General features: G+C 43.5%; 1 protein-coding gene across 1 annotated transcript; it reads right to left on the bottom strand.

The window, feature by feature from the left end:
• Positions 1–13,762: 13,762 nt before the first annotated feature.
• NPTX2 (neuronal pentraxin 2) lies at positions 13,763–48,184 on the bottom strand. Its single transcript, XM_063428881.1, has 5 exons — positions 46,829–48,184; positions 44,464–44,680; positions 32,830–33,074; positions 29,594–29,773; positions 13,763–14,425 (listed from the first exon to the last, which is right to left on the bottom strand). The coding sequence occupies exons 1-5, from the start codon at positions 47,264–47,266 to the stop codon at positions 14,198–14,200; spliced, it is 1,308 nt and encodes a 435-aa protein (XP_063284951.1). The 5' UTR covers positions 47,267–48,184; the 3' UTR covers positions 13,763–14,197.
• Between the last annotated feature and the right edge of the window lie 23,905 nt (positions 48,185–72,089).

Here is a 72,089-nt window from a genome sequence, read left to right on the forward strand (position 1 = left end):
AAAGGGACTTAGGAGGGGGACAGGGACTGAGGAGGGAGACAGGGACTGAGGAGGGAGACAGAGACTGAGGAGGGAGATAGGGACTGAGGAGGGAGACAGGGACTGAGGAGGGAGACAGGGACTGAGGAGGGAGACAGGGACTGAGGAGGGAGACAGGGACTGAGGAGGGGGACAGGGACTGAGGAGGGGGACAGGGACTGAGGAGGGGGACAGGGACTGAGGAGGGGGGACAGGGCCTTAAATAGGGGGACAGGGACTGGGGAAGGGGACAGGGACTGAGTAAGGGGATAGGGCTTGAGGAGGGGGGCATGGACTGGGGAAAAGGACTAAGGAGGGAGACAGGGACTGAGGAGGGGGGACAGGGCCTTAAATAGGGGGACAGGGACTGGGGAGGGGGACAGGGACTGAGTAAGGGGATAGGGCTTGAGGAGGGCGGCATGGACTTGGGAAAAGGACTAAGGAGGGAGACAGGGACTGAGGAGGGGGGACAGGGCCTTAAAAAGGGGGACAGGGACTGAGGAGGGGGGACAGGGCCTTAAATAGGGGGACAGGGACTGAGGGTGGGGGGCAGGAACTGAGGAGGGGGGACAGGGCCTTAAATAGGGGGACAGGGACTGAGGAGGGGGACAGGGACTGAGGAGGGGGACAGGGACTGAGGAGGGGGACAGGGACTGAGGAGGGGGGACAGGGCCTTAAATAGGGGGACAGGGACTGGGGAAGGGGACAGGGACTGAGTAAGGGGATAGGGCTTGAGGAGGGGGGCATGGACTGGGGAAAAGGACTAAGGAGGGAGACAGGGACTGAGGAGGGGGGACAGGGCCTTAAATAGGGGGACAGGGACTGGGGAGGGGGACAGGGACTGAGTAAGGGGATAGGGCTTGAGGAGGGCGGCATGGACTTGGGAAAAGGACTAAGGAGGGAGACAGGGACTGAGGAGGGGGGACAGGGCCTTAAAAAGGGGGACAGGGACTGAGGAGGGGGGACAGGGCCTTAAATAGGGGGACAGGGACTGAGGGTGGGGGGCAGGAACTGAGGAGGGGGGACAGGGCCTTAAATAGGGGGACAGGGACTGAGGAGGGGGGACAGGGCCTTAACTAGGGGGACAGGGACAGGGACTGAGGAAAGGGATAAAAAAAAACACACAAAAAAAAAACTAAAGTGCCTTCCCCCCTCCCTGAGGCTTACCTTGGGCCAGGAGGGGTGGGACAGGATCTGGAACCTGCAGCCTGCAGTCAGTGGAGTAAGCCGGCCTCTCCTGATGATGTCAGTAGGAGGGGGCGTGGCTTCCTCTGCTCCCCAGCGGTCCTGTGAGAAGAGCAGAGAAAGTCACGCCCCCTCCTACTGACATCATCAGGAGAGGCTGGACGACTCCACTGACTGCAGGGGGAGAGGTGAGTTTAGAAATCCGAGTCCCCAGTCAGAGGCAGGGGATTCGGATTTGTGCTCCCGCTGCTCTCGCAGCCGCTTGTGCCAGCCCTGGGTCCTGCAAGACTAGTAATGGGAACGGCGTTCCTGCTGTGGAAAAAGTGCAGGAACGCCGTTCCCACGCGTTCCTGCAGGACTCGAGCCCTGTTATTATGTATCGACAAATACAGAGGGCGTAATGAAAAACACACCCGGAATGACACACCAGGAAGTTAGCCATCCCACTAGAATGTGTGATTAAACTGTTTAGATTTAACATACGGAGATGACGTAGGAACGTGACATGAGCGTCGCAGGTGTGGCTGTTTGGTGATAGGAGAAGCGAGGCGAGCGAGGAGAGAGAGCCTATGAACCGCACAGAAAGCGTCTGTCTTTGTTGTAAACTTACGGATAGAGATGTCCCGAACAGTTCGCCGGGAATTTTTGTATTATTTTTTCTTGTGTGCTTGTGTTTATTATACATTATCCCTCCCATAGCCAGTAACCTGTGTTTATTATACATTATCCTCCCATAGCCAGTAACCTGTGTTTATTATACATTATCCCCCCATAGCCAGTAACCTGTGCTTATTATAAATTATCCTCCCATAGCCAGTAACCTGCGTTTATTATACATTATCCCCCATAGTCATTTATCGTTGGACCTAGGCAGCATGATGTCTTAGGCCGGCCCAGAGAGTGAATGAGTGAGTGAGTGAATAATGTAATATATATGTTCAGAAACATATTAGTAATATATGTAAATCGGGTTCATGCAAAGAGGGTGAAAAGGTATTAAAGAAAAACACACTTATTGCATCAAATTTACAAAGCCAAACTTTTAAAAGCTTTCCTCATTTCTTTCTCGGGATGAGGAATATATCGGTTGTAGACTGAGGATTTCCATCTGCCCAATCTTTTAATAATATGCACTGGAGTGTCAGTGTTGAAGGAGACCGAAGCTGCCCCTATTCTAAATGAAAGACCCGAGACATGGATACAACCCTATCTTTGGAGTAGTGTTCTGATGTAGAAGATGAATTTAGCCGTAGTCTGAGGGATTCAGTGAGAGTAGTGGTGAAATGTGTGTGGCATGACTAAGTGTGGGTAAGTAAGAGTCAAGTATTTTAAATGGGCACTAGTTCTAGGTGGGATAAAGTGGTATAGCGGATGCATGAGTAGTTTGGTTTGTTTCAGAGGTTTGTAGAGAAAGTATATAGTGATCATGATTTTTAGTGATATCCAATATTTTTAAGGTGGTCTCAAACAAACATAAAATGCTATATAAAATTTGTGGGAATATCAAATAGTCGTGTACAGTAAATCAGAGAGGGCTTTAGAATATCAAACCATCGATCGGTAACCTGGATGAAGTAGGGGGTCTATCTGTTTTATTAAATACGCGGTAATATGCTTTTAATGGGATAGGACGTTAGGAAAGGTGTGTGATTGGGATAAGTGGTTGTGGCTGTATTTACCTTATCCTGGGACCGACCTGGCTCCTAAGCTTGAGCCGCGCGTGGCTGGATCACTCCTGCCTCCACACGAGCCGCATGCAGCTTGATCTCCTCTTCTGACTTAGCCGCGTGCACTGACAGCAGTGATCGGTTACGTGGCCCGCCTGGCACTAGGAGCACGGCTCGAGTCACGAGCTCGCTCTTAAAGGGGCAGTGGGAGCCAAAAGTTGATTCAGGCTCCCATTGGCCCACGTCATTCCAGCACCCCCACACATGAACGTTTTAGGGGCGTAGGCATGACGTGGGCCAATCAAATGTTAAAGGATATTTAAACTTCCCTAGCCCTATCCACTTTGTCCTATCGTGGTTTCTGTGTCAGTACCCTTTAGTGCGTTCCTTGATCTATTTTGTTTATTTTGGTATTGACCATGGCTTTGTTCTTGACTCTGAATTTTTCTTTAACCCTTTCCTGTCTTGTTTGCCCGTGTGACTGATTACCATCTACCTGACTCTGGCTTGTTCTTGTTTTCGTAGTCTCTCTGTTACCATGACCTCGTCTCGTTTCTGATTACGCTTTATCTCTGTCTGATGTTTAGTCTGGCCATTCTAAGTTCAGGTAATAAGTTATATCCTAGTCTTGTCCCTTGCTATCCTAAACTCTGCGTGTTAGGGTATTACATCATGACATTATGATAGGACCATGGGCCCTGCAGGTTTAGGACAGCAAATGGCCTCCTATGAGGCAAGATTTTAAGAACAGGATCACCGTATGGACCAGATTGCCAAGGCCCATCAGACACTTTTGTCCAGAAATGCTTATTTGGCCCCTGAGACACTGGTATGCGTACCATCTCAACCCGTACCTCCCATTCCAGAGGCATCTATCCTGACTAGAGATGTCCCGAATAGTTCGCTGGCGAATAGTTCCTGGCGAACATAGCTTGTTCGCGTTCGCCACAGATGGTGAACATATGCGATGTTCGGTCCGCCCCCTATTCATCATCATTGAGTAAACTTTGACCCTGTACCTCACAGTCAGCAGACACATTCCAGCCAATCAGCAGCAGACCCTCCCACCTCCTGGACAGCATCCATTTTAGATTAATTCGGAAGCTGCATTTTTTTTTTTTTTTGACAGAAGTGTGTTATTTGAGCATGCTAGGCTGAATGTGCGTATATCATGGCTAGTTGCACTGAGGGTATGAGTATATAGCAGTACATTGTTGTGAAAGATGGCTGTCATGTTTAGGGTGTAGCTTGCACGTTATCAACTGTCTATTTATATCAGCAGCTCTACCACTAGTTATAAATCAAGTGTGAGTCACCCCATGAGATGAGACTAGTGAATAACATAATACATGAACGGTTAAGGTAAAGGCATGTAAGGAACTATGACAATAAACTCTTTAGCAGGTGAAATAATGACATGTTTAAACGCTTGCTACTTTACGATTAGTTAATGTGCAGAGAGCAGTTCATGTGATCAAAGGCATGGTGTGGAGGATCGGCTATAGTGGGACATGCTTGGCAGGCTGCTGTTTACTGCATGTGCTCATCCGATCCCTTCTGGACACCAGGTGCAGACCCTGGGAGTCCCTGATACCTGGAACAACAAAGGCAAGTCTCTGGCTGAGTGCCGGATTCGTGACTTCAGGTGGTGGAACCTTGTTTTGTCGGGTGGTCGGATCTGTCCCTTCCGATCCCGTCCGGTCCCGTCTTCGACGCCTTTTGCGTTGGTGGATTTTAATGGGGACTGCTTCGCTTAGCTGTGGTGGAGCTTGTTGGGGCTTCCTGCTTGTTATTTGCTAATTGATTAAAGAGTCTGTCCAGCTTAGACTCAATATCCTGCCATGCTTTGCTGGTACCAGGAGGACATGCGGCTGCCGCCATATTGGGAGCGTTGCAGATGAGTATGTCAGCCTGGGCTGCTGTGCTCTGTGCGTCCAGTAGCTCCAGACAGCCTCTCAGGGGTGGACCGGGATAACCCCCACCGGTCCTAGGGGGGAGGGGGGGTAACGGAGCTCCTGCCGGGAAGTAGCTGCTCCTGGGCATCCCAGAATCGGGAGATCGGCCGCCTCTCCAGCCCGGTGAGCACCAGGCCACACTTGCCACGCGGAGGTAAGTAAGACTCTGTCGAGTTGCTGACCGCTATTAAGCATGTCGGGTCGGTCAGGTAGGAGCAACATTGCTGGGTCATCCCCTTCTGGGGTGAAATTTGCTTGTTGATAGCTGCTTAAAGTGAGATATTGAGGGAGCTCACACAAAGTGCGTCTTTCCTTCATGACAGCTAGGCACCGCCCCCCGGAAGCTGCATTCTTAGTGAGAGGAGGGACAGTGTAGCTGCTGCTGATTTAATAGGGAAATCGATAGCTAGGCTAGTGTATTCAGTGTCCAGTACAGTCCTGAAGGACTCATCTGATCTCTGCTGTAAGGACAGCACCCCAAAAAGCCCTTTTTAGGGCTAGAACATCTGTCTGCTTTTTTTTTTTCTGTGTAATCTAATTGCAGTTGCCTGCCTGCCAGCGTGTGTGTCAGGCTCACAGCATATACTGTGCCCACTTGCCCAGTGCCACCACTCATATCTGGTGTCACAATAGCTTGCATTTAAAAAAAAAAACTTTTTTGACTGTAATATAATAGCAGTCAGTTTCCTTAACACGTGTGCGTTTCAGGGCCTGCCAGGGCACAGTGTCACTCCAGTGCAACTCATATCTGGTGTAACAGTAGTGTACATTTTAAAAAAAAAATACAGGGGGCTTGTTGTCACCTTTCGGGGACCCTTGGTATTGTACGTGGCTGGGTGGAGGAAGAGACCTTCAATGACATCAGTGAGGACAAGGAACGGGACATGGCTAGCTTGGTATCCAACCATGTGCAAATGGGGAGTTTGCAGTTGTGCAAATGGGCTGTTTGCGGTTATTTGCGGTGCGTTAAACGGGGAGTTTGGTCTGTCACTGTGAAGCGGGCGTAACCCTTATGCTACCTGATCAATACAACATCATACCTGATGTTTTAAAGCATGTTATTCCAAACAATTTAGGAATGTTAGGTGATTTATGCCCTTTATGGATTAAAACCAGACTCTGCATCAACTATGTAATTTTCCATGGGAGTTTTGCCATGGATCCCCCTCCGGCATGCTACAGTCCAGGTGTTAGTCCCCTTGAAAAAACTTTTCCATCACTATTGTGGCCAGAAAGAGCCCATGTGGGTTTTAAAAATTGTCTGCCTATTGAAGTCTATGGCGGTTCACCCGTTCGCTAACATTTGCGGAAGTTCGCGTTCGTCGTTCGCGAACGGAAAATGTTATGTTCGCGACATCACTACAAGGGAGTATCACTCCCTATGAGTAAGTATAAAATAATGAGGTAGTCCCCCAAAATTCCTGCATGTTAGGAAGGAGAAATGTTATGGTGCTCACATGTCATGAGCTTCTGTGTGGAACAAAATAGGATAATAATATAATTAGCTCAAATGCTAAACAGCCAATCAGCATCAAGAGGACATTAAAGCAGACGTATAGATTCAAAATGTAATTTGTTGCAGCTGTCATTCCTTCAAGTGGGGTTAAAAAGTCAGCATTTCATTGATAGACACCCATCATACTACAGGGTTACTCACAAAACGCAGTCAATTTAAAATTTTACACCAAAAAGGTTGACTGAAAACATTTTTTTTCCAATTCGTCTACTTTGAATAAAAATTTGGAATTCCCTTTCAATTAATTTAGAATTTCTGACAATGCACACTTTCAGGGTAACTCACTAATGGGCAACCTGTTGGAAATTCAAAGTGAATTCATACTCAATTTAAAAATCTTTGCCAAAAAAACTGACTAAAATTAATTTTGAATTTACTTTAACTTAACACCATCTAGTCAATAACTAAGTGTAGTAAGTAACCATCACATGTGTTAATAAAGATCTCTAGTTATCACTAGATAGTTGTGATACTTTTAATATCTTTGTGCATGTGAAATGTCATTGAATTACATTAATTTGCTTTGTGTTTTGCATCATGTAGATAGCTCAAGGGATTCACTCCTATTCTGTCTTTGCTAATAGTCACTTCTGCTCCCCTGACAAAGCAATTCAACGCAATCTCCCAAGCAATTATTGATCATCCAATTACGTATCAGCAGCTTGAATGCTGCTTTATAATGCCTGGATATGGGGAAAAAAACTGTTTTGATTTTTCAAGTACCCCTGCTCTCTTTGCCCTGATTAAAGAAAAAAAACAAAAACTTCACATGACAAAGCAAAGTTATGGTACTGTCTATTTACCCCCACTCCAGTCTTGATTGAGAAATTAGGAAACATAATAAGCATTTAAAAAAAAAAAAAAAAATATCAACTATGCGTATATTTAAAGGGACACTATAGTTCCAAAACAACTTCAGACTAATGAAGCAGTTTTGTTGTACAGATCATGCCCCTGCAGTCTCACTGCTCAATTTAGGAGTTAAATCACTTTGTTTATGCAGCCCTAGGCACACCTCCCTGTGTGTGACTTGCACAGCTTTCCTAAACACTTCCTGTCAAGAGATATCTAATGCTTAAACTTCCTTTATTGCAAATTATCTTTAATATAGAATTTCTTATCTCCTGCTCTGTTTATAGCCTTCAACTTCTAAAGCAAGTTAACATCTGATTGAAAATGAACCTATTTTTTTCATGCAGGCGGTGTGACGCACAGCCGGAGTTGGGGGGAATAGGGGGGTTGCATGGGCAGGCACAAAGAAGATGTAACTCATAAATGGCAGTGAATTGAGCAGTAACATGTCTGTGGCATGTTCTAAACCCCAAAACATGTTATAATTCAGCTAATGTTTGTATGTTTAAATGTGTAAAATCATGTTCTCCTGTAGTTCTGGTGTGTGGCAATCTGACACCAGTGAAACTTTTGCTTTTGTCATCATTAAATTAACAGAGTATGTGCTAGTGTTTGGTGATGGATTTAATATACATTATTGAATTTATTTGGTACACAAATTTTTTACTAAAATATTTTTATTTCAAGTGTGGAGCCAATAACCACTACTTCTATATGTTGCTATTGTATGTATGGTATATTCGGTTTAAGTAATCTGTGCAATATATTTGAATATTGTATAATAGCTCTGTCTGATGCATGGATAATTCCGAATTAGTGCACACAACCCATTGACATAAAAAAGCCTGTAATGTACCGGTACAATCTCACGATTTACTGTTTAGTCAATCATCTACAAAACAAGCAGCATCTAGTTTTGTGACTTTTTTATTTATTTATATGATTAAGTTTAAAGTCCATATAAAGTTTAATGTATGGGTTTTTTTATGGACGGTGTGGATTTTTTACAATTGAGGTTCTTTTAAAATGTTGCTTTTTATCAACTAAGCAACACGTGTGCAATGTGAATGTCATAAGTAATTTTGAAGAGGAATGTGGAAGGATATGGAGAGAAATTTAATCGATTATGTAGATTGTTGGATAGCATCATCCAAATCTTAAATATAATAATTGTAAATGGATTGTTGTGAAGGGTGTATTAAACAACATGTTGCTATAGTGTTGTAAGTCAGATGCCCTCTAATATATAAACCATTAAGTAATTGGAGGCATGGGATTTTTCTACCCCTGGTTAATTGTGGTTAAAAGATTATATCTACACAAACGTCACCAGAACCACTTCAGCTTAATGTAGTGGTTCTAGTGTCTATAGCCGGCACTTGCAGGCTGAGCAATGAAAATGTTACCTTTTCAGAGAATAGAGATTTTTACATTGCTGACTAGTAACAACTCTAGAACAGTCACTCGGATGGCCACTAGAGGTACTTCCTGTGTCAGTGCTGCACAGTGTGCAGCTCTGCAATGGAGGTGCTAAATGACTTCCATAGAGATACATTGATTCAATGGATCTCTATCAGGAGATGCTGATTGGTGCATTATGGCCTTTTGCCATGCATGTGCAATAGCCTCCTAGAGCTTTCCTATGGGAAAATATTGGATTGGCTGAGATCATCAAGACTGATAATCTCAGCCATTAGCAGCAGTGTAAGTTTAAATACCGTTTTAGTTCACAGTGAGGGGGGCCAATCCCCTAAACAGCCAGTCTAGTACTGTACTGTTATGAAAAAATATATATATTCCTAACACTATAGTTCTCCTTTAAGGAGAATGGAATTTGACAGCAGGGCAATCGTATAGGGAGTGATTTCTTTTCAAGTCAATGCTAAAATAAAGTAGTTGTAAATGAAATATTACTCCATGGAAGGAAGATGAAAAATAAAAACCCATGAGATACATTTTTCCAAAGATATTTTATATGCTGAGGCAATCAAAAAAGACAATTAGCAAACACTTCTGAATAATTAGCAGCACAAAATTAAACCACAATTGTCTGATAATGTATTTTAATGAAAACATTTCCATATGCATATGCTTCATTTTAAGCAACTTTTAAAAACAATTTGACCTTAATCTACAAGCATAGTTTACCTCTGTAGTAGGTCAGTGTACATTACATATTAAAAAATAATATCGAAATTTTTGAACAGTATAAATCTTAATTTGATAAACTCCCTCCCCCCCCCCACCCCAATAACATTTCATATATTAATTTTATTTTCTTAAAATATGTCTCTAAGCTTAAAAAAAACATAAAACACAGACTGGACTCGGATAGAGAGGGAGGCACCCATCACAAGGGACACAAAATATGCTTAGTCTATTTTGTGTGTGGGTTAGATGCTGTAAACTGAATGATATAATAGAATTGGATAGATAGATGGATAGATGGATAGATGGATAGATGGATAGATAGATGCCATTGACCTCCAGGTGCCTAGACCAAACACAATAAAACTCCCCACAGTGCAAATTCAAACTATACTATTATGCATCATCTGTTCCTATCTTTAAGAAGTCCTTCTTCGGCATAGAAACTCAAGAAATAATGTTACCACAAATATCCTAGAGTTCCTTTTATATGTTTCTATGAGAGAGAGAGAATGAGAGAGAGAGATAGATAGATAGATAGATAGATAGATAGATAGATAGATAGATAGAGCAGGAAATGTGAAGTGTGCCACTCGGGAGGCAGCTCTCATGCTACTAGACCAACAAGGACCACAAATGACATGTGGCCCCTCACAGCCCTGTTATTCCAATAATTATCTGAAATATGGATCACGATGGTTCCTCTCCCAACACGTTGTGTCAATCCCATCACATTCTAATAGGGGTACCATTTATCTTGGGCCTCTAATTTGCAGTGAATGTCACCTGCTAAAACCGACTGAAAGCCACCTGCTGACTCACTAAAGGTGTCCACATATGTGCATTTACTTTCAGAGAACTGGGTGTTGTATATCCATCCCTAACTAATTCACCACATTGCAACATGTCACTGTAACAAAAGTTGCCCATATTTATTTGCAACTGAATATAACTGTATAACGGAAACAAGATATTTATACGCAGAAAGCACATTGTGACTTTGGCACGTTGCAGGGCTCTTACAGTACAAACATCAATATTTTATCCAATGAAACACTGTTCATATCGGTGAGGAATTAAAATTACAAGATGGAAGAAAAATTGCAACAATGTTTTCCCAAGCCATAGGTGCAGACGGCCCGATTTTCAAAATCCGAAACTTATTTACAACTAACTGCCTTGGTTTCAGCAATATTTTAAATTAGATGATTATGCCACCAAAAGACAATCTGACTATACTACCCTCTTTAACAATATGGACTTTTATAAAAGATGATTGTTAACCATTCTTGTAAAACGCATTGTCCATGAGTTTCTTGAAAATGTAAAATACATATGGTTGCATTACATATATGTAGTATCTTAAAGCGGAATTTTAAGAAAGATTTTTCTCTGTTGTGGCTTCACTGTGCTAGCCTCAGATGCAAACTCTAGGTTCCTTATTTGCATATAAGGATGAATCATTGGTTCTACAGTATACGGTACTGTATGCTAAAAAGGGCTGAAAGCATTAGAAATCTTGAAGCCCGTTTATATCTCAACCTCTACAAGTGATGGCAATTTGTATGCACAAAGTATAGATTATTTTTAATTAATTCACTTTATAAAGCTACATTCTTCTTCAATGGCAGGTTACCTATAAGTGGTACTATTGGATAATTTATGAAAATTCAAAGACCTGTGATGAAGCATGGCTGCCCTTTAAATATACACATATAGTAGGCATGCTTGCAGTGAAATTACATAATCCAAAATTCAATCTATTGAACTGAAAATCCGAAAATCAAATTGGAAGATTTAGGCTAAAATAGCTAAATTGTGACTATACCTGAGTTGAGAATGTATCTAAATCAGCTACTTCAGCCTAAATATTTCTGGGTTTTTTTGTTTTTGTTTTTCTACAATTTTTAAATTTTGTTTTTTAGACTAAGCCCCTCAACTTTCTCATTGGCATGTAAAGTGGACATGTCTGAGTGTGATCCTCTCTAATTTTGATGCAGCATTGACTTTTATTCTAATAATAATCTTTTGGATTATAATGCAAAGCATTGTATAAAAAGCCTTTTGATGTGCCAAAAAAATTACCCAAATTTGCACAGTGTTATTTTTGTATCTTTTTAATATGCTACACAGATATAAAATATATATATAGATCTGGGTATATGAACTGCATAATTTCCAAGAGATAAATAAATATATTTTGCAATTATGCAGACTGTAAACGGCTGTAAAAAAAATCAGGCTCAATCCTTCTGTAACTGCTAATTGTAGGTTTGGTATTAAATACAAATTAAAATATTGTGCATATTATTTGCATTTAATGCAAGATTTAATTTGCAGAGCTTGTGACGTGATGCAAAATTCTGCTGTCAAAATAATATTTTAATGAGTCCACATTACAAAACACCAAACGTTTAAAGTAATAAAATGTTCTATTTATGTAAAATAATTATTTTAAACGTTAATGTATCTTTGAGAATATATTTTCCATATTATAATTATTTACCTTGTTGTTAAAAATGGCCAAGTGCATTAAAAAGAGATTAATTTAAAGCTTTTTTTTTTTTTTGGTCGGATGAGCAACACATTTACTTAGAAGAAATATTAATTGTATGTGCAAATATAATTCATTCATATTGTATATTTAACACTAATGTTGTCGGAAAATACACACAAAAAGTACTGAAATGGACAGTAATATAAATCCCCACCCAACTTGGTATATATTTACAGAGTTTACATTTATACTTTTATTCAGCAAATGTGACTTGTTACTTACATAAAAAAATGTTGGCCTCGATTTATTGATTTGGATCATCGTTTATGAAATAGTCACAATCTGTTCATATTATTTATCCAAAGAAGTCACCATTAAAATCTAAGTGACATTTCTAGTAAATAATTTTAAAAATTGTTTTTTTTTTAACAGACTGATCATTTAACCCCTTAAAGAAACACGACATGTGTGACATGTCATGATTCCCTTTTATTCCAGAAGTTTGAATACCGATTCAAACAAATTAAATTGAGGTCTACAAGATTGCACAGAAGACAAGTTTATTCAGTAGAGTGTGATTCATTGGAAAGTAAATTTCAAATTTGAGGCCATAAATCTGAAAAAAAATAACTAAATCAGAATGTCCGACAGTTTACATTTTTGTGAATAAACTTATAACTCGTACTTCTGTCAAGTTAATTTGTTAAAATATTGAATCATTCATGGTTAGAGACAGGATAAATATTCCATGCAAAAGGGAAAAAAATATTATAATGTTTGCACTTTTTCAGCCACCAAGTAAAAAACACCTAAAATGCACCAGAAATTATTGTGGCAAAGGAATTTCAAATTTAGATAAAAAGCTATTTTTATTACAGGTCTTTTTGCATAACATTTGCATTCCTCTTGTCAATTCTTCACGATGATTGACTTAGTGAATAACTTTATAAATCTATTTTATGGTTATTATTTATTTTTAAGTAGGCCCTCAGCAGGAGTTCATAAAAAGGGAAGAAAAGAGTTGCACTAATCTGTCCTATCCTGTCATAAAAAAAGTAATTTGGGCAAAAATTTTGCTCAATATCGCTTGATTAAATTTTTTTATTTTTTTTATAAAAATACCCTACCATTCCCATTCATGATGATTTCATCTGATACACCAACACAGAATACAATCTATGCAGTTTTGAAGAATGCTACTAGTAACATACCCTTTCTGCTTCCTCACAGGATGATACAGGTAGTTAAAATGTTTTCTAATACATTTTGTGAATGATTCAATAATTTGAAAAATAATGGTGAACGGAACACTACTGGGACTGTAACTGCTTAATTTAATCAAAATAGTTATAGTGTCTGGGATCCCGTGACACTGACCTTTCATTAAGCATTCATTTCAGCAGCCCATCCCCTCTGTGCTGCCTGGGCTAATGAGAAAGTATTAGTATGGCGAGAAATGGGTGATTGTGATTGGCTGAGAGTGTCATTTGAGCACTTTCAGCCTATCACAGTGTCCATTGCTGGTACGAACTGTTATGGCTAGAAGGAAGTGTCTAATCTTTGCTTTTGCCTTCCTCCAGTAGAGGTTGGGCTGTGGGTGTACAGGGACCTTTATTTAGTGTTAAGCTGCTGGAAAATGGCTAAATGGATGGATTAATCGAATGAGAGGAGGAGACTCCAGGCACTATAACCACTTCAATGAGACGAAACAGAATTATTGCCTACAGTGTCCCTTTAACACACTATTCAGTAATATATAAATTGTCAGGAATTCAAAGTGAATTTCAAAATTTGGCCAAAATCACTGATCTGAAGAAAAAAAATAGCTGTGTGGAGATAATTTTACAATTCATCTATTTTTTGCCTAAAAGTCAAAATTGACTTTGACTAATTTTCAAATTTCTGACAATTCACACTTTAGTGAATAACTCAAATAGTTAGATTTCTGCCCATTCTGTAGTGCAATTGTGAAGGTGACAGGTCCATGTTAAGTCGATTAAGACCATTTCTATGCTGGTAAAAAAAAATGCTATATACAAAAAACAATGGCAGGCTAGTTATAATTGGAAATTCTATTAAGTCAATGATAATAATGTAATTATTTGATTCATTCTGAAAAAAACTACGAGAAAGTTCATCTAGATTCTTAACTGTCCAAAAGTAAGTGAATATGTAGTCTCAAAAAGTTGCTAGCCAGACCTTGAATATATGGGTTTGTGTCTTTGTCATTAATTTTTCTTGACCTGTCGATCAATGGTTTTACAAAATCGTATTTAAATAAATAAGTGCAATTTACAATAAATAACCTCGTCAGAGATTGTCTCAATAAAACTGGGCACAAAGGGGCTTCATATTATAGCTATAAATTCAACAGACGGTCTTCACATTGTTCCAGAGGCAATTTAGTTGCCCCTCCGAAAACCTCAACATTGTTTTCAACCCAAGGTATGATATTTCCAGGCATGTTCATGGAACAGTTTGCAATATTTCCGATGTCATCTGATTTAAGGACCCGGTCCCAAATGTTAAACTGGCTCAATTCTCCAACGAAAGCTTGAGTTGCGTCAAATCTTCCTCCAACTGTGTCCTTTAGAGAAAACCATAAATACAATACATTACAAACAGCAAGTAGGTGGAAAAAAGTTATCATTGAATGTCAGTGGCTTAGCTATTATCAAAATTTGTTTATATTTGGCAGCTAACTTGATTTTCCTCTAGACCTCAAATGAGGTAGATTTAATCATAACATACAAAATTAAGTCTCCCACTACTCCTGGGGAGCAACAATGACTATAGTAAATATCAGCGCCAATACATACAATTAAAAAATAAAAAAGTTACTCCCGCACTATGCCAAATCCTTTTTTGTTTAAATGTACGTAGGGATTTGGGCCAGAGTGCAGGTAACCTTCTTTGTGTTTACTTAATAAAACATGGTGTGTGTAGCAGCAATGTAACATGGCTGAGATTTGGCCTTGACATGGCAAGTGCGCTTACACTTAAATCGCCATTGGAGTGAAAGTGGGATATTTTATTTAATTTTTTTACCAGCCGTCTTTCAGTGCAGCCGCCCACCCCATATGTTCCATATTAAGGGTAATAATATGCTGGCTTCCATATATTTTGGCTCTCTTATATGCAAGGTGTGAATAGCAATCTTTAGTGTGTAGTTTGAGGGGACTAGAGGTTGGTGGCCCTGCAGCAAAAATCTCTTGTCCTTGAACCGTAACAATCTGTTGTGGTATCAACTAATATAGCGAAGTAATGACATCATAGGTTTCAAAATTTTCACTCTGGGCTATTTTCTGAAGTGAAAATTTTAGGAAATCAAATTGAATTCAAAGCGAATTTCAAATTTAATGCCAAAGTAGATGAACTGAAACCTTAACAATTCTCATTTTAGTAAATAACCCCAATTGCATTAGTAACTAATGTGCCAGGAAATGCATTATAAAACTAATGTGGCAGACCAGAACATGAATAAAGTATAAAATTAGTGTATGACAGGCGTGTGGCGAGAGTCTCCTTGTGACTAAGTCTGTGAATGATGAAACCTACAGAACAAAATGGGTTTGAGAAAGTGAGGGGAGCTATAGACCTTCAAAGTACAGGAGGATATACCGGACTATAAAGGAGAGATTGTGTTGGGGACGTAGGGAGCGAGATCTGGGGAAGAAAGACACTAATATTAGGCATTAATGATAGACAGTAATAGGGTTAAAAAGTAGAAGAGAGATAGGCAGCTATGTAGGGTGAGATATATTCTTTTTTTTATTTACCAGGAATTACATTAATAACATTAAAACTAGAGATGTCCCGAATAGTTCACTGGCGAATAGTTCCTGGCGAACATAGCTTGTTCGCGTTCGCAACGGATGGCGAACATATGCGATGTTCGGTCCGCCCCCTATTCATCATCATTGAGTAAACTTTGACCCTGTACCTCACAGTCAGCAGACACATTCCAGCTGTGGCGAAACCAACTTCGCCACTGTGAACTGGAGAAGCCTGGTTGCCCGCCTGCTGCCTTTGGACTATGGACCAGACTTTATGGGAATGTGATACCCCAGATAGCTATACCATGGAGCCTATTCATATAATGAAAGACTATGGGAAAGACTTTAGCTCCATGGCAATTGTACTGTGTGAATAGGATCTGCGCGCTATTCGGTAGTTTTGTGCGCTCAGATCCCAGCTATCTGGGGATATGTGAAATGTCTGTGTGTTATGGTTAAAAAGTAACTTTCTGTATTTTAAAGTGTTTTATGTCTTTCTGTAACCATGTGGTTAATGGAGTCTGTCTATGTGCTGGAGATAATTAGATTACTTCTCCAGCACAGAGAAGGCTCTGTAAAAAACAGTCTGAGCTGGGAAGCTAGGGGTTTTAAAAGATACTTTACTAACCTTTGAACCCCTGGTCTGATCCATGCCATTTTTTTATATGTTGTTCCCCTGAATGGATTGATTGTGGATATGTATTTTTATGTGAATGTGATGTATGGTTTTAGAGTTAGGAAAGTTGTGTAATAGTATATTTTAAACTGTATGCATAATGGGATTATGTGTCACACTAAGGGGAGGGGATGTGTGGGAGGTAACATCTATGTCATTGGTTCTTTTATGCCTCCCCCTGGGTGTGGCCTGTATGTGTGAGTTGGAAATAAAAGCCAGGCTGGATGAGCCAGTCCTCAGTTCCTGTTTAACCCTCAAAATGAAGTGTCGTCTCGTTCTTGGGGGGAATTGGATTGTAAGCTGACTGCCAGGAGTGTAAGCGGATTGTATGCTTTTCTTGTTCAGCTGTTCCAGTTCGGAGTGTATCCAATTCGGGAGTTTGGTGTTCTGCAGTAGCTGTGCCTGTCTCTCAAAAAGGGGATTATCGCCTAAACGGATTTTATTCCCTTTTATGCTGAAACGGTCCGTTACAATTGGTGGCAAGCGGCGGGATCGTTCCTACAACCAGAGGGACAGCTACAGGCAACATCAATTCCTGGAGTACAAATTGAGGGCAACGCTAGTACCCGTACAGCGACCCTATCTACGAAGGAATTCGGAAAAATGGAGGAGAAGCTTCAAGATACAGTGTACAGTTACGTACTCCTGGGGTCTGAAGTAGTCCCAGAGGAGGACATGATGAGGTACAGAGATATGGCCAGAGCCAGATTGTGGGACGAAGCCCTAGAAGAAGTACAGTATTCACGAGGGGATCGGCGCCGCAGCAGAAGGCAGCGAATTCTGGCTAGAATGGCAGAGCGGATGCCCCTCCTGAGAAAACAGACCACAGAAAAGTGGGTGACTAGACTCGAGATTCTAGTATATGCAGAACTGGCGCTAGACGACGCATACCAGGCGATACAATGGTACGCAGCTCAGTGTCTCCCCGAGATGGCAGAGTATGAGTTCCCAGAAGGCGGAGATTACACTGACCTTGGCCGATTTTGGGATAACATTGACGATGAGGACTTTGGGAAAGTGACCGACTCTCGTTTTTGGGACCTGTACTACAACCGAGAGGACATGCTGGGTCTCCCTAGCGCTATTGACCTCGAGGCGGACCTACAGTATTTGGTCGTCGAGGAATGGAACCTGGAGGGGGATTACCTGCGACTCATCAATGAGGCCCGGGAAGCGACAACCGGTCCTCCTTCCCAACAGCAACCAGCGGTACCCGAGGTAGCAGATCTCCTAGACTGGTCCTGTGAGCAACCCCAGCAGCAAAGTGATATGCCAGGAGGGCAGTGTGAAGTGCAGGGAGAGGAGAGCAGCGTCCTCCCTCCCCAGCGGCAGGCTGAGTTACAGGGGGCAGAGGTAGTTGTTCCTGCCCCCCAGCAGCAAAGTGATATACCAGGAAGGCAGTGTGTGTCCCAGGGAGCAGAAGGTGCAGTCCTTCCTCCCCAGCGGCAGTGTGTACCCCAGGGAGCGGAAGGTGCCGTCCTTCCTCCCCAGCGGCAGTGTGTACCCCAGGGAGCTGATGGTGTCGTCCGTCCTCCCCAGCGGCAGTGTGTGTCCCAGGGAGCAGAAGGTGCAGTCCTTCCTCCCCAGCGGCAGTGTGTGTCCCAGGGAGCAGAAGGTATCGTCCTTCCTCCCCAGCGGCAGTGTGTACCCCAGGGAGCTGATGGTGTCGTCCGTCCTCCCCAGCGGCAGTGTGTACCCCAGGGAGCTGATGGTGTCGTCCATCCTCCCCAGCGGCAGTGTGTAACCCAGGGAGCAGAAGGTGCAGTCCTTCCTCCCCAGCGGCAGTGTGTACCCCAGGGAGCTGATGGTGTCGTCCGTCCTCCCCAGCGGCAGTGTGTGTCCCAGGGAGCAGAAGGTATCGTCCTTCCTCCCCAGCGGCAGTGTGTACCCCAGGGAGCTGATGGTGTCGTCCGTCCTCCCCAGCGGCAATGTGTAACCCAGGGAGCCGCAGGTGCCGTCCTTCCTCCCCAGCGGCAGTGTGTACCCCAGGGAGCAGAAGGTGCCGTCCTTCCTCCCCAGCGGCAGTGTGTACCCCAGGGAGCTAAAGGTGCCGTCCATCCTCCCCAGCAGCAGTGTGTCCTGCAGGGAGCAGAGACCGTCAGTCTCGCACCCCAGCAGCAGGACAAGAGAATGAAAGGGGAGACAGCTGGTCTCCCTTTCCATCCAGCAGAGAGAGTGGCAGGGAGAGGAGCCTGCTAACCCCTCTCCCCAGCGGCAGTTTACCGTCCAGAGAGAGGAGCTTGTTACACCCTCTCTCCAGCGGCAGCCTAACCCACCAAGGGGAGATGTTAAGCCCCACGACTGTGCAGATGGGACCGCAGTCTCTGCACTTACAGCACAAGGGGTAGGGACAGTCGGTCCTGTCCCCCAGCCACAGAGCGATATATCCAAAGGGGAGACAGTCGGTCTCCAGCAACCAGGCTCCAACCAGACTACTCCCGTGGTAGTGCTGGCAACAGGACAGAGTACCGCTGGTCTCTGCCCCCTCAGCAACCCACCAAGGCAGCCTACCAGTCCCCCACACAGCCGTGGTGAGGCACCTGAACCTGGACAAGATTCTCCCTCACCCAGGTGTAGTAACTGTTTATTGTGTGTGGGCTGCTCTGCTGTTTCTGTTTTGTGGGTGGGTTGCTGGACTAACCAGGGCACTGACCGGCAGGAGGTCAGGTACCCTGTTAGTCTAATTGGTAAAGGGGAGAATTGTGGCGAAACCAACTTCGCCACTGTGAACTGGAGAAGCCTGGTTGCCCGCCTGCTGCCTTTGGACTATGGACCAGACTTTATGGGAATGTGATACCCCAGATAGCTATACCATGGAGCCTATTCATATAATGAAAGACTATGGGAAAGACTTTAGCTCCATGGCAATTGTACTGTGTGAATAGGATCTGCGCGCTATTCGGTAGTTTTGTGCGCTCAGATCCCAGCTATCTGGGGATATGTGAAATGTCTGTGTGTTATGGTTAAAAAGTAACTTTCTGTATTTTAAAGTGTTTTATGTCTTTCTGTAACCATGTGGTTAATGGAGTCTGTCTATGTGCTGGAGATAATTAGATTACTTCTCCAGCACAGAGAAGGCTCTGTAAAAAACAGTCTGAGCTGGGAAGCTAGGGGTTTTAAAAGATACTTTACTAACCTTTGAACCCCTGGTCTGATCCATGCCATTTTTTAATATGTTGTTCCCCTGAATGGATTGATTGTGGATATGTATTTTTATGTGAATGTGATGTATGGTTTTAGAGTTAGGAAAGTTGTGTAAAAGTATATTTTAAACTGTATGCATAATGGGATTATGTGTCACACTAAGGGGAGGGGATGTGTGGGAGGTAACATCTATGTCATTGGTTCTTTTATGCCTCCCCCTGGGTGTGGCCTGTATGTGTGAGTTGGAAATAAAAGCCAGGCTGGATGAGCCAGTCCTCAGTTCCTGTTTAACCCTCAAAATGAAGTGCCGTCTCGTTCTTGGGGGGAATTGGATTGTAAGCTGACTGCCAGGAGTGTAAGCGGATTGTATGCTTTTCTTGTTCAGCTGTTCCAGTTCGGAGTGTTATCTTGTATCCAGTTCGGGAGTTTGGTGTTCTGCAGTAGCTGTGCCTGTCTCTCAAAAAGGGGATTATCGCCTAAACGGATTTTATTCCCTTTTATGCTGAAACGGTCCGTTACACCAGCCAATCAACAGCAGACCCTCCCACCTCCTGGACAGCATCCATTTTAGATTCATTCGGAAGCTGCATTCTTTTTTTTTTTTTTTTTAGACAGAAGTGTGTTATATTTGAGCATGCTAGGCTGAACGTGCGTATATCATGGCTAGTTGCACTGAGGGTATGAGTATATAGCAGTACATTGTTGTGAAAGATGGCTGTCATGTTTAGGGTGTAGCTTGCACATTATCAACTGTGTATTTATATCAGCAGCTCCACCACTAGTTATAAATCAAGTGTGAGTCACCCCATGAGATGAGACTAGTGAATAACATAATACATGAACGGTTAAGGTAAAGGCATGTAAGGAACTACGACAATAAACTCTTTAGCAGGTGAAATAATGACATGTTTAAACGCTTGCTACTTTACGATTAGTTAATGTGCAGAGAGCAGTTCATGTGATCAAAGGCATGGTGTGGAGGATCGGCTATAGTGGGACATGCTTGGCAGGCTGCTGTTTACTGCTTGTGCTCATCCGATCCCTTCTGGGCGCCAGGTGCAGACCCTGGGAGTCCCTGATACCTGGAACAACAAAGGAAAGTCTCTGGCTGAGTGCCGGGTTCGCGGCTTGAGGTGGTGGAAGCTTGTTTTGTCGGATGGTCGGATCTGTCCCGGTGGTGATTCACGTCCGGTGCGGGATTGTGGTGGCTTAAGGTGGAGGCGAGTGCTTGATGTGGGGCAGTCTCTGCATTTCTGTTTGTGCCTCCGGTCCCGTCTTCAACGCCTTTTGCGTTGGTGGATTTTAATGGGGACTGCTTCGCTTAGCTGTGGTGGAGCTTGTTGGGGCTGTGGTGGAGCTTGTTGGGGCTTCCTGCTTGTTATTTGCTTCCAAAACTGTCCAGCTTAGACTCAATATCCTGCCATGCTTTGCTGGTACCAGGAGGACACGCGGCTGCCGCCATATTGGGAGAGTCACAGATGAGTATGTCAGCCTGGGCGGCTGTGCTCTGTGCGTCCATTAGGTTCAGACAGCCTCTCAGGGGTGGACTGGGATAACCCCCACCGGTCCAAGGGGGGGGGGGGTAACGGAGCTCCTGCCGGGAAGTAGCTGCTCCTGGGCATCCCAGGATCGGGAGATCGGCCGCCTGTCCCGCCCGGTGAGCATAAGGCCACACTTGCCACGCAGAGGTAAGTAAGACTCTGTCGAGTTGCTGACCGCTATTAAGCATGTCGGGTCGGTCAGGTAGGAGCCACATTGCTGGATCATCCTCTTCTGGGGTGAAATTCGCTTGTCGATAGCTGCTTAAAGTGAGATATTGAGGGAGCTCACATGAAGTGCGTCTTTCCTCCATGACAGCTAGGCCCCGCCTCCCGGAAGCTGCATTCTTGGTGAGAGGAGGGACAGTGTAGCTGCTGCTGATTTAATAGGGAAATCGATAGCTAGGCTAGTGTATTCAGTGTCCACTACAGTCCTGAAGGACTCATCTGATCTCTGCTGTAAGGACAGCACCCCAAAAAGCCCTTTTTAGGGCTAGAACATCAGTCTGCTTTTTTTTTTCCTGTGTAATCTAATTGCAGTTGCCTGCCTGCCAGCGTGTGTGTCAAGCTCACAGCGTATACTGTGCCCACTTGCCCAGTGCCACCACTCATCTGGTGTCACAATAGCTTGCATTTAAAAAAAACAAAAAACTTTTTTGACTGTAATATAATAGCAGTCAGTTTCCTTCACACGTGTGCGTTTCAGGGCCTGCCAGGGCACAGTGTCACACCAGTGCAACTCATATCTGGTGTAACAGTAGTGTACATTAAAAAAAAAATATATAGAAATTTGACTGTGAAATAATAGCAGTCAGTTTCCTTCACATGTGTGCATTTTAGGGCCTGCCAGGGCACAGTGTCACACCAGTGCAACTCATATCTGGTGTAACAGTAGTGTACATTTAAAAAGCAAATACAATTTTGACTGTAATAGATTGAATAGCAGTTAGTTGTCTGCAAGGGTGTGTGTCAGGCCTACAGCATCTACTCTGCCAACTTCTGCCAGTGCACAGTGCCACTCATATCTGTTGTCACAGGAGCTTGCACGTATAGTACCACTAATCGAAAAAAAAATGACAGGCAGAGGCAGGCCACCCCACAGGGGCCGTCGTGGTCGTGGTCATTGGCACCCGGGGTCAGCCAGACAGCACGCCAATCAATGCATGCTGTTGCCACCACCAGAATTCCGTCATTGCAGAGCTCAGCAGTGTGGCTTTTTTTTGTGTGTCTGCCTCTGACAACAGCGATGCCATTTGCAACCTGTGCCAAAAGAAACTGAGTCGTGGGAAGTCCAACACCCACCTAGGTACAACTGCTTTGCGAAGGCACATGATCGCACACCACAAACGCCTATGGGATCAACACATGAGTACAAGCAGCACACAAACTCAAAGCCGCCATCCTCCTCCTGGTCCAGCATCTTCAGCCACCTCAACCACTGCTGTCCTCCTTGCCCCCTCTCAACCATCCGCCACTCCGTCTCTCGCCTTGAGCAGTTCCTGCTCATCTGCCCACAGTCAGGTGTCTGTCAAGGACATGTTTGAGCGTAAGAGTCCAATGTCACAAAGTCACCCCCTTGCCCAGCATCTGACAGCTGGCTTGTCTGAACTCTTAGCCCACCAGCTTTTACCATACAAGCTGGTGGAGTCTGAGGCATTCCAAAAATTTTTAGCTATTGGGACACCGCAGTGGAAGGTACCCAGCCGAAATTTCTTTGCACAAAAGGCAATCCCCAACCTGTACTCGATTGTGCAAAAGGAAGTAATGGCATGTTTGGCACACAGTGTTGGGGCAAGGGTCCATCTGACCACTGATACCTGGTCTGCAAAGCATGGTCAGGGCAGGTATATCACCTACACTGCGCATTGGGTAAACCTGCTGACAGCTGCCAAGCATGGAATGCGTGGCTCTGCAAAGGAGTTGGTGACACCGCCACGAGTCCTCTTCTGCTGCTGCGTCTTGCTCCACATCAACGGCACCCCCCCCAGCTCCCCAGGTACTATTCCACATCCCGGATACGGCAGTGTCCCGCCGTCTTGGGGTTGACTTGCCTGAAAGCAGAGAGTCACACCGGACCAGCACTCCTGTCCGTCCTGAACACACAGGTGGATCAGTGGCTGACTCCGCACCAACTGGAGATCGGCAAAGTGGTTTGTGACAACGGAAGAAATTTGTTGGCGGCATTGAATTTGGGCAAGTTGACACATGTGCCGTGCATGGCACATGTGTGTAATCACTTTGTGCATAAGTACCCAGGTGCACAGGACGTCCTGAAGCAGGCCAGGAAGGTGTGTGGCCATTTCAGGTGTTCCTACACGGCCATGGCACACTTTTCAGATATCCAGCGGCGAAACTACATGCCAGTGAGGAGCTTGATTTGCGACAGCCCGACACGTTGGAATTCAACAGTCCTAATGTTCGACCGCCTGCTCCAACAAGAAAAAGCCGTTAACGACTATTTGTATGACCGGGGTGCTAGGACAGCCTCTGCGGAGCTGGGAATTTTTTTGCCACGTTACTGGACACTCATGCGCAATGCCTGTAGGCTCATGCGTCCTTTTGAGGAGGTGACAAACCTAGTCAGTCGCACCGAAGGCACCATCAGCGACATCATACCATTTGTTTTCTTCCTGGAGCATACCCTGCGAAGAGTGCTGGATCAGGCCGTAGATGAGCGTGAAGAGGAAGAGGAAGAGTTGTGGTCACCATCACCACCTGAAACAGCCTTATCAGCATCGCATGCTGGACCAGCGGCCATGCTGGAAGAGGATTGGGAGGAAGAGGAGTCAGAGGAGGAATGTGGCTTTGAGGAGGAGGAGGACGACCAACCACAACAGGCATCCCAGCGTGCTTTTTGTCACCTATCTGGTACCCGTGGTGTTGTACGTGGCTTGGGGGAAGAACATACCTTCAGTGAGATCACTGAGGACGAGGAACGGGACATGAGTAGCTCAGCGTCCAACCTTGTGCAAATGGTTTCTTTCATGCTGTCGTGCCTGTTGAGGGACCCTCGTATAAAAAGGCTGAAGGAGAACGCCCCAAATTTGAAGTAGGAGGACCGACCAAGCATCTTTTTCCATCTCCCGGTTCCTAAAATCGATGCCATATACACGTCCCCAGATAGGGGACATAACAGGGATTAAACTGATAGGAAGAGTACTACCTAACACACCTTATAATAAACGCAGAGAGAGGCAACGCAGAGAGAGGAGTCTGAAGAAGAGGAGTCAGAGGAGGAAGGTGGCTTTGAGGAGGTGGAAGACCAAACATAGTAGGCGTCCCAGGGGGCTTGTTGTCATCTTTCGGGGACCCTTGGTGTAGTACGTGGCTGGGTGGAGGAAGAGACCTTCAATGACATCAGTGAGGACAAGGAACGGGACATGGCTAGCTTGGTATCCAACCTGGTGCAAATGGGGAGCTTGCGGTTGTGCAAATGGACTGTTTGCGGTTGTTTGTGGTGCGTTAAACGGGGAGTTTGGTCTGTCACTGTGAAGCGGGCATAACCCTTACACTACCTGATCGATACAACATCATACCTGATGTTTTAAAGCACGTTATTCCAAACAATTTAGGAATGTTAGGTGATTTATGCCCTTTATGGATTAAAACCAGACTCTGCATCAACTATGTAATTTTCCATGGGAGTTTTGCCATGTATCCCCCTCAGGCAGTGGCGGCTCTAGACTTGGTGAGGCCTTAGGCGAAACTCATACATGAGGCCCCCACTAACACCATTATTGGAAAATAATTGCAGTTGACTTGTGTGTGTATAAGAAGCTGTAGATATTTTGAAGGGAGAGCATGCAGCACTGGATATAGAGAACTAGTCTTTGTATACATCGTTGCATTGTCTACCTGTGTGTGTCTGGCAGTGAGTATCTTTGTATATGTATGTATGTTTCTCTGAGCATGTGTATGTTTGTGTACTGCCTGTGGCCTTTGGCATTAAGTTCATGGCGAAGCTGTGTTTTATGACAGTGTGTAGAATGATTGCCTTCAGGGTGTGACAGGGTGAGTAAAGGAGTAACTGTGGCAGGGTGAGTGTAAAAGAGCAGGAGGGTGCCAGAGTGCGGAGAGTGGTGCCTGTTTGTTTAGAGGGAGAGATAGTGTGTATGGAGGTAGGTAACAGTGTGTGCGGAGAGAGGTGACAGAGTGTGTGGGGAAAATGACATAGTGTAGGGAGGTGGCATAGTGTGAGGGGGGAACAGAGTAAGAAGGGGGTGACATTAGTGTGAGAGGGTTACATTAGTGTAAGGGGTGTGACAGAGTAAGAAGGGGGTGACATTAGTGTGAGAGGGTTACATTCGTGTAAGGGGTGTGACAGAGTAAGGGGGGGTGACATTAGTGTAAGGGGGTGACATTAGTGTAAGGGGTGTGACAGAGTAAGAGGGGGGTGACATTAGTGTGAGAGGGTTACATTCGTGTAAGGGGTGTGACAGAGTAAGAGGGAAGAGACAGAGAGGGGTGACAGAGTGAGAGGGGTGACAGAGTGAGAGGGGGTGACAGCGTGAGAGGGAGAGTGACAGCATGAGAGGGAGGGTGACAGAGAGAGGGGGGGCGACAGAGTAAGAGGGGGCGACAGAGTAAGAGGGGGCGACAGAGTAAGAGGGGGCGACAGGGTGAGAAGGGGGAGACCTAATGTGTGAGGGGGGAGACCTAGAGTGAGGGGAAAACCTAGTGTGAGGGGTGGAGACCTAGTGTGAGGAGGGGGAGACCTAGTGTGAGGGGGGGGAGACCTAGTGTGAGGGGGGGGAGACCTAGTGTGAGGAGGGAGGGTGACATAGTGTAAGAGGGGGGGTGACATAGTGTAAGAGGGGGGGTGACAGGGTGAGAGGGGGGGTGACAGGGTGAGAGGGGGGTGACAGGGTGAGAGAGGGTGACAGAGTGAGAGAGGGTGACAGAGTGAGAGAGGGTGACAGAGTGAGAGAGGGTGACAGTGTGAGGTGGGGTGACAGTGTGAGGTGGGGTGACAGTGTGAGGTGGGGTGACAGTGTGTGGGGAGTGACAAGGTAAGGTGACAGAGTAGTGTGGGGGGTCACAGAGTAAGAGGTGGGGTAACAGGGTGAGAGGAGGTGACAGGTGAGGTGGCAGGGTGAGAGGGGGTGGCAGGGTGAGAGGGGGTGACAGGTGGGGTGACAGGGTGACAGGTGGGGCGACAGGGTCAGATGTGGTGTGAGAGGGGAGGCAGGGTGAGGGGGGTGACAGGTGGGGTGGCAGGGTGAGAGGGGGTGACAGTATTAGGGGGTGACAGGTGGGGTGGCAAGGTGACAGGGTGAGAGGGGGGTGACAGGTGGGGTGGCAGGGTGAGATGGGGGTGACAGGTGGGGTGGCAGTGTGAGAGAGGGGTGACAGGGTGAAGTGGCAGGGTGAGGGGGGTGACAGGGTGAAGTGGCAGGGTGAGGGGGTGACAGGTGGGGTGGCAGGGTGAGGGGGTGACAGGTGGGGTGGCAGGGTGAGGGGGTGACAGGTGGGGTGGCAGGGTGAGGGGGTGACAGGTGGGGTGGCAGGGTGAGATGGTGGTGACAAGTGGGGTGGCAGGGTGAGATGGTGGTGACAAGTGGGGTGGCAGGGTGAGATGGTGGTGACAAGTGGGGTGGCAGGGTGAGCAGGGTGACAGGTGGGGTGGCAGGGTGAAAGGGGGTGACAGGTGGGGTGGCAGCTTGAGAGGGGGGTGACAGGTGGGGTGGCAGGGTAAGAGGGGTTTACAGGGTGAGATGGGGTGACAGGGTGAAGTGGCAGGAAGAGGGGGAGTAACCGGGTGAAGGGGGGTGACAGGGTGAGATGGGGTGACAGGGTGATGTGGCAGGGTGAGGGGGTGACAGGGTGAAGGGGGTGACAGGGTGAGATAGGGTGAGGGGGTGACAGGGTGAAGTGGCATGGTGAGGGGGGGTGACAGGGTGAAGTGGCAGTGTGAGGGGGAGTGACAGGGTTAAGTGGCAGGGTGAGGGGGGTGACAGGGTGAAGGAGGTGACAGGGTGAGGTAGGGTGAGGAGGGGGTGACAGGGTGAAGGGGGTGACAGGGTGAGGTAGGGTGAGGAGGGGGTGACAGGGTGAAGGGGGTGACAGGGTGAAGTGGCAGGGTGAGGGGGGGTGACAGGGTGAGATAGGGTGAGGAGGGGGTGACAGGGTGAAGTGGCATTGTGAGGGGGGTGACAGGGTGAAGTGGCAGGGTGAAGGGGGTGACAGGGTGACAGGGTGAAGGGGGTGACAGGGTGAAGGGGGTGACAGGGTGAAGGGGGTGACAGGGTGAGATAGGGTGAGGGGGTGACAGGGTGAGATAGGGTGAGGGGGTGACAGGGTGAGGGGGTGACAGGGTGAGGGGGTGACAGGGTGAGGGGGTGACAGGGTGAGGGGGTGACAGGGTGAAGTGGCAGGGGGTGACAGGGTGAGATAGGGTGAAGGGGGTGACAGGGTGAGATAGGGTGAGAGGGTGACAGGGTGAGATAGGGTGAGGGGGTGACTGGGTGACTGGGTGAAGGGGGTGACTGGGTGACAGGGTGAGGGGGTGGCAGGGTGAAGTGGCAGGGGGTGACAGGGTGAGATAGGGTGAAGGGGGTGACTGGGTGAGATAGGGTGAGGGGGTGACAGGGTGAGATAGGGTGAGGGGGTGACAGGGTGAAGTGGCAGGGGGTGACAGGGTGAGATAGGATGAGGGGGTGACAGGGTGAGATAGGATGAGGGGGTGACAGGGTGAGGGGGTGACAGGGTGAAGTGGCAGGGGGTGACAGGGTGAGATAGGGTGAGGGGGTGACAGGGTGAGATGGGGTGCCAGGGTGAAGTGGCAGGGGGTGACAGGGTGAGATAGGGTGAAGGGGGTGACTGGGTGAGATAGGGTGAGGGGGTGACTGGGTGAGATAGGGTGAGGGGGTGACAGGGTGAGATAGGGTGAGGGGGTGACAGGGTGAAGTGGCAGGGGGTTATAGGGTGAGGGGGTGACAGGGTGAGATAGGGTGAGGGGGTGACAGGGTGAGATAGGGTGAGGGGGTGACAGGGTGAAGTGGCAGGGGGTGACAGGGTGAGATAGGATGAGGGGGTGACAGGGTGAGATAGGATGAGGGGGTGACAGGGTGAGGGGGTGACAGGGTGAAGTGGCAGGGGGTGACAGGGTGAGATAGGGTGAGGGGGTGACAGGGTGAGATGGGGTGCCAGGGTGAAGTGGCAGGGGGTGACAGGGTGAGATAGGGTGAAGGGGGTGACTGGGTGAGATAGGGTGAGGGGGTGACTGGGTGAGATAGGGTGAGGGGGTGACAGGGTGAGATAGGGTGAGGGGGTGACAGGGTGAAGTGGCAGGGGGTTATAGGGTGAGGGGGTGACAGGGTGAGATAGGGTGAGGGGGTGACAGGGTGAGATAGGGTGAGGGGGTGACAGGGTGAAGTGGCAGGGGGTGACAGGGTGAGGGGGTGACAGGGTGAGATAGGGTGAAGTGACAGGGGGTGCCAGGGTGAAGGGGGTGACTGGGTGAGATAGGGTGAGGGGGTGACAGGGTGAAGTGGCAGGGGGTGACAGGGTGAAGTGGCAGGGTGAGGGGGGTCAAAATGTACCTTTATTCCTGGTGGTCCAGTGGGGTCAATCTGTCCCTGGTGGTCCAGTGTCCTGGATGGCTCCCTGGTGGTCCAGTGGGCTTTCCGGTCTGCAGCTCCGCCGGATGCAGAGCTGCAGGCCACATGGGGAATGTCTCGCGATCTCCTTTCAGAGCGTTGCCGTGGTAACCCGCGGCAACGCTCTGATTGGCTGGAGATCGCGAGACCTCAGTCTGCAGCTCACACCCAGCGGAGCTGCAGACTGAGGCTGGCTCTCTCCCCGGGCGGCCTGATAGGAGGGGCCTCGCACCCGGCGGCACAAAGGGCAAGCCGCCGGGCCCCCTCCTGTGTCGGGTCCTCGGTCATAGACCGAGAACCCGACATGTCAGTCTGCCCTCAGGCGATTTAGGCGGCCGCGAGGCCCCTGACTGCGCGAGGCCTTAGGCGGTCGCCTAAATCGCCTAATTAGAGAGCCGCCTCTGCCCTCAGGCATGCCACAGTCCAGGTGTTAGTCCCCTTGAAACAACTTTTCCATCACTATTGTGGCCAGAAAGAGTCCCTGTGGGTTTTAAAATTTGCCTGCCTATTGAAGTCTATGGCGGTTCGCCCGTTCGCGAACATTTGCAGAAATTTGCGTTCACGAACGGAAAATCTCTAATTAAAACCCAATTTTTAATATTCCTTTCTCAATCACTTCTATTTTTTTGTCAGAGGTACAGGCCATAAATAATACACACTAGCTATTTTCAATACTGCCTGTGTTTTCATGAGGTCAGTAATGCTGGGACTGGAAACCATTTGAAAATTAAATGCATCTTGGGTTAAAAAATTTTTTTTACAAAAACCTATATACTTCTATTTTTATTCAAATTATGAAAATTATTCATTTAACATGCAAACTAAAATTATGATCAGATATTGGATATGAGTCTTTTAAATCATGATTTAGATTGATACATTTATTTAGAACGTGGAAAAGGACATTGGTCTCGAGAGAGATTTTAGAGAAAGAACGGGAAGTCATCTATAAATAAGACTTGTGCTTTAGAATGTTTCCAGAGTACACATCTTGTATAAGAAACAATGGCACTGCCTACTCACCTGCTCTTGACCAAGAATGAGAATTCCACCTGGTTTAATTGGGTGCCACGGAGCAAGGTTTTCCCCCGAACCAAGCTTCTCCCCATCCAGGAAGGCTTCCCACAATCCATCTCTGGTTGTCCAAGTGATACAGAGGTGATGCCATTTACCATCCCCAATAGAAAATGGGAGCTGGGCTACCTGCATTCAAACAATGAATAAAACCCAGAATTAACATGACAAACTAATAAAATAATCTGTTTTTACCTATAACAGTGCTATGAAGATTTACATATTGCTTTTAGCTAGCATTTGTATTAATAAGATCACTTGACTTATAGCATTCTGGATTTGTTTTATGACACATTAATAGTGGAGTTGGTAGGTGTAGATGTCACATGAGCCAAGGAGAACAGGGGTTTCTTTACTTGGTGGTTTTATTAAAATGGAATAGTGAGAATCTCTCAATTTTTTATTCCACTAATTCATAGCCATAGTAACCGAACGAATGTCATGCATTACAATATCCCACTCGTAGTTACTGCTAAAATAAATCAAAGGAAGGAAGTATAGCTCCCACTGGACCACTAGGAATTGTGTTTTCCCCAAGAGGTCTGGAAACTATTGTTTGGGTAGCACGTTAATTGGGTGATATAAATGGAAAAACTCAACTGACCACCTGTTGTTTTGTTCCAATGTTGATGATATTTTTTGGCTCAACTAGTGACTGTATTTTCCAATTCCTTTACTAAATCATAACACGGGCTCTTATTGAACTGTAGCTTTCTAATACACTGAGTGGTAATGCTGGGAAGGATGAAAATGCATGAATTTGTAGCAGATTGTAAAACCTTTATGTATTTCTAACAAGCTGTGAACATTCCAACTAACCGAATGGTACAGCAGGTCTCCTAGCAACAGTATTAGAATGCATCATGGGAATATCTCCTTACAGGTCTATTAGCTAGTGGAGAAACACAATGTTGTAACCACAGTGTACAGTTAATTATTCTTACTATGCACATGGATGCACCAGTGAATTCTACTGTCTTCTGTACATAGTTATATTTTAACTATATTTGAGCAGTGCATCATTCTCAATGAGAAGAAAATCAACCTTCAGCACTCCCCTTAATGTGAGGTACCAGCACGCTAAGTGCCACAATGAAAAAAATAATTAAATTTTTTCCACTAGTTAGTGAATTGCAATCAACGGAAAATCAAAATACTAAATTCAGACTAAGGCAGCTGATTTGGTAAAAAAAAATTAAATAATCTCCCAATCTTTTAGCACATCCTATTTTCATGCCCTCTTATTTCAATGTTTAGTGAATAAGCCTTCGTGTTTTCATGTATTAGGAAATTGAGAAGTTAAGACTTATATTAAATTATATTTTATAGATACCAATAATCCGCATCCAAGAGCCTCTTTCTAGTGATGAATAATTAATTGTACAGTAAATACATTTAAGGACGATTAAAGATGATTAAAAAAAAATATAGCATGAAGTAAACTAAACAAAAAAAATATTTTTCAAATTCAGATTCAGATTAAACTTTATCGTAATTGTACTATGTACATACAAGGACAATAAAACACAGTTGACCTCTGAACAGATATGCAGCAGTAATTTATAGAATACTTTAAAACATTTTTACTTCCAGTGTAAGCTTTTAGTTGATACTTAATACCACAATTCTTAATAATGCAACATTTTTACATTACTACCAATTTCCAGTCTTAAAATACATTGACAACGGGGGCCGGGGCCAAGCTGCTGACTGGGGCACACGCACATAACTGGTGCTCCCCGATTTTGCAAATTTTTAACCGGCACCACGAGAAATCCACGCCTGAAACCCAGATATATACTTTGGGGAACACATTGCCAGGTTGACTGCCTCGGTGGCCTGCAGGAGCACTTGGGAGTGGGGAGGCGGCCGATCCTCCAGCCTGAACTGTTTATGTGCCCTGTTTCCTACCCCTCTGGACCGGTGAGGGATATCCTGGTTCCCCCTGGTAAACAACACAGTGCTCTGCAAGGTGTTACTCGGCTCCAGAGAAGCTGACAACCTGAGGCCTAATATCCAAGATGGACAGTGCTCAGAGACTTGAGCCTTCCTCAGCCCGCGAAACGTAGATATGCTGTGCTACAAGCCTCTCACAGGCAGTAGATCACCTTTGGGCAACATTTTGGACTACAATAAGCCAACCCAGACACCACAAGCATGCTGTCCTAACCGTTTGCAGCCTGTCCAGAGGTGCAATCCTGATCCGGTGCCAAGATGGAAGCTACGAAGGAGATTGAGAAGGTTTTCTATCTTTCTTTCTCTTTATTTTTATAGCATGTTTCACCGTGATTCTTTTAGTTACATGTTTCTTGCTCAAAGCCATGCCTTATGAATCTAAAATCTTCTCTTTTATTGCATTTTATTTTATTTTTTAAAACCTGTGCAAATGTTACACATGCCAAACAAATGTTATAATCTGTCAATACCTGAATTGCGTGCAGCAATAGTTGTGGCACTGGACATTTGTTTGTAATAACTTGCACATCCAAAATAAAGAATAAAAAAAAAAAAAGAAAAGAAATTGACCATATACAATAGTGCCACTATATAAAAATCCAACACACTACCCATAATGTCATTCTGAGTAAAAATTAGGTGTACCAACTACCATACAGTTGATATTTTGTGTTGTACCATAAATTATAATGATAATCTAAAGCACAAGACAACAATATAGAGTTTATTCACTAACTTGTGAATTCTAGTGAAGAATGTGATAGGTACTTCCTGATTTGGTTATCTCTGTGGAGCTAAACTTAAGAGGCAGCAATTGCCCAGAACACTTGCCTTACAAAGACTTCTCATTGAGCTGCATTGGAACAACTGTGATTGGACAGCAGCAGAAAGCCTGCGCGGGGTTAGAAGGGGAGAGCCTAAAAAGGCTGCAGGCAAGAGATCTGTAGCCTTTGCAAGCTGTTACATATATCCCCAATGAAAAGATGCATCATTAAATACACTAATTTTTTAATTTGGGGTATATCTACTAAATAGTGATGTATTTATTTTTGGGCAGTGGAGTGTTCCTTTAATGGCAAACTTGATTGTGTTGAAAATGTTGACGTAGCAGAACTCAGCAACTATAGTAGAGTTAAAAACAAACAAGTTAAACCAAGGTAACATCCCCCAAGTTAACATCTCTCTTTATATTGGTATATAGTATTTATTTAACAGTAGATTGCTCATACCTTATCATTTATTAGCAGTTCAATTGGATGATTCCCCCATTCAATCAGCACAATCTCATTGGCTTGACCCGATACAGCGTAAGAGAAAGGTGTCCCAATTCCAGGTGAGGCGCTGGACTTCAGCCACATGCAGATAGTGAATGCATAGAGCTCAGGCAGACTCTTCCTGATCCGACCATACAGGTAGTTGGTACGTAGAGGGAGGGACACCTTAAATTCATCTGGTGCTTTAAAAGCGCTGCTACCTAGAGGAACAATATGGGGAAAAAACACAAAATATTATGTATTTATCTTACCACTACGAGCTATACATTAATATTATTAACCAATTAAAAGCAGTCAGTTTTATGTTTCTTAGTTTATCAACTTAATCTATATCAACAAAAACTGTAATAACTGAGAACAATTAAAAGGGGACATTCACTAAATTGTGAGCTTGACATGAATTGACGGCATTTAGATCAAAATAGACTAAACTTGTCTGGCTGTATTACCCACTAATCACATATTTTGATCTGAACTGTGCTATCTTGCTCTCAATTCATTAGATTCAATATTTAGTAAATAAGCCAATTCATGCATTTCCTAAATATTTTGCAAGTCACTCGTTAACTGATTATAAATCAGTTTAGTGAATAATGCCCTTCACGTTTTCAAACAAGATAATATTTATAGCAGCCGAGCACATATGGAAATTGGAAGAACACTGTTGTAGGAATCAGATTCCCTTAATGAGATTTAAAAAATATTAGGTAAGAGCTATGAAAAAAACATTATATAACCATTGCCGATATAGGATAACTTACTTAAAGAGACACTACAGGCTCATAGTGTATGGAGTCCCGTGGCACTGTCCTTCCATCCAGTGTTAAACATTATTTTATGTTTTAATGCTAAATAAGAGTCCCCAGCAGCCCATTCTCTCTCTGCTGATTGGGCTAATAAGGAAGCATTAGCCTGAGCAGCAGTGGATGGCTGTGATTAGCTGAGAGTGTCAACCACCTCATTCAATCTGTCACAGCTCCCATTGCTGGTATGAATCGGTATGGTGAGAAGGAAGCATGTAATGTCTGCCTTAGCCAGACCTCCAGTGGGGGCGGGGCTGTGGTTGGCCAAGGATCCTCACCTAGTGTTAAACTGCTTTAAATTGGTATAACAAGGAATGGAGGGACACTGCCAGGGGACTCCAGACATTATATCCATTCCAATGAGATGAAATGGTTATAGTGCTTACAGTATTCCTTCTTCTGTGTGCTGCAAAAAATCTAGATATGATTATGTCCTAAGTCTCTCCAATGAACATTATAGACTAACAAGCAGAGTTCTGAGAGAATATTATATTCCATTATATTTTAGTGTCCTGTTCTTCTTCTTGGGAGAGAAAGTGATAGCAATGCATTTTAAAAAAATACTACAATGTAGTATGCCAATGCAATATTTTTGATTAAATTAAGAAATGTACTTCACTCTTTTTGCCTTTGCAGACTGAAGAAGTAACTGTCAGTGTAGAAGCTCAGTAAGCTAAACTAAACACCATTTTGTGGTTCTAGAAATTCTTGTAACAACCTCCATTTTGTATTGTGTTATTTACTGTAGTTCAAACAAACAAAATCTAAATGACCCTTATTTATGCTTGTACCACTGAGTCACACCAGTATACCACCGAGTCACACTTCAGCAAGAAAAATGTTTCCCTTCACACACACACACATGAATGCACACACACAAGCACAAACATATATAATGGGCACACACATGATACACTTCCTTTCATGTACACACCCAAGAACACACATAATAACATGGGCACACGCACACATACACAAACACGGTTTTTCACGTGCACGCAAAAGTAAAAACACTCTCAAGCACGCACACAAACAGTGCTGACTCATAATGAGCAAGCAGCTACCTTTGACCCTAGTCCCTCCTGAGATTTTGTGAACACGAAGGTGTCATATATTCCATAAAAGATCACATATGTCAATTTAAAACTGACTTGTATTCTCAAGGGCCACTAACATTACATCATTGGGGGTATCTATAATTATCAGACAGTTAATTAAAAGGTGGAAAAGGTATAGAGGGAAACAGCGCCTTAAAAATATCCTCAAAATCCAATCAGGAAAATGAAATATGTAAGAGAGAGGACAAACACAAAATATGGTGTAGTATTTTCAGATAATTGGTAAGATAAATAAAATGAAAATCACTTACACTCTTTGGAGCTAGTAATTAGCTCATTTTACAATTGAAGGTTAGCTCAAAAAGCTATAGCTAGGTAAATAATTTGGGATCTATGTCAGAAAAGGTAAAAAAAAGAAAATAACTTCTGTTCTAAACACTGTTGTGAGTGTTTAGAACAGACTTAGACAATAGCAGTCTTTGGGGGCGGGGGACACTAAAACTAATTTATTTTAGTTTGTTTTAGAATTTGGGCCGTTTAAATCAGAATAAGAAATTATTCCATTCTGTTAGAAAAAAAAAATTTCAAATGCTTGATCTACAAAAATGGCCATAGCCTTTAATGGTGGCTTCCGTAGCTAACTCATTTAAAAAAAATGGCACTCCAGTGTAATGATTCGCAAATATATCTAGAGAATGATAAATCATTATTGCCAAGCTCCAGAATGTACTGAATTGAAATCCAAAAGGCAGAATTTAGTATAAAATAAGTTATGATCACAGCTGAGTTGGAGAATTTTTCAACTATTTTTGGCTAAACTTTATCATTCGCATTTCAATTGGCTACATGTAGGTAAGTAGAAAAATGCACATATTCTGGACCATTTGTGCACAGTCCAGCAAATCTCTTGTAGTATTTTTAATTTTAAGACATTTGACTGACCCATATTTAACTAAAAAGAATGACACGATAGTAATGTAATGTGATGTACATCCACGAGTCAGTGTTACATCATTATTATATACATTTGGTCATAAAGTTACTATTCCTCATTGTAGATATATTTCCAACTCTTCTTAATGTGCATTAACCACTTTAGGTTTCAAAATCCAAACCAATAAGAATGCCATCATAGCATCTGCTCTCTAAAACAGTGGCTACCAGGCTCACGGTGTAGCAAGATGGAGGCAGAGGAAGCAGTTGTCCCTGGGTGCCAATCTGTTGGGACAGGGAGCAGCCCCAGTGTTAGGCCAATTAGGCAGTTGCCTAAGTCCTCGAGTGATAAGTAACACTTGTCAGGTGCAGAGGGACAGCTGGGGAGATCAGAGATATCGCACAAACACCCTATGACTAATTTATTTTGTCTCTGGTTCCGACCAAGAGGATGGTTCTAGAGCTAGCTGTGTAGAATCACGTTTAGTAATGAATCTCTGTTCTCAGTCTTCTGTCTCCACCGCCTTCTCAGTATCTTGTGAAGCACTTCTAAAATAGAATGCTCTGTGTGAAGTGGGTGAGGACATGAAGAAACATCATATCCCTGCCATCTAGCGTCCAGAAACCAACTGTTTACCGAGAAGTACATTGTCTATGAAGAATCATAGGGGGAGGAGGGAAGGGTTCACAGTGAAAGGAGTAGCCTGCAATCATAGGCGAGAGCCTGCAATTTGTCAGAGGCAAGTCATTATGATTTGGTGGTTGAGGGTTGACATAGATAAAGAACTTCCCCCAGTTGCCTCATGACCTAAATACAATACCTTTGTACAACATTTACCCAACTTTATACACCTTTGCCCAACCATCAATCCAGGATTTAGGCATTTCCCTATTCCAATGGTGATACTGATGTGGTGTGCCTTGTGGACCGAGTTGGAAACCACAGGACTAAGATGATCCCATTACAAAATGTCCTTTATGGACTGCAAGACTGTATAGAGCAAATACTGATAAATAAGAAAGACACAAGGCGTGGAACTAGCACTCTACTCAAGCAAATGCACATTTCAAAAGCTCTAAAGCTATATGCAAATTTACAGCCTATTAGTCAGTGCTAAAAACACTAGAACTTAATTTAAACCACATGGAAAAGCATGAGAAAGCAGCCCAATGATGTCAAGGCCTCAGAGATGTGGAATACTTGAGACACAAGCAAATATATGCAGCAAATGCAGAAGAGCCCCAGAACCAAGATGGCAACCATGCCAAAGAATGTATCTTCCTCCTTGATGTGACCATCAGCACTTACAAATAAGAGTTCATAGCCTAACATTACCGTGCTGCCAGGCTGACAAAGTACCACAGATCAGAGATAAGTCCACCTGACTATCAAATTCACTATTTTTTTTTTTTTTTATTCTTTATTTTTGTTGTGCAGGTAGGTACATTGTTAGGTCAAGCGCCACAACAGCGCACATTTAGAGTACACGGAAAACAGTGGCAGCAGTACATGCACATTTTTAAAATTTAGGTTTTAACAGTTCTATCTTATCCATGAAGTATGCTGAACAATAGGTAGTATATAGGGTAGGTAATGGTGAGACGTTAAGGAGTCATGCCTGTGAAGGCTTTTTAGGTATAACAAAGAAAAAGTAACGTATATGGATAACATTGAGTATGAGCAGGTTCGTTGCTAGGGTGAGGCTATGTACATTATTACGAACATGAACGTCTTATAACGTGTTAACGATGTTGGGTACAAGGCTCAGTAGTTTGGTCGGGCCATAAGGTAGAGGTGGATGGCAATGACGGCAATGTATCGTCCTGCAACCAACATAGCCAAAAAAAAAAAAAAAAAAAAAAAAAGAAAAACATATGCAAACAGGCAGTTCACACTAAACAATGTTACCGCTACGAACGGCTAAATACAAAACGGCTAAATATAAACGGCTTGATACGGAGGGCTAGAGACAAATGCCTGTCCTGTTTTACTCTCCTAGTGGGAGTGATAAGGGGAGTACCTGAATCGGAACATTCAGCTTTATAACATTAGTATAGTAGCTCAGGCAGGTTAAGCTAGGCAGTCGTAGGATTCGTTTGGACTCGTCTAAGGCGAATTATCCGCCGAGCAATAACAAAACAGTAGGTTAGATACTCTCGCTGTACACCCATTCATCATATAAGAGCACACCAGGTTATGCAAATACAACTGTCCGCTATATCAACTAAGGATAGTTCTCATTGCAGGTTGGGTAGTCGAGTGAAGTAGGTTCGGTAAACCAATCAAAATCACTGCGCATAACATTGTGCTGCTAGACCAATGGTTAACTAGGTGATACATCTCTGGAATTAAGATTTAGCAAAGAAATAACGTTATGAGGAAAAGTTACCATTACTATCGGCCTAGGAGTGCATAAAAGTGATAAATACCAAATCGAACAATAAAAAACATAGAAGATTGCATTAGTGTTAGCAAAGAATAACGTTATGAGGGAAAGTTACCATTACCATCGGTCTAGGAGTGCATAAAAGTGATAAATACCAAATCGAACAATAAAAAACATAAAATATTGCATTACTATATATTGCATTTGCCATTTAGGTGGGCGCCAGATCAGGAAGGGTAGTCTAAGGTCCACTCAGGCGACAAGCGCCTAGGCGGTATGCCACATTATACCTGTTAAGGTAAAATTGAAGGTGTCTAACGGCTTGAAAAACTAAAAAATGAAAAACTATAAAAAAAACTATAACTGTGGTTTCTAGGCAACTGCGTCTAAGAGCAGAGGTTAGTAGGTTACAGTCCTCTTATGGGTGTCCAAAAAACAACAAAGTGGAACCCACATCTAATGAGCATACAATATATGTATACAACCTGGGAATTAGACCAGAGTGAAATATTCTATATACAATGATGGTAGAATCTAGAAAAACATAAATATAAATAGATTTTTATCATTTTGAAGGAGGTATGTATCTTTAAGAAGTGGATAAAAGAAAACCATACATGGTGAAGTATGTAATAAAAATTATAAAAAGGATTTATTGGATACACTTACAAACAGAAGGCAATTCTGAGCATATCTCCACTCTCTGTGGAACTCCAGAGCAGCATGGAACAAACAGCACGATTCCAAAGAGGAGTAACACGACCAAGGGAGATCAAAATACAATAAAATATAAAATAAAAATTAAGAACAACTTGAGTCCATATTCACTCATTACACGTATTCACTCATTACACATAACAGTGTTATGCTATGATTCTCTATTTATGTTTTTCTAGATTCTACCATCATTGTATATAGAATATTTCACTCTGGTCTAATTCCCAGGTTGTATACATATATTGTATGCTCATTAGATGTGGGTTCCACTTTGTTGTTTTTTGTCTCACTATTTGGGTGATCAGTGAGGTTCACCTAGGACCCCTTCTAATATATAGATTTTTTATCTGTAATTAGTTAGTATACTCCTTGTTTTTGCTCTTATGGGTGTCCGTATGGGTTTAGGTTCCACGTTGCGGTGTGATCATCTTTCTGCCCGGAGTGTTCGGGTGAAGTTCAGGTGGTATTCGCCACGCTGGGTGCCAGCCGCTGTCCCCGGGGTATGAATGGTTTTGCGGTCGCCGGGTTCCAGCCGTGGGAGGTTCGCCCTGCCGCGTCCTGTCCGATGGCAGCTAGTGAGTCCTGGGGTAAGCCAAGTTCAGCTAGTAGCCCGGCTGCTTCGTGGATATCATGAATGTCTCGTGTTCTGTTGTCTTTAAGGATTTGGAGCTTGTGCGCCATCCGCCAGCGGTACTGTATCTTGTGTTGCCTAAGCAGGGCGGTAAGAGGTGCCAGCGTTCGTCTCCATGCCAGGGTATAGCCGGACAGATCCGAATAGAAAGTGAGGTGCGTACCTTCAAATTCATATGGCGTGCGATCTCTGGCTGCGGTCAGTATCGCGGCCCTGTCTTTTCCGTTCATTAAGCGAACCACCAGGTCCCTGGGGGTTTCCTTTGGGGCTTTGGGTGACTTGGGGATGCGGAAGGAGTCTTCCAGGCCCACCGCCTTTCCTTGACTTGGGGGCAGGAGTCCCGTGAATAGTCGCCGCAAGAAGTGAGACACCTCCTCGGCGGGTATGTCCTCCGGGATGCCCCTTATTTTCACGTTCAGTCTGCGCCTCGTATCTTCCATTACAGCAAAGCGCTGGTCATAGATTTTATGCTGTTGCTGTAAGCGGGCAATTTCACCTTGTAGTGAGGTGAGTTGCGTGGCATGTTCCCTGGTGGTGCCCTCCAAGTTGCCCAGCCTACCCGACAAGCCTCGTATGTCTTCGCGGATCTTTGTCGTGTCCGCCAGTATAGTGTTCTGGAGGGTCGTCAAGAGTGTCGTGAGGACCTCTGTAGTGACCGGCGAGGTGTCGGGCCCCTTAGGGGTCGGTTTAGCGGGTTTTGCCGCTTGTAGTACTTCGTCTTCATCCTCCTGGTAGAAGTCGTCAGATAGGTCCGAGTAGTTCTCAGGGAAGGCGGCCATCTTGGGCTCTACCACGCGGCCGGCCTGGCGTAGGAGGTCGCCGATATTCTGGCTCTGACAAGGCTTGTCTGGCCTCAGTTTTTTGGTTTTCCGACCCATTTTTGTGGTAAGGTGCCTGGAGGTTCCCTTGAAGCGGGTAATAATGGAATTTGTATCCTAAAAAGGGCGATATTTACTTCGATATTGAGGAGCTCATGTAAAGCGTGTCTGCTCGGCTTGGTAGCTTGGCTCCGCCCAAATTCACTATTTTTATTATGTTTTTTATATTTTTGGTAGCATACCTAGAATAAGAGATTAAACTACAGAAATCACAACTAAGGTGGAAAACATTAATCTAAATACCCCAAACTTACACATTTTCATCCAGCCGTCCCACTCTTTCAGAGTAAATTACTTGCAAAGCTCTTGATAGCCAGCTTAGAAAATTAGTTTTTTTTGGTAAGTGCAGCCTTTAAATGTATATTTCAAAATATGATCCCCAAAAGTTTCATAGTATGCACCTAGGCTGGGACCTAGCTTAATTATGTTACTATCGTGTTACTTGAGCAAAGCCTCCCTATTGGCAATTCCATATAAATTTATTTTATATTACTTTTAAAAAAAAAACACAATTACTATGATTGTGTACAGTTGCAGTCTGTTCTGTTGTTTTGTTTTAGTTTTCATTTATTGCTTCTTGCAAAAAACAGAACATAACAAAAATAAAGCATCAACAAAAAAGGTCCTTCAATTGTTTTTTGTTTTTTTGCTAAATTAAGAGTGCTTGATTTATTTGTTTTTACTCATAAGGTGAATGGAAGGTACTAATATCCATGATCCACTTGACTTAATACTTTGGTCCTAGTGGAGTTACAAAATACAAATTTTATAAACCAGAATGAATAATTCCTCATAATGTGAAGAACATTGTAATGATCCTTTTTGCCATAACAAATAATAAAATATTCTGGAAAAATAATGTGGAGAATACTGTCCTGATTATGAGAAATATGTGAAGGAGCACAGCTTAACGGTAAGCTAATGCGGGTGCACAGGGTACAGTACTCCCAGGTACCACATCTTTGAAAACAAATTTACTCTGTCTGCCACTTATGTGTTTTTTTTTTTACAATCACCCACCCATAGTAGTCTGCTAACAGAGCCCATGGCTATAACGTGACTCATCCAGTCTCTGTCACCAGTCCCTTTTACCAGATTTCATTTAGTTACACTCATGCATCCTGTCACATACGTATGACATGTTACACACAGTCACCCAGTCATATTCACCCAGCCAAACATTTCACAAATAGCCCACTTACTCACATTGATCCCACCCACTGAATAACATATACTTACCAACCCAGTTAAAGTCACTCATGCAGTCACATGCCTAACCAAAGCCAAACATACCTACCCTATCTTACCCATCATCCACCACCCTGTTCACATATGCCTACACACCAGGTTACCTACACCTACCAACCTAAACAGTCACCTGGCTCTTTGTACCCAACAACCTATATTTTTTCACCAATTCAGCTAAATTCACCTACCCACTCAGCAACCATTTCCTATATGCATTATGCACATGCATCATTAAGCTGATATAAGATGTTGTGAATTTGAAGTCTGTTCCATCATCATCTGCATTGTTATGGTTAATCGTCATTACTAGTGACAACATTTCCTTACATTTTTGTGGGCTATGTTTCCTATGATGCCTTTATTTTGAAAATAATTGGGCACCAGATGTATAAAGGAAGGGGAACAAAATTTGGAAAAGAGAGAGAAATTTAGCTACATCCGTATAAATCCATATATGTATAGAGATATCAATGATCAATGACTCACCCCTGACACAGCTAGTCACTTATTGACTTTATCACAGATGATTTAATCATACTTTCAATGTGGGATGTCTACAATATGACACATTTTTTATTAATTTGTTTCCTTTCAATTCCAAATACTCTTTTTGCTCCTAGTATTTAAAATATGTAGAATCACTTGTGACTTCTATATATTAAAGGTTGATTAAGCAAATACACTTGCATCATGAATTGTGAGAGGGTTAAGAAGATCCTTAGAAGGAATGCAGAATTTTTCAGAAATGTAACCCTTTTTAGTAAACAAGAGTGAAAATCCTGGTCATGTCTTCTGTAGAAAACAAAAATTGGATTTCAATGTATTTTTCTAAACAATACCCATAGTCAACTTCCTTCTAGAGAGTATTTTCGACTATATATGTTACAATGATGAGTTTATACTTAATATTGAGACACCTGTCATTGTTTGTTTTATATCCTCCTTGTGTTGAGATTGGCTGCCTTCTCGGCAGACCCTTTAGGAATTATATTACTTACAATCAATCTTTAGGGGGATGTTAAACTAATGAGTAGACTGTGTTGAACTGAAATCTAAAATTAAAACATTTGGAAAAATGATCGCTTTGAGTTATATTCACATCCTAGCTATTGTCAGCAAATGTTGTGATCCATTTTTCATATATCACATGTAATAATATATATATATATATATATATATATATATATATATATATATATATATATACATACAATTTTATAGTTATGTGCTAGGTTCATGGGTCAATGATCTAGATACAAGTTTGCCGGAAGCAATGTGAAAACACTATATGTAATATAATGGGACATGCCAAGTTTTTATGTCATAGTTCGACATTCTCACATGATATACATTTTTATATTGCAAGTCTAAAATGAATAGAAGGCCAGCTCAACATTCTTTACTACAATGTTGGATGCATGACCATCTCTTGATAAAGAATGAAGTATCTTGAAATACCACTAATGATTGGGTGAAGCCATCTAGGTTATGGGTGCTGTCGTTAAAATGTTACAATATTGGTAGAATTGGAAACATTTTTTGTATGACTGTCCTGGTTAGAGGATGGCATATTTCCCATGGGTTGGGATGATGTTAATAATTTAAGACACAAAAGCAGAACAACTGTCTACTTCAGATATCAATGCAAAAAAAGCCTACAGCTACAGCAAAACCACTCAAGATACAGTATTGTCAATCATAGGATATGTTACAAAGATGATCATAAACAAACTAAAGATATAATGATAGACAAGTATGGTCCCTAAAGGGTTTAGAAAGAGGATTTTCACTACCATACTTTAGAGATAGGAATGAAGGAGGTGTGAAGGAGAACATTTTTTCCAACACAATCTGTATCTTTAGATGAAGTGCTTTGTGCCTGGTGGCTTGGCATATGACCCAGTTGCCATTGAGCTACAAGAAAAAAAAATACATCTAACCATGCATAATTGGTTGCTTTGTTGGGATAATTCTGCAGGTTAATGTACAGAAACACCAATAAAATTAAAATTATATCCATTCAAACACATTAATTTACATTTCCCTTTATTTGAAAATTGAAGGGATGAAATTTAGAATAATTTATGTTATACCTTATTTGCAATCAGATAATCAGACTGGAAAAGTTACCATAGGAGCAAAATAAAGTGTAAAAATATAAATAAAAAATACCTAGCTTTCGTGTATTTCTAAAACTCCACTTACAATTACTCTTTTCTGGGGTATTTATAAGCATTCTTAAAAATAGAACTTCCTAAAAATTTCCCTGGAAAGTAAAATCATTGTCTGTATGTGGGTAAAATGGGCACATCCAATAGGTTCAGCTATACCAAGCAACTCTTATTGCAGCCTGCAAAGAATCCCAGTAGAGAACACAGGGTATACATAACACTGCCTCCTCAATCCTCCCTGGCTGTTAGATTGCATCCATGAAATTTGATCTTCAACCATATCTCTAGTGTGGGAGGAGGGCCATTTTCTATCACTCTGCAGAGATTGAACTGAATGGAGCGTTGAGAGAAAAAATAATTTCTCTGCAGGATGAAGACCAGTGTTGGAGCAACAGGGATGGTAAATGGCTTTTTGGGCAAAATGTAGTTTTGTGTTGAAGTGCAAAATGATAATAAGCCTTAATATACATGGTGTTGGAAAGGAATGTGTTTATAACAATACTATTAAAGAGAAATACAAACCCATTTGCATGCCATTTCAAATATTTAGTGCAAATCCTATCAGATTTGATTTCTAGAATTCTCACTTGTGTTTACGGGTCCAATTAAAGTAGTATTGTTTGTGACCACCTCTTTTTTTAGCTAAAATATATTATTTCACACAGGAAAGTGGCTGCACTGTGTTATGAACTTTTGTATCCACCAATGAATGCATTTGCCTGGTTCTTATGAATGAAACCATCTCAAACATAGTCACAGTTACCTTTTTCGAGTTCGTTGACTCTTTCCAAAAGGGCCGTGAGTGTAGACTCAGTCTTGTGCCTGTGAGTGGCGCTCTCGTTATGAAGCAATGACTTCTCCTCTTCGAGCTCAGTTACTTTGTTTAAAAGCTGGTGTTCGAGATCTCCCAGCTTCCTCTGAAGCATCTCTCGAAGATCAGTAGGCAAAGCCGAATATGACACGTTGGATCTCAGTTGATGCTTTAACAAAAAGACACACCAATTAGGCTTCTGGTAAAAGGGTGAAGGGTCTCCATTTTATGCTTTGTATTGTATGTTCTTGGCCTCTCTAGAGAGAATGCAAGTTAACACTTCACATAAAAAAAAAATGATGTGCACATTATAGTTTCTAGAATCTTCTAGAGTAAAGATAATAGTTTAACCCACTAACCTCTTAAATGAATTCATTAATATCTACAATTTTCCGTTTTACATTAGGCCAAATCTCTTTGACAGGTTCCAATAAATGGTGCAGTTACAGTTTTTGCATTTTATTCTTGTTTTGAACACTCTAATAATTTTACATTGACATGCGATTGTAGAAATAAATGGGCTCAATCTTTGAAATATACAAATTGTCTCACATTTGTGACTATAGTTGAGATGATATTATGCTAAAAGGATTTGGGTGGAAATAAAAAAAAGAAAAACGGATGTGCAACTCACTATAAATACACAGCATAACAAGCCTGACTAAAATAATGAGAAAAAAAATATGTTGTTTTTTTTTTTGTTTTTTTAAATGTTATATTCAGAGCTGCCCCATTTACAAAGCTCAGAAAATGCATCATTATTCATGCACACTGTTTGTGAACTTCCTGAATATATACATTATATTTTACATTAAAAGCATGACCTAATTTAAAATATAGATTTATAATTTATATATATATATATATATATATATATAGATTCCTAATTATATGTTTATAATTAATGCTCGATTGTTAAAACGATTTAGGTAATTAAAAATGATTTAATTTCCATACAGAGATAAAGACGGAGAGAGATTCCATTTTGTCAATTATATTATAAAACCATATAAACATTATTAGATGAATAAATGCAGCTAATGCTAACGCTTAGTCTTCTAATGCTTGCCCTGCTATTGCAGCGAAGCACCACAGTTGGACAGTTCAAAACCTAATATAATAACTCAGATACTTAAGGTTGTAAAATTGTTGAGTCTCTCTGCAATACAACATTTCTAATTGAGAATAACCTGCATGATAAAACACCCCAATAATGTAGTCATCTTTGAGCACTGTTAATGAGGGACATGTGGCAGATAGGGTGCTTAAACTAGATGTTTCATTCTGTTTTCAATATACAGAAAATGAGGGAAACACATATCAAAGCAAATATGTGTTAATGTGGGGCTACTGAAATTGTCAAATTCTATTCACACTACATAAAGGAGCATGGATATTCCATACAAAACAAACTAAAGATCTGCTTTGTATGGCTTGTGAAAGATAGATAGATAGATAGATAGATAGATAGATAGATAGATAGATATGCAGATATGTATAGTAAGTTCAGTAATTATTATAAGGAGCTAGGAAGCATTAGGAGAGGCTACAATGCATTAGGATAGAATGTTTCTCCCCCTTTCCCCCTACCACCACCTCCCCCCCTCCTCACACAGTAGATTTCTGTGCCATTCAAATTGCTTTGCTCTGTGCTGTTCACATCTCTGGCAATCACAGGGTTAAGTATAATCGTGATACAATCTATCCAGGCTATGGAACTTTCTAACTGAACAGAATTCACAGATCAGCAAACACACATGGCAGGCATGCTATCTGCATCATGATTACAGCCACGGGAAGGAAACGTTGTCACCTTCGTTTCTCTCTACTCCTAATCCCCATTGTACAGCGCTACAGAATTTGCTGGCGCTATATAAATAATACAATAATAATAATAATAATAATAATCCCATTATGCTGATACAGCCAATGGCTCCGGTGTCAGCTGTGACAGGCAGGCTAATTAGTTATTACCGTCCATTACATAGCATTTCAGCACCTGGGACAGCTCCCCATTAAACCTTTACATAATCAGTGGACCTGCCCAGTGTTCCAATCAAATGATCAAGCTGTACAAACACTCACAGCATGAAATATCAATACAGCACTATTACTGAAAGACCAGTCAGTCTCTCCTTCACATTTTATGAATGGACCAGAATGCTTGGTGTGACCGTGCATTGAATTTAGACATAAAGTCAGCCCCCCATGTTTCGCAGCATTGAGGATCTGTGTATTTAGAGAGGAGACTATGTTACATAGCTATAGAGAGGAGGGGAGACTAAACTTTCAGATCACAGCCAGCATTCTAAGTTACCTCCAGATTCTCCAGCCTGTCCTTCAGGGACTGCATGGTGCGGCTGAGCTGGTCGATGATCTGGGTGGGATCCCTGGGTAAATCCCCCATGGTGTCCTTGCCATAGCCCTTTCTCCAGGAGCCATGCTTGCCCTCCTGCCCTGCGCCCTCGGAGAGGCTCTCACAGCTGGTCAGCTTGGAGGTCAGTTCCTTTATAGTCTCCTTCTGGTTCCCTATAGCATCTTTCTGCTGTAAGATGGTCTCTCTCAGGTGGAGGATGGTGGAGCGAAGTTCCTCTTCTTGGGAAGCGGGGAAGGATGGCATGGGACAGCCATGGTTGGCTTCAGGTGGCAGGGCAGTGCATACAAAGCGCTCCCCTCCAATGGTCTCCTGCTTCTTTACAGTGTTGCCATTGACAAGGGCACACAGACACGCAATCCCCAGCACAAGAAGATACATGTTTACTTAACACAGCAACTTAGTCAACTCAATATATATGAGCCTTCAAAACCAAAAAAAAAAGATCAGGTGACCTGGACAGGACAGGTCAAAGAAGAGGACATGCAAGTCCTACGAACTCTCCAGATAATTGCAAAAGGCAGCAGGTAGGTCAAATAAACTCAGGCTGAGTCTTCTATTACTTCTCAGATGGAACGTTCAGATAATTCTATATTGTTCTATTTCTTCTCAAATGGAATGTCCAGGTTATTCTATAGAATAATATATAGAATGTTCTATTTCTTCTCAGATGGCACGTTCAGATAATTCTATATTGTTCTCAGATGGAACGCCCAGGTTATTCTATAGAATAATATCTAGTGTTCTATTTCTTCTCAGATGGAACGTTCAGATTATTATATAGAATAATATCTAGTGTTCTATTTCTTCTCAGATGGAACGTTCAGATTATTATATAGAATATTATATAGATTGTTGTATTTCTTCTCAGATGGAACGTTCAGATTATTATATAGAATGATATATAGAATGTTTCATTTCTTCTCAGATGGAACGTTCAGATTATTATATAGAATAATATTTAGAATGTTCTATTTCTTCTCAGGTTGAACGGTCAAGTTGTTCTATAGAATAATATGTAGAGTGTTCTAATTCTAGTCTACTCAGATGGACCGTTCAGGTTCTTAGTTGAGTCTGGAACTTGTTGGAGCTGTGTAGATCTTAGCAGCCACTTTCTGACCCCCCTATGAGCCCGGAGAAACAAATGCAGGGTTGTGCTAGAGTGAGGATGATCTCCTGTTATTTTTCAGAGCTCCTTCTTCCCAGCAGGGCTAGGCACTCTGTGCCAGAGCTCATCTCACAAGCTCATCTTAAAGGAACAGCACGAGCAGGCGTGTCTTGATTGGCAGCACTGCTCCCATTCAGACGTCATCTCATCCCATGTGAATGCACGGGCCGTGGAAGGTGAGAATGATAGTTTGCTGGAGGGAGGTGTGAGTATAGGACGATCTCCCATTGGATAAACACTGTATTGGATTGATTGATTTATTGTAAAGTACGAGATGTGACCAGTACTCACTGTAACTACTGTTCAAACTCAGTGTACATCTCAATACATTAAAATAAAATATAACATAAAATAATATCAAATAAAAAAAAAAAATATATATATATATATATATATATATATATATATATATATATATATATATATATATATATATATATATATATATATATATATATATAAACAAAAGCTGTACAGTTTCAGACTGGTACTTTAAGGTTAAGATAAATATTTATCTTTTTTTTTTTTTTTTTTTTTATTAATATTTTTTCTAAGCTCTGACTTTATTTGACTCTAAGTATTTAATGGCATACTCTCTCCCAGGGACTGGAATTGCTGTGTGCATATTGTTGAATGAAATTGTCATAGAGGTTTGTAATATGAATGATCAGGTTGGAAAGAAAGTAGTGAAGCTGTTTAAAGTTAGAGAGACAGAGGGAGAGAAGAAGAGAGATGGTAGGGATGAGAGCAGGAGAGGAGATAGAGAGAGAAAAGAAAAGGGAGTATGGAGAGATAGAGGAAATGTAGATGGAATCAGAGTGTGGAGAACTGAATGAGAAGGAAAGAGAGAAAGAGAAGGAGGAAAGAGAGAAAGAGAAGGAGGAGAGAGAGGAGAAAATACAGGAGCCATTTAAAAGAGGAGAAGTATATAGAGACTGGAGAGAGAGAGGGGAGAAAAAAGGGGATGGAAAAACAGACTGAGGGAAGAGAGAGTCATAATAAAGCAGGACACTGTAAAACAAGGAGAGAAGAAAATATATATAAAAAGAAGGGATGTGAGAATAAATGAGAGTGGGCGAGAGGACTAAATAGAAAGGGAGAGAGGAGACAGAGAGAAAAAAAAGAGACAGACCAGATTCTCTGCAGTTGTCACACATACCCATATAGATATGTTGAAGTGACTGCCCCAACATATAACAATTTCATCCCTGCTTGTCTCCCCCATTGTGTATTGTGTTACTGTGTTTCTGCCCTTCCTATGTGGAGTTAGTGTTTTTGTGATTACAAACTACCATTCATAAAATGTTGACATAACCAGAGTGCAGTGGTCAGGGAGAAAATTAATTATTGAATAGAAAAAAGCGGTATTAATGGAAATCAAGTACCAGAACGCAAAGCCCGTCAGAGAGAACTACAGTGAGAGCGATTATTATTATCAATTAAGCAAACAAGCACTAACAGAACAAACATGTCTCTTACTCCAAGGATCCTGCAGTTCATTCCACTTTATCGATTAATTCTTATTGTTCCCGCTTGGAAGCATGTCATTGTATTGTATTACTCATAGCTGATAATGGAGAGGGTTGGTTCTATCACTCAATACAATAAAGACTCTGCATGTAGATTGTTCCTGTCTCTTACACATTTTGCTATTAGTGGTATTTTTTATTTTTTTGTCTAAAATAGCAATAAGATGACACCGTGTCTAATAAAGATTGCTTAAAAGGAGGCACCCACTGTCAAAACCTGCTACTTAAACGGTTAAAAAATACAAACAAAAAAAACTGTCACTTCCTCCTAACTCCATACAGAGTGCCTGCGTGGGAGACAGGAGGGGTAGAGCAAGGAGAGAGCTTGCTCCAGTCAGCACCACACTACCATCAGCCTTAGCCAGCAGCATTACTCAGCCACCCTCAAGCATATAAAAGGTATGTTAACAGGAAGGTGGATGAAAATACAACAATTATGACGTGTGCGTATCTGTGCATGTATTTGTCAGTGTGTGAGATTGTTTGTGTCAGTGTGTTTATATGTGTATATCTGTGTGTGTGTGTATGCCAGTCTGTCTATATATGTGTGTGTCTGAGTGTGTGTGTATGCATCAGTGTGTATCTGCGTGTGTCAATGCATCAGGGTGCGTATCTATGTATGTGTCAGTGTGTGTGTGTAAATATCTATGTTTCTATCAGTGTGTTTATATGTGTGTATCTGTGTGCCTGAGTGTTTAAATGTGTGTATGTGGGTATCTGTGTGTCAGTGTGTGTGTGGCGGACTGCCGTCACTAAGTTCCATGCCTACTGCTTATTCTTGTGTTTAACCTTTGTATTCTGTGTTTTCCCTTTGTATCTGTAAGTTTTTTGTGTGTTTTCCCTGTTCCCTGTTTGGGAGAGCTCATACGAACGGAGCACGTTCATCTCCCGAACGGGGACCACCCTGATTTCCCATTTAGAACACCCTTTAGAACATTCTGAAACCACAAGGGATATCATTAACGAATGCTCCCCTGGGTGGCCACCAGTTCGTATAGCCGAACACCAACCAGGGGAAGCATTCGTATCCCGAACTGGCGTGCCAGCACGGTTTCAGGTCCCAGTGTTGGGGCTCACCCTAGCTGCTCCTTACAGAGCTATAGTCACTGTCCTCCCTACCCAGGAGCTATGAGGCAAGGCTCATAGCTGCCCAGAGAGCGCTCTCCCCGGGGCTGCCTAAGTGGAGGTAGCCACCAGAGAGATCCTTGGGGCTTTGAGTTGGCTTCACAGCCACAGAGGTCCCGCTGGCCGCCTGGAAATCCATGCCGACCAATAGGAGAAGGAGCTCCCATTCAAACTGGGTTCGCACCATTCTGCTGATGGGTCAGCACAAGTGAGCGCTGCTTGGTTGCTGCAGGGCACAGGCGACCAATCAGAGAAGGAGTCTCATTCAAACAGGGTTTTGCATTCTTTGTCCTAATTGGGTGGCGAAACCTCTCTCCACCCCGAGCGCCGATTTGTGCACATGGGTTTTGCGCCCTCTCTCGTGATTGGGCTGCAAAACCCCTCTCCTCACTGAGCACTGATTGAATTGGTTTTGCGCCTTTCAGCTGATTGGCTGTTGCTTGGTTTGGGCGCAAAGTTTGAATTTACTGCACCAAACCAAGCGACGCTGTGGAACTGATTTCGGAGATGTACAGAGCCTCGAGCCCCAAACTGTATACGATGGTTTATCAGGCTCTGTACATCCGATAGCCCATGCTATTTGCAGGGATCCTAGCTGGGACCCGTGGCTATCCAGGGATGTATGTTTAATGTGTGTACACCATTCCCTTCCTGGGGCGCAGAGCCCCTAAGTGTTCCCCCATATATGTCATGTGCTTTACTGTTTGCAATATGTTTTAATGTATGGAACTGTGTCCTGTTGGTATCTCCCAGACCGGCGATGGTTATCTGTAAACCACCCCCCTTCTCCTGTCTGGGACAAAGGATTGTGTTGAAGTGAATAGAGACCCCCTGTGGGGGTCTGTGCTTAAATGCTGTTTGTACCAATAAAGGATTGTCAGTGTTTTTACCTTCAGAACTGTGTGGTGTCCAGTTACTGGGGGGAAAGTGGATGCCTGCTTGTTGTAAGGGTTCCTGAATGGCTGAAGGATGGGAATTAGCGGAGGTAACCGGTCAGGTTACCCAGGGATCCGCTACAGTGTGTATATGTGTCTGAATGTGTGCATGCATCAGAGTGTCTGTGTGTCAATGTGTCAGTGTATGTATCTGTGTGTCAATGTGAATGCATATCTGTGTAGATATGTATGTGTGAGTGTGTGCAAATATCTATGTGGCAGTGTATGTGTATATGCACATACATTTCAGCAATCAAATGCCAACACTACATGCAAGCAGGGCTTGCAGCTCCAGGCCCATGCCCATGAAATAGGCTCATTGATTTAAAAAGTTGTTGTTTTTCTAACTACTCTTCACATGCTCTTGCTTAAGTATGGAAACTTAAGAGGGAAGCAGGGGAATAAAATTTGTGTGGACTGGCTGACAATAAAATTAGTTCAGGTAAAGCCGACTTTGCGCAATATGCAAACACTCTTGTTACTTCAGTCTAACACTGTGACATGTTCCCTTTCTTCTACGCTTACTTCATATACCTTCTCTCTGTCTCAAATTATATACTAGGAGCGAGTGCATCATTAGAAGCATTTATGCCAAGCTCTGGGTGCTGTCTGCATTGTATGCCATTAGTTGGCCAGCCTGATTGGCAGACAGCATTCATGTCAGGCTGACCATATAATTCTTTGGGCAGACACTCCCCCTTTTTGGGCATGTTCGCCCCTTTGGGCGGTTCTGGTGACGTGATTCGCGTCACTAGACACCCACTGACATCCTGCTTCACTGGACACTGCTGTTTGTGGGTATGGATTTACATAAAAGATGAAAGCGATAGGATAGCATAGGGTATGGTGCTTTTCGTATCCTGTGAGTTTCCCTCCAGCACCACCTCCACCAGATACATAACATTTGGGAGGTATGACTGTTTTAGTGTTTTCTGTCGATACAATTTTTTAATTAGGCCCATCATAACTGTCAGCACCAGTCCCAGTTGGCTGTTAATCTGGCCCTGCATGCAAGCACACATTTGTAATCAAACACAAACATTACAAGCACACCCCTGTATTAAAATTACAAAATTATATACAAATACCCCTTCATTTAAACAGCAACAATGCACATAACAGTACACCTGCATTTAAAAGCAAACATTACATACAAGTACACCACTGTATTCCAATGGCAGCAGTACATAGAAATACCCCCCTACATGCACACAAACATACACATACTCCATACAAAAACATGATTACATAAGAGCACAAACACTACTCACAAACTCTGCAAGGATAGGCAAATGGCAGATCCCGAGCTGCCATAGCATTGTGGGATTTGTACAACAGATGGGGATCTACCTTTTGGCCTCACTTGCCCTAGAGGGGGGTCGATAAAATGTCTTGCACCGGGGCCCTCTCTACACTAGATCCGCCCCTAAACACACACACAAAAATAGCATATTCACGGTGTGGGTGACTGGTGTAACATACCCATACCATGCTACACATGCACTGGAACAGAGGAAAATATATTTATATTATTAGATACAAAGATTCCCAATCAGTTCTTGCTGTAATACAAGTGGGAGGTGAATAAGTTTATCCTTTATAGGGTTAATCCTTTGTTATTTTTATTGATTAAAGCCGTGCGGCCACAACATCCCTTGCCACTACCTTTTAAAAATGTTACATTCACCACTTAGCCAAGAACACAACTATAGTCCCAATTTGTACTTGAATGAGTACAGAAATGATAGAAGCCAGGAGGAAAAATAGATTTGAAAGCAAAATACAGCATGTATTCGCCAAAATTGCTGCAAATGAAACCCCAAAACTCATGAACCTTCTACAAATAATAGTGCGTTATCTCGTAGATAATTGTCATTGCTTGTGTTCTTGAAATGGAAGAGATACGTTTAAGAAGACCTGAGTCACTAATGGCCTTCACCAACTAACTATTGACAATTGGAGGTTATCCTGCAGCATGAACTGTCTCAAAATGTAACATACATTAATCACCGCAAATATTGTGCAAGAATAATTACTGCAATAAAAACATGTGTATATGAATCAGTTAATCATTAGGCAACATTTCTCAGTACTATATGCACAAGAGGGTTTTTTTATGAAGTTACACAAAAAGCCGCCAGTATCAAAAGGCAAGTAATTACCATGACACAATATTTATATTAGGACACTGTATGCTGATTGTAAGGGAGTAATTATTGTTGTGAAATGGAGTATCTAGCTCAGTGATGGCGAACCTTTTTGAGCCCGAGCGTCCAAACCCCAATACATGCCAACTTTTTTTCCTCAAAGTGCCAACACGGCAATTAAACCTCAATACTGAGGTTTAAGTTTAGGAAAAACTACTCGTACACTTGTCTGAACTAATTAGCAACTTTTATTTTAAAAGAAGAACACAACAGAGAATTCAATAATGCAAATTTTAAATAATGATATAAATAGATAAAATTAAGCTTATATTTATTAGTATCTCCAACAAATGCAATACATACACACAGACTGCTGAACACATTCACACATCGACTGCTAAATACATACACACACAGTCCACTAAATACACATACAGACAGACTGCTGAATACACACACAGACTGCTGAGTACACACAGACTGCTGAATACACACACAATCTGCTGAATACATACACTGCTGAATACACACACAGATACAGACTGCTGAGTACATACACACAGACTGCTGAATACATACACACACACACAGACTGCTGAATACACACACACAGTCCGCCGAGTACACACACTGCTGAGTACACACAGACCGCTGAATACATACACCCACACAGATTGCTGAATACACACACAGACAGACTGCTGAATACACACAGACTGCTGAGTACTCACAGACTGCTGAGTACACACAGACTGCTGAATACACACACATACAGACTGCTGAATACACACACACATACTGCATGGAGTGCATGTGTTTGTGTGTAAGGGTGTGGAGTGCTGTGTGTGTGTCTGAGGGGTGCTGTGTGTGAGGGGTGCTGTGTGTGGGGGTGCTGTGTGGGGATGGGGTAGGGGTGCTGTGTGTGGGGGGAGGGGTGTTGTGTGTGCAGGGGGAGGGGTGCTGTGGGGGGTAGGGGTGCTGTGGGGGTAGGGGTGCTGTGGGGGTAGGGGTGCTGTGCTGAGGGGGTAGGGGTGCTGTGCTGTGCTGTGTGGGGGTAGGGGTGCTGTGGGGGGGTAGGGGTGCTGTGATGTGGGGAGGGGTGCTGCGTGTGGGTGGTAGGGGTGCTGTGTGGGGGGTAGGGGTGCTGTGTGGGAGGTAGGGGTGCTGTGCTGTGGGGGTAGGGGTGCTGTGCTGTGGGGGTAGGGGTGCTGTGTGTGGGTGGTAAGGGTGCTGTGTTGTGTGGGGGTAGGGGTGCTGTGCTGTGTGTGGGGTTAAGGGTGCTGTGGGGGAGGGGTGCTGCGCTGTGGGGTGAGGAGTGCTGTGTGTGCGTGGTAGGGGTGCTGTGCTGTGTGGGGGGTAGGGGTGCTGTGCTGTGTGGTGGGTAGGGGTGCTGTGTGTAGGTGGTAGGTGTGTTGTGCTCTGTGGGGGTAGGGGTGCTGTGTGTGGGTGGTAGAGGCAGTGGTGTATCCTGGTTTTGAGCTGCCCTTCATTCAGAGAATGTGACGGTATGGCCAATACTAACCAAAGGCTAACCTAAAACATATCTAACAATATATTGAGAATACACATTCACATCTGATTTCAAAGCCACAATTAAATCACTTTATAAATAAGCATTTGCTGTTCATTTTATACTTATTATAAACAATCCAGATTTCTGTAGGTTCTAATGCAAAGGGAATTACTGCCCCATATAATGGTAGCACTGGTGGAAAGCTCTGCAAGTACGAGAACCACAAAGACTTAAGACAATAATAACGTGCGGCAACACTCCACACAGCATCGCACGGGTGGACAGGAGAGCTGCTTCCTAGCCCTCCCCCTGTCCTCCCGACACGGAAGCAGAGTAGGCGCCTGCCGTTCCGGGCAGGCAGGTGCCTACTCTGCAGACAGCCAGCGGCCCCCTCTCCTGGCGACCTATGGTCGCGTGCCAACAGAAAGGGCCCGGCGTGCCATAGGTTCGCCATCACTGATCTAGCGTGTTTGGTGAGATAATTTTAATACATAAATAATTAACCATAACTCACAGGAATTCGAGATCTTCTTTGTTGGCATTTAAATAAAGCATGAATTAAATAGATATTTTCATCATCAGTTCATACTACAACCGACAGACACATTGAATAATGTTCTACATATCTAGATAGATAGATAGATTATAGATGATAGATAGATAGATAGATAGATAGATGATAGATGATAGATATGGATAGAGTTAAATAGATACTGCATAGTTGCCAACATTTGAAAACAATTCCAGGGACACTTTGCAGCACAGCTATCAATTACTACCTTGAAAATTTGCCACGCTCACTGTCGCAAAGCCCCGCCCACTATGCCCAACCCATATAATTAATCTCCGCCTACTTGTAGTGCAGATTACAGGGTCTACTCAATAAACAGAGAATTACAGGGAATTTAGATGGGAATTTTAATCTTAAGGCCATCTTAAAGTAGCCGAGTTGGAAAAATGCTCCCATTCAGCTGAACTATTTTGACCTAAAGTTTGACATTCCCCTCACAATTCCCTATTATTATTATTATTATGATATTTATATAGCGCCATCAAATTCCGCAGCGCTTTACAATGGGTAGTTGTAACCAGACAAGTTGAACATGTAGTTGTAACCAGACAAGTTGGACACACAGGAACAGAGGGGTTGAGGGCCCTGCTCAATGAGCTTACATGCTAGAGGGAGTGGGGTAAAGTGACACAAAAAGGTCAGGATAGTATTAGACTAGTGACAGTTGCAGATATAATTCTCTCTTTATTGAGTAGACCTTTATAACACCAAGTTCCCACCAACAGTACCATGTATCCATGGTATGCGTTAGATACATTCCCAGCACAGCATCTATATCAGGCAGGTACATATTAACACTTTTAGGTGAGTTGGGTATCAGTGGTGACACTGTCAATACAGATATAAAAAGACCTTGTGCAGGTGTGCTTCAGTCAGAGAGTTGTGTCTACACCATAGAACATACATTAATTCACAAAAATAATTATATTGGGGAGTGAATATAGAAAGAAAAAATGTGAAAATAGGAAATTAAAGATATAGAAGGATAATTTACAGAATGGAATTGTAGCGGCACCCCGGTGTAGTAGGGGCTTACGCCGCTACAGAAGGTGTCCTTTCCCCCAAGCACGAAGTCAGCTAAAGCATAACAGGTTCCCCATAATTACGACATCCAAGTAATAGCCATCCCCTCCAAGCACGAGACGAGACTCTGTGTTGAGGGTCAAAGTAGGAATAATGTTTATTCTGCAACTCGGGCTTTTATGCCGTACAACAACTCCTCCCCGTATCCGGAGGAGATAATACATTTACAGTGGGAGTCACTCCCACTGTACCGAGCAGAATATTATACAAAAATTACAGGTTTAATAATACACATAATATATAACGAAAATACAATGTGCTACGTGTATTAGGGAACGGAGATCTAGGGGAACAATATACGTGAAAATCCCCTAGATCGGTTGGGCCGTTCGCTAGATACACGTTCGCACCATTTACTCAGGAACCATATAACATAAACAAAAACTCTCTCTTGGATCCGGTGTCTCTATTTCGGTACTTTGGATCTGTCGACCAGTATGGGCGTACGTTACCGGTAAGGTTGGAATTCATCGTGTGGAAAGTTCGTGATTGTTCGGTCATTAGTCCATGCGGTCAAAATGGCCGCAACCCATTGTTCTTTCCACGTGGCGGCGTGTATCGTACGGATCCACAAGTACCCGAAATCCCCAATAATCCAAATACAACGACAATTCTCCGAGATGGTATCTGTCACTCCCAAAAGGGGTCTGTCACACGGCTCCCTCCTAGTGGTACACTCCGGCAGACCTGGCTTGATCCTTTCGGATGAACTTAGGGATGACCGGAATTTACTTATCCGGAGAATTGTCAAGTTGTCGAGACAGCCCATCGGCGTTGCCATTTAGCTTACCGGGTCGATAGCTGATGGTGAAATTGTACGTTTGCAGGGGCAAGCTCCATCTTAACAATCGGCCATTGTCTCCTGCGACCTGGTTAAGCCATACCAATGGGTTGTGATCGGTTACCAAGGAAAATTCTTGTCCATACAGATAGGGAGTTAGTTTTTTCAATGCCCATACCAGGGCCAGGCACTCTTTCTCTACGGCCGCATAACTCACTTCCCTCGGTAACAACTTTCGGCTGAGGTATGCGACCGGATGCTCCTTTCCATCTTCCCCGATCTGGCTCAGCACAGCCCCCAGTCCATACATGGAAGCGTCTGTATGTACAAGGAAACGTTTGTTAGGCACTGGGGCAGCCAAGACAGGAGCATTAACAAGAGCATGTTTGAGGGATTGGAATGCGGCTTCGCAAGCGGGAGACCACAGGACCTGTCTGGGTAAATTCTTTTTGGTCAAGTCAGTCAAGGGCTTGGCTACCGTACTATAATCAGGGACAAAGCGCCTATAATACCCGGCGGTCCCTAAGAAGGCCAATACCTGGGTCTTGGTATTCGGTGTGGGCCAGTTCGCTACTGCTTCAACCTTGGCAGGCTCCGGTCTCTGGTTTCCACACCCTACCCGGTGTCCCAGGTATTGGACCTCGGCCATTCCTAAATGGCATTTCTCGGGTTTTAGTGTCAGGCCCGCGGCCCGAATCTTATCTAGTACTACCCCTACGTGGACTAAATGTTCTTCCCAAGACTCACTGTAGATCGCAATGTCATCCAGGTATGCACACGCAAACTCCTGGAAGCCATCGAGGAGCCGATCCACCATTCGCTGGAACGTAGCCGGGGCATTTTTCATCCCGAATGGCATGACCTTAAATTGGTATAAGCCAAACGGGGTGACAAAGGCCGACTTGGGGACGGCATCCTCGGCCAGGGGAATCTGCCAATAACCCTTGCAGAGGTCTATGGTAGAGAGATAGTTACCCCTGGCTATGCGATCTAATAATTCGTCTACCCGGGGCATGGGGTAAGCGTCAGTGGTAGTCTTTTCATTTAGTCGCCTGTAGTTGACGCAGAACCGAGTGGTTCCGTCTTTCTTGGGGACTAGGACTACGGGAAAGGCCCAGGGACTGTCTGATGGCTCAATGACCCCCAGCTGGGTCATTTCCCGTATTTCCTTCAGCATCCCGTCCCGGACGGCTTCCGGAATACGGTAAGGGGGTTGTCGGAGGGGGGCCTGCCCTGGGGTTTCTACTTTGTGCATGGCCAGGGTGGTGTATCCGGGCTCCTGGGAGAAGGTACTCTGTTTTTCCCATAGGAGCTGTCTAGCTTGCTCTAGCTCCGTAGGGTTCAGTCGTTCTCCCAGCTTCACTAGGCTAACTGGGTCGGGGTGAGTCTCCCTTTCTAGCAGGTCAGGTAGGGGTAAATTTTCGGGGTCATCAGTAGCTGGGGCACAAACAGCGTTAACATCTTCCTGTCGCTCTTGGTATTCCTTCAACATGTTCACATGAAAGGATCGTTGGATCCTTTCATCTGCACAGCTGGCAATAAGGTAGGTGGTATCACAGAGTTGGGCTAGAACCTTGTAAGGACCCTGCCACGCAGCTTGCAGTTTGTTGTCCTTTACCGGTTTTAGCACCAATACCTTCTGCCCTATGTGGAATAGTCGTTGCCGGGCACCCCTATCGTACCATCGTTTCTGTCGCCCCTGGGCCGCCTGGAGATTCTCCCTTACCAATAGGGAGAGTTGCTCCATGCGGTCCCGGAGTTCCAGGACATATGGCACAATAGGTGTCCCTGCCTGTTCGGTTTCCCCTTCCCAGTGGTCCCGAATGAGATCGAGGGGTCCTCGCACCCTCCTCCCATACAATAACTCAAAGGGGGAAAAACCCGTAGATTCTTGGGGGACCTCCCTATACGCAAATAACAGGTGGGGTAAGAATCTCTCCCAGTCTCTGCAACCGTCCGTAAAGGTCCTCAACATTTGTTTGAGAGTCCCATTAAAGCGCTCACAGAGACCGTTAGTTTGGGGATGGTACGGGGAACTGAGCAGGGGTTTAATGTGGCACACTTTCCATAACTGCTGTGTGAGTACGGCAGTGAACTGGGTTCCTTGGTCGGATAGGATTTCTTTAGGGAACCCTACCCGAGTGAATATCTTAACCAAGGCATCGGCTACCGTCTCAGCTTCAATATTCGGCAGGGGTACTGCCTCGGGGTACCGGGTCCCATAGTCCACCACGGTAAGAATGTACTTCTTACCGGACGGGCTAGGTCGCGCTAGGGGGCCTACAATGTCGACGGCGACCCTATAGAAAGGTTCCACAATGATCGGCATCGACATTAATTTAGCCTTCGGGCGATCTCCCCTCTTACCCACCCGTTGGCAAGTGTCACAGGTTCTGCAATATTGTCGCACGTCCCGGTTAAACCCTGGCCAGAAGAAATTCTGGGTAATCCTATGGCCCGTGCGACGTACTCCTAAATGGCCAGCTAAGGGTATATCGTGAGCGATCCTCATGATTTCTTGCCTGTATTTTTTCGGTAGCACTAGTTGCTTCTGCGGGACGGGGTTTTTACCTGCTGCGGGCTCCTGGGGGATCCTATACAGTCTATCCCCCACCCACTCGTAGCTTTCCCCATCTGTCCCCGGTTCCCCTTTATCTGCCTTATCCCTATACTTTCGTAGAGTGACGTCTTCCCGCGTCTCCCTCCCAAAAGTCTCAGGGGTATCCCAGTCTAAGGGGGTCTGTCCTAAGGTCACAGTCGGAGGGTTAGATCTTACCTGGGTCTCCGCGACTGGCGGGCCGATTCCAATAGCACGAGCCTGAGCCCGGGTGGTGACAGGGCAGGCTCCAGCAGGGCCTTGAGGGGCAAAAGCGGACAATAGCGGGGCTAAATCATTTCCCAAGAGTACTTCCGCTGGTAGTCCTTTCATCAGGCCCACATTCACTTGGCCAGCTCCCACCCCCCAGTCCAAATGCACTCGGGCCGTGGGGAGACGATGCACCGCACCCCCGGCCACTCTGACGGCCACCGTTTGGCCAGTGTGTTCTTTTTCTGGGACCAGGTCATGTTGGATCAAGGTTAGGGTGGCCCCAGTGTCTCGTAATCCACTGACAACTTGTCCATTCACTCGGACTGTTTGTCGGTGATGTTGACGGTTGTCTACGGCAGCCGTAAAAGGGGGTTGGCCTCGTGCAAAATTTCCCATTGCTCTTCCCCCAGGGGCTGGGCTTCAATGCAATGGGCCCCTGAGGTAAAGGGCCGGGCGTTCCCTTCAGCGGGCTTCCTCCAAGAAGCTTGTCGAGCTGGATCTAGTGGGCATTTGTCTCTCAGGTGGCCCACCTGTTGGCACCTATGGCACCGCCGGCGGTCCGGGGCACTGGACTGGGCGAAGCGGGAGGGGGTGTTGTAGCTAGGTTGATTAGCGGAGGTGGTTGGAGTAGGGCCGACGGGGCGGCTTTCTACTCGGGGAGCTGCCTTTTGGACCGAGGGGTCGGGTTTGCGGGCGTCCGCATACTCGTAAGCCAGCCGGGCGGCTTCGGTCGCCTATCCCGAATCCACTCCCTGAGCTCCTTGTCCACCTTTTAAAAAAAATGCTCCAACAAAAACAATTGTAATACCTCCTCCGCGGTGGTAGCTTGGCACCCATCCATCCAGTGGCCAGCCGTGCGTTGTAGTCGGCAGGCCCATTCGGTGTAGGAGTCACCGGTTTGCTTTCGGGATTCCCGGAAGCGTCTCCGATATGCTTCGGGGGTTACTGCATATCGGGACAGTAGAGCTTCCTTGACCAATCGATAATTTCCCACCTCATGGTCCGGGATCGCCCGGAAAGCATCACTGGCTCGTCCGGATAATTTGCCAGACAAAATTTTAACCCACTCCTCGGAGGGTACCTTATGTAGGGCACATTGACGCTCAAAATCCGCCAGGTATTGGTCAATCTCCCCCTCTGTTTCTACGAAATTTTTAAAAGCGGCAAAGTGGACTTTCCTCTTTTCCTCGGGAGTTTGAAAAGTCCCAGCAATTGGACTGGCGCTGGTTGAAGTCTGGCGCCGGTTGGCATCAACCGCCGCAATTACTTGGGTCACGATCCTAGGTGAGGGGTTTGGTCCGTAGTGAGCCAACCTTACCCTCACCTCGTGGTCGAATCGTTCATCTTCCGGGGTTCGGACCAAGGCGATCTCCGGTTCTGGGTTTGGTTCGACACCCAGTTCGCCATTCTGTTCAGCTAAGTCCAATGCGACCAATTCTGCCAAAATGTCTCTTTTCTTTTTGTTGCTAGCAGAACGACCACGGCTCTCCAACAAGTCTTTTAGGGTAGATCGTTTCAACCTTCCGTAGTAGGCCTCCATCCTGATTGCTCTCGGTAGCTGTCCTTCTGGGGTGAAAGAACGATCCCGCCGCTGCCACCAATTGTAGCGGCACCCCGGTGTAGTAGGGGCTTACGCCGCTACAGAAGGTGTCCTTTCCCCCAAGCACGAAGTCAGCTAAAGCATAACAGGTTCCCCATAATTACGACATCCAAGTAATAGCCATCCCCTCCAAGCACGAGACGAGACTCTGTGTTGAGGGTCAAAGTAGGAATAATGTTTATTCTGCAACTCGGGCTTTTATGCCGTACAACAACTCCTCCCCGTATCCGGAGGAGATAATACATTTACAGTGGGAGTCACTCCCACTGTACCGAGCAGAATATTATACAAAAATTACAGGTTTAATAATACACATAATATATAACGAAAATACAATGTGCTACGTGTATTAGGGAACGGAGATCTAGGGGAACAATATACGTGAAAATCCCCTAGATCGGTTGGGCCGTTCGCTAGATACACGTTCGCACCATTTACTCAGGAACCATATAACATAAACAAAAACTCTCTCTTGGATCCGGTGTCTCTATTTCGGTACTTTGGATCTGTCGACCAGTATGGGCGTACGTTACCGGTAAGGTTGGAATTCATCGTGTGGAAAGTTCGTGATTGTTCGGTCATTAGTCCATGCGGTCAAAATGGCCGCGACCCATTGTTCTTTCCACGTGGCGGCGTGTATCGTACGGATCCACAAGTACCCGAAATCCCCAATAATACAAATACAACGACAATTCTCCGAGATGGTATCTGTCACTCCCAAAAGGGGTCTGTCACAGGAATTAAATAGAGAAATGGGAGAAAAAGGAAAACATATGCACATATTCCACTAGCCCCTTTTTATGCCACCAATTAACATGTTGAATGTCTCAGATTGAGGCTTCAGTCACCACTCTACTGCTTCTGATTCTTCTAGTTCTTGGAGCCTGTGGGTATTATACAGAGAGCAACACTATAGAGGGAGCACTGACTGTCTCAGGATTTTATACACAGACCTGTATTATACAGAGAGCAGCACTATACAGGGAGTACTGACTGTCAGCTTATTATACACACAGACCTGTATCATACAGAGAGCAGCACTATACAGGAAGCACTGACTGTCCCGGGATATTATACACACAGATCTGTACTATACAGAGAGCAGCACTATACAGGGAGCACTGACTGTGTGTGTGTATGTCAAGGTGATGTGTGTGTGCTGGGGTGCTTTGTGTCAGGGTGCTGTGTGTCTGTGTGGGGTGCAGTGAATGAAGAGTGCTGTGTGTTTGTGTGCGTGTGTGTGTATGTGAGGGGTTCAGTTTGTGATGTAGTGCTGTGTGTGTGTGCGTGGGGTGGGGGTGCTGAGTGTGTGTGAGGGGTGCTGTGTAAGTGTGTCAGAAGTGCTGTGTGTGTGAGGGGGGCAGTGTCATGGGTGCTGTGTGTGTGTGAGGGGTGCTGTGCCCTGGTGGTGGTGAGTTGTCACAAGCTCACTACAGACAAGCACACCCACACACACACAAGCTCACAGACAGATACACAAGCTTTTTCACTAGCAGGCACATACACACACACACACACACACAAGACTGCTCATATCAAGCCTACCTGGTACTGGAGGCGGTTGCTGGGAGGTCAGGTACCCATTTTCTGCAGAAAGGTCTCTAGCTTAATGTGGGGAGGAGCTTGATGGTGGGAGGTGGAGCTTACTATGTGGGGGTGGAGCCTGCATCTGCTAGGCCAGGGGTCCTCAAATTCTGGCCCCCCAGATGTTGCTGAACTACAACTCCCATGATTCTCTGGCTATATATGTAATTCGAAGAATCATGGGAGTTGTAGTTCAGCAACATCTGGGGGGCCGGAGTTTGAGGACCCCTGTGCTAGGCAGAGCAGGAGCCTGTTTGCCGGGGAAGCTGCTGGGAAATCGGAAGGGAGTCTGTCAGTGCTCTCTCCGGCCCCAGCAGCCCCATCATCTCTCTACAGCCCCCAGTACTTCTCTATAGCCCCCAGCATCTCTGTCCTGAATTCCCTCAGACTGTAACAGGCTGTTACAGTCCGAGGGAACATAATAAAAGCACATGGCAGTGCAAGTTGCCAGGAATGTCCTGGGAGAGTGAATTCCCCAGGACAGATTCCAGCTTGCCGGGACTGTTGGCAACTATTTCAGGCAGAAAGACAGATATATAGACAGACAGATAGATAGAGAGATAGATAATCCAGGTAAATAGGTTCCTCTTGCCCACTAGCTATTGACATTCACTCCTGTTGAGTGTGCCATGAACAATCCAGGTGGTTAGACACAAGAAAACTCCCCACAGTACAAATACAAACATTACAATTGTGCATCAGCTGTATCTATCTTTGAGAAGTCCTTTTTCGGCATAGAAGCTCAAGAAATAATGTTTCCACAAATATCCTAGAGTTCCTATGCTTGACATTCAAATGAGCACAGACAGGGTTTGTCTTCATACTGCATTACTACAGATACCCTTAGAACTATACACTGTTTCAAACATAGATTTTTTTTTAAACCAAAGCATCCAAGAGGATCGGTGACCAGAAACCAGGCAAGGATTGCTGTTTAAAGCTTGTGGGTCTCATTAGCAAGACGCTGATTCTTGTGTGGAAATGAAAGTCTCTTTGGTACCCAGCCAGCCCCTAACACACAGGGCCATGCAGTGAGCGCTGCTGTAGTGCTCTCTGCATGGTGCAAGTGCTGGCTGCACAACACGTCTAATGATGCGCTTGAGCTATGCTACCCAGGGATAGTTCCCCAGTGTCACTGGATGCAAGACGCCAGGACACTAAATTGGCATGGCAGGAGAGGACAATGAAAGCAGAACTGTTCCTCCAAAAGCAGGACAGCTGGGAGCTCTGCATCTGTGGGGTGGGGATAGACAGACAGACAAACATGCAGGCAGATAGATAGTTAGACAGACAGGTAGTTAGACAGACTGAATGAATATGGCATGTGTCCGTGGGTTGAGCTTATGGCCATACGGTGAAATGGTGAAATCACAGCCATAGGAATGCTACCTGTTTGACTGCAGTATATATATACTGAGCACTAAAGCAGTCGTATGCAGGGGTTAATATATAAGCATAATATATCACAGATGTTCTATACAGCTTGTGTGAGCATATGCAATTCAGTTGGTTATATTAATAACAATATTTCAAGGTGTACATAAAAGCCAGAAAGGACAGAATGTACCAGGTTTAATACATTGATATTGTCATACATACACGCACACAGATATATAATGATGAATAAAAGTGGTGTTTTTTCTCACTCATAAAGCTAAAGGCAGAGATGGATTTAGGGGAAGGACAGCTTGATCTTGGGATGTTTCCGCAGTATTGGGGTCACTCTGTGAGCGATAACTACTGAACCGCGATAGAAGTGATGGAAAAATTCCAACAAACAGCATCCAGGAGGATCAACAAGAGTAATCACTGTGAACAACTCGGTAACAGTTTTTTAGAACTTGGCAGCAGTCCCTGTTCGTTCAAATCCAATTCAATATAATGCCAATGCATGTCCTGCTAAATTAATTCTCATACCATACCTAGGTGGCACACAAGTGCTAGATTAAGCTGGCTGTTGCTCTACTTATACTGTTTTGCAAAAGCCAAGAACCATTAAGCAGACATAGACATTTATTTTATTTAGCATTAGTGATGGACAGGCAGGAATACAAATACCCCATGAGCCTCTCTAATGAGCTTTTCAGTTTTTTTTTTTTTAAATAAATTATTTTTAATATGACCATTATTGTCTTAAGTCTTTGTGGTTCTCGTACTTGCAGAGCTTTCCACCAGTGCTACCATTATATGGGGCAGTAATTCCCTTTGCATTAGAACCTACAGAAATCTGGATTGTTTATAATAAGTATAAAATGAACAGCAAATGCTTATTTATAAAGTGATTTAATTGTGGCTTTGAAATCAGATGTAAAGGTGTATTCTCAATATATTGTTAGATATGTTTTAGGTTAGCCTTTGGTTAGTATTGGCCATACCGTCACATTCTCTGAATGAGACTGTACACTAATCTGCTCATTTATCCCATAAAATATGTCCATTTATCCTAAATAAACCATCTTAAAAATGCCTATTTTATGTGTATGTCTCCAAATCACTGGTTAAATAACCCCAATTTAATATGCCTTTTCTGTCACCATACCATTAGCCAATGATTAATGTCATAATTTGTGTCATTATGTCACTAGCAATCTCAACCCAAAGTCTTTTTCTCCACCCTCTTCCTTCTTCCGTCTCTTAGTAACTGTACCCATGAAATTCATTTTTACATGATATCATTTGCATCTAAACTCACTCATCCTTCTCATGCGGTGGAGTGGAACCCCCTCCCCCCTTTCCCCTCCTACATTACTGTGTCTACCCTCCCTTGTGCCTGTCTCTCTACCCATGTGACTGTATCTGTCACTCACTGTGTCCATCCAATCATTGGATTGTGCCCATGCCATTGATCCTACCAGCTTCATCCCAGTATGCCTGTGTTTTAGTCCCCTGGTACTCTGGCTATCCAGTTTATCCCCCAAAAAAGCCAAACTAAAATAAAATAGCTAACTTGGACAATTAGTCCAATTTGGCTATTAAAACTTATAATGGGAACTTCAATTTGAATTCACTTTGATTTTTCGACAATTCACATTTTGTTGAATTACTTAGATTTTTACATATGGGAGTAATGTAAAAGATTAAAACACATTTCATATAATAGTTGAGAATGAGCTAATGTGTAATTACTTTTACTGAAAGAACCAAGTATGTAATGTGCACACATTTTTCTACTGAATTCTTCGTTCCTTTTGATGACGTGAATGCGGGCAGCCTTTGTATATGTAACTGAAATGTGTTTATGTTAGTTCTAATAGAACGTAATATTCCTCAAACACATTCAAAGTCAAATACAAGGACACTGTAGCTATACAGTCATACGTTGGCCCTGCAAAGCTTTCACAAATGAAATCGTAAACATGCAGCAAAACCATTGTCATCGAGGCTAAGAGAAAAAATTAGTAGCTTAAGTTCAACCTACAAATTGTATGGCAATCGCAGATGTTTATCAAAAATCTAAAGCAAAAAAAAAAAAAGATTTTTATAGCACATGGGGATATTATTTTTATTAAAGGGAAACCATAGTGCCAGGAATATAATGCTGTATTCCTGGCACTATAGCTCCTGACACTATTGCTCCCTCTCAGGGTTATAGGTAGTGGCTACATAAGGTGAGTTATAGAGGGTATTTTTGAGAAAGATGTCTATTGACATGAGTCAGAAATTGTTCCTGCGCTCAGGATTTGTGCCTATCAATCTCAGCTAGGTAAAGATTGCTTAAAAATCTGCACAGATCTTTAAATACCCTGAGCTCCTAATTGAGCAGCATGGTAAGTCTAGTTTTAAAAAATATGGTGTGACGAGAGCAATCTCGCCACATTGCATTGGAGAAGCCTGGCTGCCCGCCTCCTGCCTTTGGACTATGGCCCTGGGAGATTGGGCCCTTTAAAAACAGTATTCGGCCCTAACAGAGTGCATGTCACTCATTCTGGCCCTTTAAACACAGTGGGGCCATTCGGTACTTGCCCTGTGTGAGCGGTGATACCCCCAGATAGCTATGCCATGGAGCCTATTCATATAATGAAAGACTATGGGAAAGACTTTAGCTCCATGGCAATTGAACTGTGTGAATAGGATCTGAGCGCTATTCGGTAGTTTTGTGCGTTCAGATCCCAGCTATCTGGGGATATGTGAAATGTCTGTGTGTTATGTGTAAAAGGGGACTTTATGTATTTTAAAGTGTTTTATGTCTTTCTGTAACCATGTGGTTAATGGAGTCTGCCTCTAGCCCTGGATAATTGGATTACTTTCCCCTTTGTCTCCAGGATAGAGGCCTCTGTAAAACCTGCTTAAACCAGATTGCCATGCTGCCAGCCAGGGACCAAAATATACTTTTACTAACTTTTGAACCCCTGGTCTGATTCATGCCATTTTTCAATATGTTGTTCCCCTGAATAGATTGATTGTGAATGTGTAATTTTTATGTGAATGTGATGTATGGTTTTAGAGTTATGAATGTTAGGTCAAAAGTATGTTAAACTGTAAATGTTCTGGCCAGCAGATAATTGAGCTATGTATATTGCTAAAACTCAATTATCTAGCCTGGCCCAGAGGAGGAGTTTTGTGTTGCATAAATTGTGAGTTCTGTGTGCCAGTAAATCAGTCTTGTTCCAGCATTAAGCTTTGGCTCATGTGTGGATTATTTGGCAAAACCAGCAAGTTATTACTCTGTGGATTACTTGGTGATTTTATTTTATGGGAAGAAGGGAATGCTTGACGGAGTAACGGATTGTACCGTCACATATGGTGTGTCAAGTTTAACCATGATAGGCCCATCAATTCATATGGCTACAATTATATGCAGAGAACCACAGAACTCCCTCTGGATAAGACAGGTCAACTGTATACCGTACCTTGCAAGTGTTCTCGCCCCCGGGGTGTTTTCAAATTTTTTTTAATGTTGCAACTTAAAACTGATTTTATTGGGATTGGTAATATTTGTTTTAAATAACACTTAAATATGCAAGATGCTGTTTTTTTACAGAAAAAAAACATAAATTTCTTAGTTACGTAAAGATACCTCTCCCCTTGCTCTATACTTTGTAAATCTACGTGGAGCTGTGATTCTTTTGAGTACGTTTCTACCAGTTTGTTTCGTAGGTGCAGCAATTTCTGATCATTCTTCTTGTTGAAATTGCTAATGTTCTGTCAGGTTGGATGGGAACTGTTTGTAGAGAGCAGTTTTCAAGTATTTCCACAGATTCTCAATGAGGTTGTGTTCTAGACTTTGAGCCATTCTGGTATATTCGGTTTTATTTTTAGGGTCACAATCTTACTGGAAAGTGAACATCCAGACCATTTTCACATGCCTTAAAGACTTAAATGCTTTTCTATAGAAGTCCATCTTTCCTCAGTCCTGACCAATTTCCCAGTGCGGTGCCAGACCAATTGTCAATAAACTATTTCCACAACATGAAACTTCCTTCACCATGGTTCTCTAACGAGATGGTGTTCTCTGGTATTATGTGCATGTTGTGTTTTCCACTAAAACCAAAAAGTTCTTTATTGGCCAAATGATGAACCCTTTCGAATATGTTTTCTGTGACCCAAATTATTTGAAAATATTTTTGAGTGTCCATGAAGCCTAATTTTGTAGAACAAACATGTAAATGTTGTCCCATGGAAGGTTTATTCCATCCCATTGTTTAACATTTTGGGTTAATTTGCGAATAGGATACACTACTCTAAAGAGTTGTTTTCTTATATAAAGGAACCCCTCCTCCCTCCACCCCCACACACACTCACTCAATCCTACTTCGCTTAAAACATTGACTATGAATATTTTTCGAGCTATCCACCACTTTTGGTGACTTTTATTTTCCTTTAAGAACTAACATTGACTTTCAGTTCTGACTTGAACCTATTTAAAGCAAGCAGCTTTCAATAAAGCAGAATGTTAGTTCATCTACTCATTAAGCTCCCAAAATTCCATTTTAGACATAAAACGGACATTCAGAGGAGCTATTTGATCATTGGGACTTTTCTGTCAATTTAGCACAGAGCCTTCAAATCAGCTTATGATTTATAGGGCTTAACAGACGCTCAAATCTCTCCGTAAATATCTCTCCTTTCTGTTTTATCAACTCACATGTCTTCAAATTGTAAAATTAGGCCAGATCTAAAGAAGAAAAAAACACGAGCTATCATATTGATAAACACCCAGCATCTTTAGATATAATATGACTGCACTTAAAGAGAACTTTTATAAATGCAGGTCCGGTAAAAGGCTAGAGTACCTTGATCTAAAACATAATATATTTAGTTAATCATTGTACTTTACATGTGCCAAAGTAAAGTTTGAGAAGTTTTAGGAGAGCAGAAAAGTGATGCACTTAGTGGACAGGCATAGGCAACCTTCGGCACTCCAGATGTTTTGGACTACACCTCCCATGATGCTTTCCCAGCATTATGGATGTAAGTGCATTATGGGGTATGTGTCAGGGTACCTGAAGTCTCTACCTCTGAGAGAGGTAGAGACTTAGAAGTTTATCCGTCCAGAAGGGCTGTTTCCTCCGTCCCTCGCGGTCCTTCCGGTCATTTACACGCCGGCCGCGAGGGATCCACTTCCTTTTGTAACACGACGCCCAGCAGTCGACGTCATGACGCCAACCCGGACCGACCTGTCACTCAATTGTCTGGAAACTAATCAGGACTCGTCGGAGGCGTGTCTACTCTCCTGAGCCAGGGTATTTAACAGTGCTTCTTCCATTTGCTCATTGCCCTGTCGTGGTTCTAGCCTGTCTAGTCACCCAGCGCTCTTGTATTCCAGTTATCCTTTTGGTTCCGACCCGGCTTGTTTGTATTACTCTGCTTATCTCTGTTACCCTTTGACTCGGCTTGTTCCTCGATTACCTGTCTTCTCGTTCCCTCGACCTCGGCTTGCCTTTGACCATTCTCTCTATCTCCGTACGTTAGTCCGGCCATTCTAAGGTCCGGTATACGTACCTTTCTACTGTCTGTACTCTGTGTGTTGGATCCCTGTCCCGATCCTGACAGTATGTAGTCCACAACATCTGGAGTGCCAAAGGTTGCCTATCCCGGCACTAGGATTTGTAAGCCCTGGCCAATCCCTGGTGTCAAATTATTTTAGCACCCCTCTGTAGAGTGTTACCAGTTTAGTCAATCCTACTTACAGTACATCTTTTATATGACCTATCCCTCCCCCACTAAAAGTTGGCCGAGCATCTTTATAAGTGTATTTTCTAGTAATAATTATTAACTGTAAAGGTCTACATGATGGTACTGCTGAACTCAGGGGTACTAGCAGAATACAAACATAGGGTTTTTGCAGTAGTGGGACTCACACGGTCTGTGAAAATCCCCAGGAAAATTTGTGAAATACATACATACTTTTGTTTAGTGCTTTAGAATTCTGTGATTGGTATAAAAGTTATAATCTCAGCGAAACAAGTTGCAAGTTTTGTAAATATTTATCTTTAATAAAAAACTTGCAATATCTGTCCACTAACTTTCAAAAAGTAATTCAAATCCTAAATATACTGGGAATTTTTACAATCAGGACCACTAAGTGAATCTATTTTGCGTTTTTTTTTCTTTAGTTGTGCTAGTTATTATAAATTATCATAAGCAAAACATTGGAAAAATATATATATTTTTATTTTTTGCCCCATTTTTTTTTTTTTTTTTAAATTCTTTATTTTTATTGTGCTGTGAATGGATAACATGCAGGCTCGTGGTGCCCCAACAGCATTCCTCGAGCTTATACACAGATAATACAGTTGGTGCATTCGGATTAACGGCACATTTTTATATATGTTAAAGTAATGCTGAGTAATTCTGTAGATTAGACCTTGCGAGTGGCAATAGCATAAGATTAATTTACAAGAGAGAAATAGACAGGGCTGTCATAGGTTGCTAACAGTATAACATTTTTTAAAGTTTAAACTGTAGTATGAAAATACAAGCTATGGATCATAAGATCCGGTATGTAACATGCTAAATTAACAGTGTATTAACTATTCTTAATGTACCGACAGTAAAATACAGCGTAGGTTAAACTATGAGTCAGCTGGTATGCATTTGCTAGTCGTAAGGCGTATATAGGTAATCCAGGTATCATGCTAACTGAACTTAAACTACGTGTTGTAATACTAGCTGATAGCAAGCAGTTATAATGTGTGAACACATTTAAATATAACATATTCTGACATCCAGCTGCGCATTATGAAAAAGTAATTTTCGAGCAGAGTAATACATGTTAGTTTTAGTTTTTGTGCAAGAGTAGGTAGTGTTTATGCAATCTGATTTCTAGGTAAACATGCTATGCTATGGTAGTAGGTCGTAAAAATTGCGATAGGAGTATACTGTGCATACAGGACACGAGATGGGCATGAAAACAAAT

Source organism: Pelobates fuscus, chromosome 8 (assembly GCF_036172605.1).
Source record: "Pelobates fuscus isolate aPelFus1 chromosome 8, aPelFus1.pri, whole genome shotgun sequence".
In the NCBI taxonomy this organism is placed as follows: Eukaryota; Metazoa; Chordata; class Amphibia; order Anura; family Pelobatidae; genus Pelobates; species Pelobates fuscus.

Bases quoted from the DNA above. Each gene is read 5' to 3' on its own strand.
- NPTX2 (XM_063428881.1), bottom strand. From the start codon at position 47,266: ATGTATCTTCTTGTGCTGGGGATTGCGTGTCTGTGTGCCCTTGTCAAT. The intron at 29,774-32,829 runs GTATGAGCAATC...GTTTGAATGCAG, and splicing joins AACTGCTAATAAATGATAAG to GTAGCCCAGCTCCCATTTTC. The intron at 14,426-29,593 runs GTGAGTAGGCAG...TTTTCTCTAAAG, and splicing joins TCATTCTTGGTCAAGAGCAG to GACACAGTTGGAGGAAGATT.